Source organism: Solanum lycopersicum, chromosome 10 (assembly GCF_036512215.1).
Source record: "Solanum lycopersicum chromosome 10, SLM_r2.1".
In the NCBI taxonomy this organism is placed as follows: domain Eukaryota; kingdom Viridiplantae; phylum Streptophyta; class Magnoliopsida; order Solanales; family Solanaceae; genus Solanum; species Solanum lycopersicum.
Window position 1 is genome coordinate 39,977,261 of NC_090809.1, and position 72,089 is coordinate 40,049,349.

General features: G+C 34.2%; 2 protein-coding genes and 2 long non-coding RNA genes across 5 annotated transcripts in view; 2 read left to right on the forward strand and 2 right to left on the reverse strand.

Moving 5' to 3' along the window:
* LOC109121219 (uncharacterized) overlaps positions 1 to 7,287 on the reverse strand; it is an 11,089-nt gene extending 3,802 nt beyond the window's left edge. Inside the window, exons 1-3 of one of the 2 annotated variants that reach the window (XR_011211987.1) lie at positions 7,000 to 7,287; positions 4,793 to 4,917; positions 1 to 2,494 (exon numbers count right to left, since the gene is read on the reverse strand). The exon at positions 1 to 2,494 is cut by the window's left edge and continues 3,802 nt beyond it. This is a non-coding gene — a long non-coding RNA (uncharacterized lncRNA). Of the gene's footprint in view, positions 2,495 to 4,594; positions 4,918 to 6,999 lie in introns of those variants that run through there. The other variant, XR_002028669.3, reaches the window with a different exon arrangement.
* A 19,609-nt stretch (positions 7,288 to 26,896) lies between these two features.
* On the forward strand, positions 26,897 to 31,115 carry LOC101267567 (beta-ureidopropionase). The gene is made up of 6 exons (XM_004248745.5): positions 26,897 to 27,217; positions 27,302 to 27,409; positions 28,496 to 28,684; positions 28,775 to 29,002; positions 29,070 to 29,294; positions 30,603 to 31,115. The coding sequence occupies exons 1-6, from the start codon at positions 27,098 to 27,100 to the stop codon at positions 30,963 to 30,965; spliced, it is 1,233 nt and encodes a 410-aa protein (XP_004248793.1). The 5' UTR covers positions 26,897 to 27,097; the 3' UTR covers positions 30,966 to 31,115.
* Positions 31,116 to 44,847: 13,732 nt separating this feature from the next.
* On the reverse strand, positions 44,848 to 54,107 carry LOC138339138 (uncharacterized). Its single transcript, XR_011212176.1, has 3 exons — positions 53,991 to 54,107; positions 52,366 to 52,433; positions 44,848 to 45,038 (listed from the first exon to the last, which is right to left on the reverse strand). It is a non-coding gene; the product is annotated as an uncharacterized lncRNA (long non-coding RNA).
* A 4,539-nt stretch (positions 54,108 to 58,646) lies between these two features.
* On the forward strand, positions 58,647 to 71,124 carry LOC101055511 (Hop-interacting protein THI008). Its single transcript, NM_001278991.1, has 7 exons — positions 58,647 to 59,006; positions 59,801 to 59,884; positions 59,970 to 60,103; positions 64,054 to 64,164; positions 64,330 to 64,435; positions 70,876 to 70,947; positions 71,038 to 71,124. Exons 1-7 carry the CDS (start codon positions 58,647 to 58,649, stop codon positions 71,122 to 71,124), a joined length of 954 nt encoding a protein of 317 aa, NP_001265920.1.
* Positions 71,125 to 72,089: the final 965 nt, after the last annotated feature.

Sequence of the window (72,089 nt, forward strand, 5' to 3'; positions counted from 1 at the left end):
TTTCTCTTTAAATCGAGATTGATTTCGAGATAATTCATATGGATTCAAGTGGCACCTCAAATGTACTTAAGTGATAACAAGATTTGTTCATCTTGCTTCAAACAAAATCTTTGGACTAGACGTAACATCATGTTTCAAGTGCCCTCACAAGAAAGAAAGTTTCAATTTGCACACATTTAAAGTGTTTTGATTCGAGAACATCTGAAAAAGCACACTCACACTCAAAATTAAATGTTCAGCGCATGCAATTGTAATACCATATGCTTGACCTTCATGTAAATCTCCACTAATATGAGAACATTTGAATTGAAATCATATTAGGCTTGTTAATAACTTGTAATGTAGGATTAGGGATGGGTAAGATAGTTATTTAGGATAAAAGTGACTAAAACCCTTTCTTGACCTTTGTTCTAAATTGGTGCTCTCAACATTTGTTACACTTTTAGCGTTCGATTCTCTTTGTTGTCCCTTCCTTTGCACTTTTGACTTTGAGAAACTTTATTTATTTGAGTTTTCCCCTTTTGAATTTTCTTTTTTTTTGTTTGGATTTTTTTTCTTTCTTTCTTGAGATTCTTCTTGCTTAAACTTGTGGGGAAGTTTGAACTTTTCTCCTTTTTTATTTTTCCTTTCTTTTGAAGTCATTTTTGTTTTCTTGACATTCAGGGACTTCGATAACTTTTGTCTTTGACAAATTAACTTTGGATTTCCTTTGTAACTTGCACGTCTTCATTGCACTCAAGAAAGTCAGGTCAAAAGAGGATTAGTGTGCGTCTAAGCACTCAGAAGAGGTGTGGACTAAAATATGGTTGTCCGAAGAAAAGACATAAGACTAAAAGTGACACACTAAGGATTAATGTCATTTGATGGGCTTTGAAAGGCTCAAACGGGTCAAAGAAGGCCTACAATCATTTTTAAAATCAAATATTACTCAGAATATTGCCTCAATAACATTTAGGCCAAGTCCTAGATCAACAATGTAAAATAATTAAATTTAATTCAAAACTCACCACACATTGCACGTGAAACAATGAATTTGATTTTGTTCTAATCTTGAATGTATGGAAGAGAATATTTTAAAGTGTAACAAAAGTATGAACGAGAGGTACCAAAAGAATCTATGGTTTAACAAGAAGTCTATTTTACAAATTATTTTTTCATAGGCACACTTGAACTGTGTTGGCACCAACTAAGTCAAAAATAATTTTAAAAATAAAAATTAGAACAAAAAATTTTAAAAAAATCTTTTGAATAAAGAATACCGAACCCAATAATGTCTTCCTACGTATTTCATTAATGAGAATCAGGTTTGCATAGTTCTTCCAGATATGACATAAAACTTATATTTTAACAAATAAATTTTTGGAAGAAAAAATAATAGGAATGAAAAACCAATGAACTACATTGAAAGGAGGGCAACCAAATTTAACAAAAAATATTATAAATTATTTAATGAAAACTTAACAAGAATGAAGAAATCAGAGAACCACATTGAAGGACGGACCACCTAAATTTAACAAAAAAGTAACAAAAATGAGATATGAAATTATGAGTCACATTGAAGAGCGAACTACCCAAACTTAACAAAAAAATAATTTTTATCAATTTAAGAAAAAATAACAAAAGTAAAAAATGAATGAGTCACATCGATGGGCGGACAACCCAACTTAAAAAAAGGTCAATTAAATAAATATTTTTAATGAAATAAGATAAACAAAAATCAAAGATATACAATGAATGTGACATCACATACAAAAAATTAATGCAAAATATATAAACCAAATCGGAGTGAAGCCTCATAAATTCTGGAGTCTGTGTATAACCTTGGTGAAATTTTTTAGGACATTCCAAAAAAAATTCCCCTATTCCACCTTCAACACCCTCCGATATTTAATATTGAAACAACTAACTCCTTTGTAAAACTTTTGGAGACCTCCTAAAAAAAAATTCCCTAGTTTCCGTCTTGAAATAATGGAAAGCTTATGGGGAACATGACCGAGCCCTTATGGTGCGAATGTATCCCGTAAAAATAGGAATCAGGTCAAACGTAGTTCCAACAGAGTGTAACTTAAATGGAGAATGAACTGAGGTTATGAATATTCCAAAACTAGATGACCAAGAGTGGGTTTTGAAAGAACGGAAACCTAAGCGGACAACTTAGGCTGGAACTCACAACAATCATTGGACGCATGACGAACTAATAAATTGTCGATCATTTCGAAAAAGGGTTGAGGATAAAAAAAGTTTAGATGCGGTTCCGCAAGACCATTCTTTAATACACTGTATTTATATCAGAAATATATCATGGATGCAACAACATTGCACAAAAAATAACGAGTATAATATGAAAATAATCAATAAAATATACAAAATCTAATGAATAAAACAATTAAAGTTTGAAAAAATAAACCATAATGGTTAGAACCTCTATATCTCCAGCGGAGTCACCATTCTTTTGACATCCTTTAAATTGGAGCAACGTCGCGGTGAGTCAATTCTAAAAATATTAGTTAAAAGAATTTAAAACGAGTAAAAGGGAAATAAAGGGGTTTAAAGGGAAAAGAGAGTCGCCACTTAATTTTTTTTAGAAAAACTAAGAAACCAATTAATAAATTAACTTTAAAAAAATGTCTACGAAATCAATTGATACTAGGTAAGGGGTTCAAATTATTTCAAAGGAAAGGGGTTTGACACCCTTCGAAATATACAAGTGTGGATCCCGTCTGAATTCATTTTTTTCAAATTGAGGAGAAGATAATAATAATATACAAGTAATATAAAAATGCAATAAAAGTAATAAAATAAAATAATAACATAAGAAATGACCTAAGATTGCCTAAACATCAATATTTGCATAATAATGAATAAAAATACAATTCGAGCTCTTCAAATAGCGTCAATGGGAAGCAACTCTGTAGTAAAAGTGTTAATACTATATAAATATGAATAAAAATGAATAAATCAAATAATAACTTACAAATCCAAAACCGGTCTTATTAACATGAGAGGCCTTGAAAATCGATGATAATTTCTTCATCGACCAAATTTAACATATAAAATATATAAAGTTAAACCAAAATTTTGTCTTTGTAAAATGGGAAGGCCACCAAAATCGATGGAGAGATTTTCTCATTGACCAATTTTAACATATAAAATATATAAACTTAATATCCAATTCTATCTTTTTTTTAAAAAAATGGGAATAAGGGAGGAGAAACAGGTAGTGATAACTAGATGTTGTTTGAAGAAACACATGGTGAGGCTTCACTAGAAAAATGGGGAAGAGGGATGACGGTGGAAGTGATTCTGGTTGGCCGGAGCTTCACCGGAAAATATGGATTGTTCTAGCTAATTTTCTGGTGGTGGTGGACCAGATGATAAATAAAAAAAACCTGAAAATACATAATTTTTTACACCCCTTTAACCTAATGAGCAAATCTTTCTTTAAATAGGAGTTGTTAAAAAAATGGGTCTAAGTGATGGGCTTGAGATCGTGGCCTAAAAAATTGTTACATTGATAAAATAGATGTGTATGCAAATTGTATTCGAATTTGAATAAATTTTTGAATTGCGTAGAATATCAAAATGAATATTAAAAATGTAACAGGTAAAATGAATATGAAAAATTTAGTGAAAGTAATCAATGACATGTAAAAAATGCAATTTAACAGAAATAATGATTTTATAAAAAATGAACATATATTTGAAAGTCTGGCTGTGACAAAATAATATAAACATAACAACCAATAAAAATCCTAATAATTTGAGAAAAGGACGATTATCTACAAATTGCATTAAAATGACAAAACATGTATTTTGAATTAAATAAAACACTCAAGAAATATTAATTTTAAAACTATCAGACCAAAATTTGATGTCAACAGCGGCAGCAACTAAGCAATCTTTTAATATACAGTTGGATAATTGTTTTATCACATCTTTACATTTTGTGTTACTAAACTATGTTGTAATTGTAATTGTGAGTACTTCTAGTTGTTGTGAAGGGTTAGTTGTATAAGGCTTTGATCCAAAGTCCCAGTTGACACCCATGAAACTAAAGTTACTTTTAATATAAAATGCCACCTTTGTTAATTGATCATTTGACTAAATAACTTTTCTTGCCTAAAAAAAATAGATGTAAGGGGGCTAAAATCTATAGAATTTATAAATTTACAAGTATTTTAGGATAATGTGTAACACATTTCTAGAACTTATTCTACAATAGACGGGAGGAAGAAAGGAAGCAGTAGACAAACAAGTAGAACTTAAAGAGGCTTAAACAAACAACTTCGAGAATATTTGTGCTTCTAGAATTCAATTACTTACAACTGACAGGAAAATCAATTGCAATCACCAACAACCATGAATCAAGAATTTATATACTTTAATTAGCTAAGATGCGTGTACGAAAATTATCAAATTTGCATACAAAGATTATATAGAAGTTAGCAGTCAAGAATTGACTCAGCCATGGTAAGACAAGCGCAACAATTTTTGGATAGGAAGGATCAATTTAATCTAGCAGAAAATGCCTTACAGTGGGTGGATTGCATTGAACTTTAAGGTAGATGGAACAAAGTTCCCATAAGACAACATATAAAGGAAAAATATCATGCAAGGTTCTGTAGGAAATGAACAAACAATACTACATGTTGGTAACATAAATAATTTTTCACAGAATTTCCGCAATTTCAGTTGCTCAATGGCAACTGCCTATATCAAAAGCAGTAAGAAAGAAAATGACAGTGTGAGACACAGAAATACATGATGTGCCAAGAATTTAAATTTTTTTTACCTCCCATATTTACTTAACTCACGCTCCAGATCATGTGAACTGTTCCGTGAAGACAGGTTTTCCACATAGAGGCGAGTGCTACTTCCCATCCGATCATCGTAACTAGGCATCTTCATAGCAAGATTCTACATGTACAGAACAAAAATAATATAATTTTATAAGTCAATCCGTTCACAAACATTATTAATCAGCAACCTTGTGTCATTTGATTACAACCTTCAACCGTAACAATCTAATATAAATGAATGGAACTAATACGTAATTATGATTAATCAACAATTATCTTCCCTGAGGCAAAGACCTAAGTTTACTATATTAAGGCTATTAGAAGGCAGACAAAACAAGTAAAATTATTACCAACCAAACTTGAAACTCAAATAATAATTATTTAACCTACTAACTAATCACTGTGTAGTCTTAAACAATTATTGTTAATCAAGATAAGCTCATTATTACAATATGAGAAATTAATTGTTTTTACTATTACAAGGTATCTGCCAGGATGAAGAGCCAAATATACTAGCAAAAAAAGAAAAGAAATAGATAAATAGAAAGAGACGATGAAATGTACTAATTCATTCACCATGTCGTTATATTGATTTCAGTTTCAGTTATTGCATTGCCTCCTAAACGTCAAAATGCATGAACCAGGCTTACTAAGTAATCTTTAGACAAGAAAAAGTCGTTGCATATAATGAACATATTGTGTTCTTACCATCTAGATAAAGACGTATGTGTAGAATAAAATGTTTGAATAATTCAGTAACTTCAGCGCATCAAATCCCAATGGATAAAAGCCTACAGTGTTCACAATTACTCTTATCCTCTTTCCCCAGTTTCTCCAACTTCTTTATATTACCCATATGACACAATATTCTTAACATTTTGATGAAGATAAATACCCAAGATGTAAGTATCTACGACACTCTATCAGGAAGTTTTTGAAAAATCCCAAGTATCATCGAATTTTCATATAACAAATCATAAAAAAAAGGCCTTACCTCAAGAACATTAACTTGTTCCACCCACTGTGACTACACTAAATAGCACAAAATCACCCACCTCTCCAAGTTTCTACATTCTTCGACTCTCACCCCAGATAACGAATTATCAAAAATGCTCACCTCTTTAGGTTTCTACTCAAATAGTACATTCACTCTTTTCTCTAAGGTACAATCTATACAAAAAAAAGACATATTTTTTTGGAAAAAGAAAATAAACTGAATGAACCAACCAACATATCCAGCAACATGACGTGTATGTAGTCTTACTCCTATCCTGAACTGTGAAGGTAGAAAGACTATCTTCAAAAGTGCTTGGATTGAAGAAACAACAAAGAGAACAAACCACGTGTAATCCCACAAGTTGATCAAGTGATGTTGATTTTTAAGCAGCCTTACCCCTACCCTATGAAGGTAGAGAGGTCGTTTTCGATTACCCGTCACACCAAATTTTCCTCATCAAAAGAACTTTAAATAAAACAGATAAAGGAGAAGAAAATGTTATCAAGATTTTGAGGAAGGTGCTGAAGTAGGACGTGGTTCATCAAGAACTGAAATAACAATGAAATAGAGCACTTCAATTTTTGCAAATAAGATTAAACTCATCAAAAACCTCAACACTTGAATTTTTTTTCAAATTAAAAGGAACTCAAATCAGCTTCTTTTTCTGTGCGATTCTGAATACAGAAAGAGAGATAAGATAGAAACTTAGGGAGAGATTCTAGAACAGAAGGACTGAACCATGAAGAAAACTTTAATCAAACAGATAACAGACAATCGCAAAGAAATTTTGAGGAGAATCGAAATCACAATGAAATTGAACACTCCCATTTTAGAAAATCAACAAATTAAACTCATAAAAAACTTCACCACTTGAAAGTCTTTAAAACTAAAAGGAACCTGAAACAACAATTTTGTCTCTGCAATTCCGAATATATTGATAAATACATATACACCCAAATTTTCTGTCAATAAAACGAAGCAGAAAGAAGACATAATTCTAGAATAGAGCAACTAATCAAGGAGATAAAAGGAGAAAGGAAAACGTGTGCCGTTGTCTACAATCGTAAACAGTAAAATTCAGCACTTCCATTTCAGCAAATCAATAATTTATTGTAATTTTTAAAAATTCTCAAAATCCAAATCAGCTTCGTCTCTACGATTCTAAATACAGAGAGAGTTACCAAGATTTAAAGAGAAAATTACCAAGATTTGGAGAGGAGGATGATGGAAATTGCGGGTCGTCATCTACAATCGGAATCTCAGCAAAATCAAGTTTTCCCATTCCAAACTTCGACTGCATGCAAGAAGTTTGGGAGGAGACAAATTCTCCTCAAATTAAGAGCTCTCGGACATGCTCAATTTCTTCATTCAAGCACCAACACTTTATGGAAAAATTGAGAGAGATGAATCAAAAGAAAAGTGGGCGAAATGAGATAGGGCAAATTCAAAACTGAATGTTGAAATTTGAATGCCGTTGGGATACTATGAACGTTGGAGTATTTTATTTAATTCTATTTGTGATTTTAAAATAATTCCTCTTCTAAGTTTTTTTTAAAATATTCTGCTCTTATATTTTAAAGAAAACTTTTAAAATAAATTATGTAATATAAAATTTATAAATTCTCACATACATAAATTAGATTAAATAGCTATACATCTTTATGATAAAAAATGTGGAAATATGAATTTTAATAAAATAATATAAAAGTCTAATTTATACAGAAAAAATGAATAAATATAAAAGAAAGTTTATAATGTGAATGAATTTTAGTAAAATAATATAAAAGTCTAATAAATACAGAAAAATTAAATAGATATAAAAGAAACTTTATGATGTGACTAAAACAATGTAAAGAAAAATTAAATTTATGATTTATTTCGATGTAGTATACATTTTAATTTTTAGATTTGAATAGTTATTTTTTAGAAAAGCTATCATATTTTAATCAATTACTTATATTTTAGGAACCATCAATGCCCTTCCGTAAACAAAAAATTAAGATGATATCATTTACATAAATTTAAGGGAAAAGGGTCAAAATTATCCCTCAACTTTGTTTTATTGGTTGATTTTATCCCTGCCATTAAAAGCAAGTTATTTTTACCCCTGCCATCAATAAAGTTAACGAATATACCCCTCTTTGGATGAAAACCCCTAAATCAATTAAAATTATCTGATTTTATTTTAATTACCCAATTTAACCTGATCCGACCCACTTAATAATATAACCCATTTCTTTTATCCGATTCAACTTTATTTTTCCCATCACCACCAAAGACACCACCCACTCCGAGAATGAAAGTCTAGGATCAGTAGACCTAAGATGGAACCCTTCTAAGCATGACTAATATGTGCAACCTTCTAAATTGATAGAAGGTTAAGAATTAGCTATCCTTATAGACCATTGAGTGGAAGCCCAGAACCCATTTTTGGTAGGTGCATTATGACTAGGTAATGACTAAGAGATGGTAACTTTTCATATGCTCCTTTTTATTGAACTTACTCTAGAAGAACAAAGGTTAGCACCGAGCGAATATGTTATGGGATGTAGCTCTACTTGAGAAGGAGACTAGATTGCATAAAAGACCTTGATAATCCTTAACTATGTGCCTACATGGGATGTGTCCTAGTTCTACCCTTGGCAAATAGAACACCCTCTACTGGAGTAGGGTAGACTCCAGATTCCATGCGTAGCTTGTATGGTCTATGTCAGTTATTTCCTATTCTCATCATGTGAGATACATAGTAGTATTAAATAAGCTCTACAATGTTTAGGTAGTGGAATGTTACGCTATCTTGACATGACACGAGTAGGCCTTGATGGTGCTAGAGTATAGGTTCTTTAGGTCTTTCTAAGACCATTATATGAAGTACTTAATGAATGAAATGTCTACTAATTGACTTAATGAATGATTATGACTTTAACTAATGTATGTTGACTAAATGTCCTCTATATTGGGTAGCTTTGAGGGTTGCTTAGGTTAGATTGAAGAGGGTGTATGGGCGGTCTCTTCTTGTCCTACTTAGGTGAATCTTGGAGTAACATTAGGTGGGGAGTAAATGAAAGGAAAAGGGAACAATATTATCTTAGGTAGTCTTAAGGATTAGGTAGGCTTGAAGAGGGTGTATGAGCGGTCTCTTCTTGTCTTATTTAAGTAAGTCTTAGAATAACCTTTGGTGGGAGGTGTATACGTTTCTATAGGTTGAAGTGATTTTGATGCTACATTGTGGAATTTGACTTATATGCATATATGCTGACTTGTAAGTAACTATTATACTTGTCTTAAAAGGTTTTATCAAAAAGAGCATGTTTCATACAACAAAGTCTATTTATCATGATTTTATGCATTACATCATACTTAGTACAAGTGTTTGTACAAATTTCATACTTTTTATCTATCTCTAAATATGAAGTTGGCATTTGAGAGGAGTCTCAAAGTGGAAAGCTTGGATTAGTATTCATTCAAGCAAGAGTTGGTATGTCCTCACTAGATTCGAAGACATCTTGATGTTTACTTTTCCTTATTGAAAGTATTGTAATAGACTTAGATATTTTCCTATATGATGAAGTGTGGGTCGTGTCCCAATATATTCGTCTGTCTAAGATTGCGACTTTGAGACTTAGTCTTTCATTATTTTTTTCTGTAAAAGAGATATTTTGAAGTATTATTATTTCATGTGAAATTTTTTAATTTCTCACTACTTTTCATACATGTATGCAATGAACGATGTAAAAGGTCTTGTATAAGACCTCCAAGAGGTCAAGTACACCGTGTTGCGATTCAAGAATGCCCTAACTTCTATGGGGTACTCTCGAGTCTTAACACATTTGGTATCAGCGCAAAAGGTTATGAATTAGGACTTAGGAATCAAAAAGCAACGTCTAGTAGAGTCTTGTTTATTGGTGTGAATCACGACACTTCCATAAGCGAGAGGCTATAGGAAGATAAAGTTTCCCTTCTTCTCTACTTTTGTGTCGTTTCGTAGAGTTAAAAGTTATAGGTGTCCTTTCTTAATGTTTTCTTTTATGTTTATAGGAGATGAATACGAGGACACCGGCTAGGAGGGTTGATGAGGAGGTGGTTGTTGGGGGAGTTCCTCCCCGAGAAAGTTGAGCAAGTGGAACAAGTACATCAAGGCGCTCAAGTTCCACCACAAGGTGATCAAGTCCCAATTGTGGGTGGAGGTAATGAGGTTTCGGCGGTTCCCCCGGTTATAGCTAATGGGGAGATTAGAGAGGCTCTCCTTACCCCAGCCCGAGCTATGACAACTCAAGTGAATAAAGACATTGGGCCTAGGATGAATTCTATGACCTCTAGATTGAGGGACTTTGTGAGGATGAATCCTCTTATTTCTTTGGTTCTAAGGTGGGAGAAGATCCCCAAGATTTCTTGGATGAGGTGTATAAGATAGTGCATGCTATGGGAGTGACTTCTAAGGAGAAAGTGGAGTTAGTTTCGTATCAATTTAAAGATGTTACACAAGTATGGTTTATTTAATGGAAGGATAGTATACTGGTTTAATCGGTTCCCTTAGAGTGAGAAGAGTTTAACGAAGCATTCCTAGAAAGGTACTTTCCCTGTGAGAATAGGGAGGTTAAGATTTATGAATTTATAAACCTTAGTCAAGGTGGCATGAGTGTTGAGGAGTATTCCTTAAATTTTATCCTATTGTCTAAGTATGATCCATCCTTGGTGTCTAACCCTAGGGATGAGATGAGTAGGTTCTTTACCGGTGTTTCGAATATTGTGAAGGAAAAGTGTAGTACAACCATGCTCCATGGTGACATGACTCTATCTAGGCTTATGGTGTATGATCAATGCATTGAAGAGTCTAAACTTAGGAGGAGAAATAGAGATGCTAAGAGGGGAAGAACCGAGGAGCAAGTTCAACCTAAGTTTAATAAGAGGGCTCCAAATAAAGATGGTCCTAGTGCTCCAAAGGCTAACAATGAGAGAAGTGGTGGTTAAGCCTACTTGTGCTACTTCTGGGAAAAAGCACTTTGGAAAGTGTCTAGTCGGTACTACTTGGTGCTTTGGTTGTGGGAACGATGATCATAAGGTGAGAGATTGTCCTACTATTGCGGCTAGAGGAAGAGAGGCCAAGCAAGTTGCTCCTAATGAACGGATGGTGGTGCTCCAAAGAGGATTTGCTTCTATTTCCAAAGGAACAAAATTAGATACTGATGATAATGCCGGTAAGTTATAGTTTTTTTTCTTTAGTTATAAGAGTTCCTTCTAAGTGGGTGGTGAGTAGTAGAATGGTGATTTGTTGTCTCATCTCTTCTATTCAATTCAAGCTTGAGAGATAGAATGTCATAGTAGCATGTAGCATGTTGCATTGTGTTTAGGAGTCTAGTTGAAATTGAATTTCATTGATTCCTTGCATTGTGCATATTACGAAGTTATGATTATGTTTTAAATTGAGTTTATATGGATTTTTATCTTATATTGTCATAATTTCATCATAAATTGCTTAAGAGTTGCATTTTTTAAACTTGAGCATATTTCATTGTAAGGCTTTGACAGTTCACTGTAAAGATTTTAAAATTTTGACTAAATTGTTTTTTTATGAAAAAATGTTTATAGTACATATAGAACTGTTGTATATGAGCATGATAATGAATGGAGAAGGAGTTTCTCCTAATTAAAATGAAGAAGGTGAGTCTTATTGCATGATTAGTTGTAGAATTAGTTTCTATCTTCTTGTTGTGTTTTGAGTCTCTTAAGTATGTGAAAGTTTTGTTCATCCAAATTGTGTATTGTGTATGGTGTGGTATGATTATGTGCTGCTAGTCTTGAGTTTCTTATTTCTTGATAGTGCCTAAAGAGTAGCAACTGTCATTTGAGGACGAATGTTTACAAGTAGGGGAATATTGTTACACCCTCAAAATGAGCTAGGTGGAGTTAGATCCTAACATACTAATTATGATTTTATTAAGTCCTAAAATGGTTTATAACGATATTTATAGTCAGTGTCTAATGTTTGGTTAAGTTTGGAGGTCAAACGTCCATGATGTTCGAAAGTTTTGCCTTGAAACGTGCTTGCTGCATTAGTGTGTTTCGTCAAGTTCTATGTGTTGTTTTGAGTTAAAATTAATGTGAGAGGTTACTAACATGTATAGTAGAGTATTTGAGGTGGAAAATTCCAGGAAAAACTCCCCAAGGACCAACCAAAGGGTCCTTGAGGAGGACCCAACCTTGGGCCAACAAGTTGCCCATGGCAGCAACTTTTGTTCCTTGGTGAAATAGGTCAGTGCTGCGGACTTGGTCCACCAAAGTGACAAAAGTTGGTCCGCGTCACGGACACAACACAGACTCAACTGCCCCAAAAGTTATTTCCAAAAAAATCATGCGGGAACCGCTCCGCGTCGCGGACTTGTTCCTTGATAATAATTCCAGAAATTTAAGTTGAGTTTGAGTTGGTTAAAAAGGTCCTATAATTTTTAAGGGGTATTTTGGATATTTTAGGGGCTAATTATTGGTGGTAATTAGACCTTTTAAACCCCAATTCACCCTTCAAATCATAACTCTCAAGTCCAAAACAAAACCTCTCCATTGTTTCTCTCTAAAAACCTCCATTTATGAAGCTTTGAAACTCCAAGAAAGAAGATAGATTTTCCAAGTTTTTTTTCCATCAATCTTGTGGGATTTTCTTCACAATTAAGGTATGGTTCTTAATCCTTGAAATCTCTCTCTTCAAGGAGTCAATTTCAATGAATATCAAATATGATCAAACCATGAAATCTTCTCAATTGAAATCTAGCCATGGGTCCTTGCATAAAACGTTTTAGATCAATGATTTATGAATGAATTAGTGTTAATTAAATTTTACATCAAAATTTTTATGGACCCATGTAATTCATGGACCCTAGTTTTTGACTACATTGTGGGTGACTTGATCATGTCTTAATGATATTGAATTCTTATGTAGTTTCATTAGGGCTATTGAATTATGATAGAATTATGTTAGAATTGTTAGCATGCTTCCCCAAATTCATAACGATATTGAATTACTTTTGATTCATTGTCAATTGTAAATATTCGATTGAATTGGTGATCATGACCATGGGTAAGGGCCTCTAAGTATTGTATTGGATCATTTAGCTATGGATTGAAGTGGTGAGAATGTATTGGTGGTAAGTTGCCCTAATTCTCTGTATATTATGTAGTATAGATCTTGAATTGTGATTATGATTTATATGATCTACTTATGGTGGCGGTGCTTATGTGTTATACTTTAGATAATGTGGCCTCGTCGGCAATACTTTATGAATTGTATTGAACATGGCCTTGTCAACATATGTGTATGTGTGATATTGAACTCTCCTAATTGACTATGTGTGATCATGATAGACTAGGGTGATGTCTCTAGTTGTGTTACTAGTGTATCTTGATAGAGTTGACTTGCTTACTCCTATATGATACTTGAACACAATTGAATATGTGATATGAATTTGAATGTTGAATGAAAGTCTAGGATCGGTAGACCTAAGATGGTGCCCTTATAAACATGACTAATATGTGCAACCTTCTAGAGAGAAAGAAGGTTAAGAATTAGCTATCCTTATAGACCATTGAGTGGAATCCCTAGTGGACCCATTTTTGGTTGGTGAATTATGACTAGGTAATGACTAAGAGATGGTACCTATTTCATATGCCCCTTTTTATTGAACTTACTCTATGAGAACAAAGGGTAGCACTGAATGAATATGTTATAGGATGTAACTCTTATTGAGAAGGAGACTAGAGTACAATGTATCTCTACTTGAGAAGGAGACTAGAGTGAATAAAAGACCTTGATATTCCTTAACTATGTTCCTACATGGGATATGTCGTAGTTCTACCCTTGGCAAGTAGAACACCCTCCATCGGAGTATGGTAGACTTCAAATTCCATGCCTAGATAGTATGGTCTATGTCGGTCATTGCCTATTCTAATCATGTGGGATACATACTAGTATTTAATAAGCTCTACAACATTTAGGTAGTGGAATGGAATGCTATCTTGACATGGCATGAGTAGGCTTTGATGGTGCTAAAGTGTAGGTTCCTTACGTCTTTCTAAGGCCATTGTGTGAAGTACTTAATGAATAAAATGTCTTCTAATTGACTTAACGAATGAATATGACTTAGCTAATGTATGTTGACTAGAATGTCCTTTATATAGGGTAGCTTTGAGGGTTGCTTAGGTAAGCTTGAATAGGGTGTATGGGTGGTCTCTTCTTGTCCTACTCAGGTGAATCTTGGAGTAACCTTAGGTTGGGAGTAAATGAAAGGAAAAGGAAACAATCTTATCTTAGGTAGTCTTAAGCATTGTTTAGGTAGGCTTGAAGAGGGTTTATGGGCGGTCTATTCTTGTCTTACTTAAATAAATCTTAGGATAACCTTTGGTGGGAGGTGTATACTTTATATGGGTTGAAGTAATGTTGATGCTATATTGTGGAATGTGACTTATATGCATATAAGTTGACTTGTAAGTAACATTATACTTGTCTTAAAGGGTTTTATCAAAAGAGCATGTTTCATACCAAAAGTCTGTTTATCAGGACTTTATGCATTATGTCATACTTAGTACAAGTGTTTGTACTAATTTCATACTTTTTGTCTATCTCTAAAGGTGTAGGTTTCATTTGAGAGGAGTCTCAGAGTGGATGCATGGATTAGTATTCATTCAAGCAAGAGTTTTTATGTCCTCACTAGATTCGAGGACAACATGATGTTTAGTTTTTCTTATTGAAAGAATTGTAATAGACTTGGCTATTTTCCTATATGTTGAAGTGTGGGTCGTGTCCCAATATATTCTTCTGTCTAAGATTGCGACTTTGAGACTTAGTCTTTCATTATGTTTTTCTGTAAAAGATATATTTTGAAGTATTGTTATTTCATGTGAAAAATTTTAATTTCGCACTACTTTGCATACATGTATGCAATGAACGATGTAAAAGGGCTTGTATAAGACCTCCGAGAGGTCAAATACGCCGTGTTGCGATTTAAGAATTCCCTAACTTCTATGGAGTACTCTCGGGTCGTAACATCCCCTTCCTCCGCCTGGGGGGCTAGAGGACCCTTCCCCCTCCCCTTCCTATGCGCTGGGGCGCCACTTCCTGAGGATCCCCCTCCCCTTACCCCCTCCCCCCCGGGGCGCCACTGCCCCAGACCCCCTCGTCACATCAAGAATTCTCTTAATAAGTCAAGTATAAAATACTCATTGTCCTATCAACATTTGTAAATACATTGGCAAACTCAAATAAAACCTTCATTCAATTTTTATATTTATTTTTCCATAAATTCATAAGCATCGATCTAGCACAAAAATTAAAATCATGTAGCATCTCAAACAATGTTAATATTTTTAGATGTGAATATAATAAGAAAAGCTTTTTCATTCTAAGAACTTAAGTAGTTCAAGAATCACTAACATATATAAAAATAATTCATCATTTTCAATCGGGGAACATAAAATAATTTTAGTTGGCATAAATGTACTCAACATTACAAAAATCTAAAACCCAATTTCTTACTTTCACATATTAGCCACAAGATTCTCTTAATAAATGACCACAACAATTTACATTATCTACTTAGTCATATTTGTTTTTACTTAGCGGGATTATCGATCATTTCTGCGAATCTTCTCAAACATAGAAAGATATGATGACTTAATTTACCACGCACAAATTCAATAAAATATATACATATAATATCATCACATACCTTATTAACACGAATGCAAAGATCGAATCATCATTCACCATAATAACTTTGTAGTATATTTGTCACGATCCAAAGCACCTCCTAGAAGATAGGACATCCTTCAAGTCACCACACGACATACTCGACCTTGCGTAGGTCTTGCACAAGACCTTGGATATCATTCATCACATATGTATATATCAAAAATAGCGCGGAATTAAAACTTTTCACAACAATAGAATATTAATTCAAAATCTCTTTTATGGTAAACATAGGAAAAGGTTTAGTCTCATTGAATCTATCTTAGACAGAATATCTCGGGTCAAAGCCCATACATTAACAAAATAGAAAATATCAAAGTCTAATACAATGTCTCTTGACAATAAAAGCTAAACATGGCTATGTCCTCGAATCAATTGAGGACATACCGAAACTTGCTTGGAAGGATGATAATTCCAAGCTTGATCCCAATATACTCCTCACTTTTCATCTACACCTTTAAAGATAAGAGAGTATATGGAATTAGTACATTAGAATGCACTAAGTATGGTGACATGCAATATAAACATGCTAAAAGGACATTTAGTTTAGAGTATGCTTTTATGCTCTTTTTGAAGAAAACCTCATAAAACATAAGTATAAGAAACCACTTACAAGTAAACATTCACACGTGTAAGACAAACTCAAGTAATCCACCATATAGAATTAACATCACTTCAATCCATATAAGCATATAACCTTCCTACCCAAGGTCCTCCTAAGGCTCACTTAAGTAAGATATGACACGGCCACCCATACAACCCCTTCACAAATACTAAGTGATCCTCAAGGCTTCCCAAAGTAAGATTATTCACTTTATTCAATTAAACGCCCTACCTAAAGTTACTCTAAGATTCACCTAAGTAATACATGAAGAGACCGCTCATACACTCTCTTCAAGCCTACCTAAGCAATTCGTAAAGCTACTCTACATAAGTACCTTTTCTTTCACATGCATTAATTTAATCCAATAAATAGTCATTACAACATTGAAGAGACATTCACATTTAGAAGACTTCACATAATGGTCTTGGAAGACCTAGGGAACCTGCATCCTAGCACCTTCAAAGCCTACTCGTGCAATGTATAAATATTGTCCCATTCCACTACCTACACGTTATAGAACTTTTCTAATACTAGAATGCATCCCACATGATGAGAATAGGCATTAACCGACATAGACAATAATAGCTAGGCATGGAATCCGGAGTCGACCCTACTCCGATGGAGGGTGTTCTATTTGCCAAGGGTAGAACTAGGACACGTCCCATATAGTCACATGGTTAAGGAATATCAAGCATTTATTTGTACTCTACTCTTAACTTAAGTAGAGACACTACTAAAAGCACACTCGGTGCTAGCCATATTATCATAGAGTAAGTTCAATTGCATAAGGGCATATGAAGAGGTGCCATATTTTAGTCACTACCAAATTATAATACACCTTACCAAGGATATGTCCACTACGGTGCCACTCAATGGTCAATAAGGATAGCTCAATCACTTTCTTAGAGATGGTTTCATGCCATTCCAGCCAACCTATCCCCAAGTCCATCATTCACACAAGGAGGATACCATTACGACTTTAGACTTCAAGGATATCACAACCTTCTCTCTAGTTTGAAGATTCCAAGTTAATGACCCTTTTAGCATGTTCATGGTCATATTTCAATCATTCCTACACATACATGACAAAGGTACTTAAGCCTACTAAGTCAAGAGTTCATATTTATATTCTTCATGTATCAAGTAGAGGGACATAGGTCTACCAAAACAAGACACACATATCATTATCTTATCACATGTATAACAACATTCAAAACAAGACACGCATATTATCATCTTGTCACATGTACAAAACCATTCAAGTAGCACATAAAGACAACTAAGTGTACTACAAGTCACCCTATCCATTCTTGTAGGAACATCAACATAGTCCATGATAAGTCTTATATAGACAATTAGAGAGAATCATACTTCAACATTAAGTATACACATATAAAGACATCACCATAGTCTATCATGATCACTTATAATCAATTAGGAGAAAACATACTTTCACTTCATTCATACACATACCACACAAGCCTTCACAATGATCACCTATACAAGCTACAACATGATAACATCACAATTCATCTAATAACAACAATAATGCCGACACAGCCAAGTTCTTCACAATTATAACACATAAGCACCGCACCATAAGTGGACCATACCAATCAACATGATTCAATACATATACTACACAATATAGAAGAGATTAGGTCATCTTACCACCATTCCATCATCAACACCTTCAATCCTTAGTCATTACAACCAATTCAATTCATAAGGCTCTTACAAATAGTTATACACACCAATTCAAACCAATAATCAAACCATACAATGATCCAACAAGATACAATATGAAAATAATCAAATTAGGGCAGCCTATATACAATTCTAACATGATTTTTACATAAATCAATGGCCCAAAGTAATCTACACAAGAATTCAATACCATATAGTCATGATCAAATCACCCACATTATAGATAAAGTTAGGATTTCATGATTTGCATGGGTTCATAGTAATTTTGATCTACAATCATTAAATTAACTTCAATTTTAACACAAATCATTGATTCAAATCGTTTTATGCAAGAACTCATGGCTATGTTTTTTTATCATCTTTGAAAACCATTGAAAATGACTCTTTGAATGGAAGAGGATTCAAGGATGAAGCACCGTACCTATATTGAATATAAGCCCAAGAAATTGATGGAGAAAAACTTGGAAAATCTGTGTTCTTCCTTGGAGCTTCAAAGTTTCATCAATAGAGGTTTTAGAGAGAAGGAATGGAGAAGTTTCTTTTTTGATTTGAGGATTTTATCTTAATTAGTGGGTTTTGGGGGTTTAAAAAGACTCAATAACCGTCAATAACTAGTCCCTAAAAGACCCAAATGACCCCTGAACTTAATGGACATATTAACCAATTCAAATTTGACTTACAAACGACGTGACCAAATCTAGGAGGTCACTGCGCATCATTCTCAAATGTTCAGACCCTTTACATGTCAATCTCTGTGTAGGAACAATCTATACTCAATTTAACTCTCATACAATACACTAAATCTCCACTATAAAACACTACCATACACTAGTTCAACTTAGACTAGTTTATGAACGTTCTTCAACGTTTCACTTCCAAACTGATTTCTAACACTTATATTCATCATTTTAAGACCTTATTAACTTATGACACACATGATAGGATCTAGTTTAACTTAGCTCGTTTGTAGGGTGTTACAATATTTCTCTCACAACAACCTGATTTATGGCATTTTGTCTTCTCAAGTCCTAAAATTCTCAAAATTCAAAGGTACCAATAAAGTGGCAATTAGTCCATTGCACTAAGGCAATGAACAAGTGCACTATTGGACTACAAATCATTCTCATCCGTAGGTCATGCTACTAAGAAGTTAGTTAACATTGTGAGCCAAAGTAAAATTTAAAAATCAATAAAATCATAAAGATATGACTTATCTTTCCCTGCAACTTCACGAACTTTTAAAGTCTAATTTAAACACAATGATAACTTCTTCAAAAAGTCAAACAATTATTCACTTATCTCTTTATCGAGTCATTTGGCCCTTCTTGTAATTAGTAGTTTCCATATGAGTTAGAATTAGAATTATCTTGAAGATTGTTGTAAAATTTTATGTTTATCACGAACACTTATACTGGATTCACCAAAGCTTGTACTTCACCACGAACTCTAGTAGAAAATTTTCATAGCTTGAGGCATGTCAAATGACACTGTCCTTAAAGATATTTCACCTGATATGAGTGTATCCCCAGGATTCAACAAGCTCTTCTAGTATAAACTAGAAGCGAGAAACTAACAAAAATTCAATGAACAAAACCCAACACACCAGTAGACTATAGAAGAAAAAATTTACTTTCTAATATGTATTTTGTTCTATATCTCATATGTAATACAGAAAGACCAAATTTATATGGAAACATACATTAGGTTAAAGCCTTCAATGGTTATATAAGGGGATTAATGTCCATAATGAAGAATCAATTATGATAATAAATAGCCAACGGTAAAAAAAGTTTTGTAACAGAAGAGTTTAAGGACTATTAATAGCTAGTTAAGACTATTTAAGGAGAGGAAATATTTAGGACATAAAATAATATTTTCTTCCCAATATAATGGAATATAAAATAATTCTTTTCGAGATATATATAATCATATTTTTCCAACACATAGTTCCATAGTAGTTAGACTTACAAAATTATAATTTTTCTAAGCGATCAAAAACAGGATGATAGATAGCAGAAGAACACAAAAAACTCACAAAATAGAGAAATTTACAGCCTTCTTCACAGAATTTTCACATAAAATTATCAAGCTTTCTTCTCAATATGATGGATGACTTCTCAAAATTATTTTATGTTATTCTCAAACTCTAACATTATCATTTTTCTGATGTAGGTCAATTAAGACATCCAATAACTCGTTAAATGTTACTATATGATAAACAATTCATTAAAAATGATGGATATTTGATATTCAATTTGATTTTTAAATTGAGGATTCAACAACAAATATCTCAATCATAGGAAAAATGATGTTCACAATGACGTATGTGTTATTCCCCTTTATTAGTAACCAATGTGTAAATATTCATATAACTTAAAAGAAAAGTGGATAAGAAATTTGATCAACTACTTGCTTTAAAGTTCCTTTCTTTAGCTCCACACACTTATAAATTGTATTTTCAACTACTTTAATTTGATACACTATCAAAATTTGAAATTGGACCCTGTCCATCGTTGTTCATTTCAATTGTTTCCATTTCATCAAGGGTTTGAGTATTATACCGCAATAATTGAACTTTTGTGTAATATAACATGATCAAAACAGACAAAATTACAATCATCAAAGGGTATGTTTGTTGTGGAGGTTTTCCGATTTTCCATGTTTGATTGGTTTAAAATGTTTTTCGAATCAACTCATTTTCCTCAAATTAAAGGAAAATGACTTCCCTTTAAAAATTAAGGAAAATACTTTCCAAAAAATCTACTTCATCCTTTAATATTTTTTCTTACCCTACTCATATCTCATACCCGACCCTCTCTATTCCAAAAACATTATTTTTGAAAAATGTTTCATATTTTAGGATTTTGTTACCTAACTCAACCCCCATCAACCCTAACCCCCCCCCCCCCCAAAAAAAAAAATTGCTTTTAAAAAATTTTAAAATTTATTTCTTAAAAAAAAAAATTATGTCACTCCCGCCACCCACACACCCCTAAATAAGGCCACCCCACTCCCCCGTCACCTCATCAATTTTTTTAATAAAAAAATTATTTTGGGAAAGTATTTCAAATTTAATTTCTTTTCTTCATTTTTAATGTCACCCCTACACCCTCTCCCCTGTATCACCCCACCCAGTCAATTTTTTAAAAAATTATTTTTGACAAATATTTCAAATTAATTTTTTTTTATTTTTACGCCACCCCCGCCTCCTGGCTATTCCCGTCAAATAAAATTGATAATTAAAAAAATATTTTTGAAAAATATTTCAAGTTTAATTTTTTTTTATTTTTTTATGTCATCCCCCCCCCCTCCCCTGATATTTCTCAAAATTTTATTTTTCTTTAAAAAAAATTGACGAGAATGGCCTAGGTGGGGCGTGGGTGGGATAGGGCTGGAGTGGCATAAAAAATAATTGTCAAAAAATATTTGAAATACTTCGCAATTAAAAAAAAAGATTAAAAAATTTGACAGGGGAGGGAGGGTGGCCTTATTTGGGGAGGGGGGGGGGGGGGAGGGGAAGTGGCGTAAAAAAATAAAATTAAAAATTTAATTTACTTTTTATTATGGGGAGGGTTGGTTACGGGGTATGGGTTTGGTAAGAAAATAAATTAAAGGATGAAGTAGAATTTTGGAAAATCTTTTCTTTAATTTTGAAGGGAAGTCATTTTCATTAAATTTGAGGAAAATTATAAAATATTTTCTAATCAATTTAAGTTAATCAAACATGGAAAAATTGGAAAACATCTTCTGAAAAATGTTTTCCTCCATCCAAACACACCATATAAGGACTAAACTCATTTACCTAAGTAATAAATAACAATTATACCTAAAATGCTATTCTAAAGAAAATTTGGAATAAAACTTATTATGTTTTCAAATAAACTAGGAAATATGGTAGGTCATGTCTATGTATATTTAAGGCATAATACATAAATTTGTCCTTAAACTTTACCTCATTTGATATTTATGTCCTCCAACTTAAATATGCACAAGTAGACACTCAAACTTGTACAAATTTGAACAAAAAGACACACGCGTCCTATGTAACATCATACATGGCAATTTGTGTCCTTTGTGGTGTCCTATGTGTATTATGCCACATAGAATTCATGTGTCTACTTCTTCAATTTTATACAAGTTTAAGTGTCTACTTGTGCAAACTCAAAATTTGAAGATATAAATGTGAAATAAGGTCAAGTTAAACGGCATATTTATGTATCATGCCTATATTTAATATGGTCTTTAAATCTGGTTCCAACACAAAATAGGAATGCAACTAATTAGTTTCCCAGTGAACTAGAAAATATGGTAGTCCATCTCTATGTATATTCCATATTGTCAATATATTTGTTTCCCAAAATAAGTTAGGAAATGTAATTTATCATTTTTCCAAAATAATATAGGAATGCAATTTATTATTTTTCCAAATAAACTACTTCATCCGTTTAAAAAAGAATGACATCCTTTCCTTTTTAGTCTATTTCAAAAAGAATGTCATTTTTTTTTGTAACAACTTTTCACATTGCATGTTTAAAGCCACAAGATTAAAGGGTAATTTTGTACATTTGACATAACTTTAATTTAGGACCACATGATCAAAAGTCTTTTTTATTTTCTTAAACTTCATGTCAAGTCAAACTAGGTCATTCTTTGTGAAACAGAGAGAGTGTAAGATATGGTAAGTCATCTTTATATATAGTTTTGTGTCACTCAAACTTATTATACACTTTCCAAACAATTGTCTTTTATTGAGGGCAATCGGACTAATCCACAAAGCCATAGGATGACTTGTCCTTCCTTGTGAACTTGTATCCTTCAAGGAGACCGCAAGCGCTACAGAAAACCTCTTGAATAAGTGCTTGATATTGTGAGCCTCAATAGAAGGCAATTTGTTTGGACAATGTATAAAGATTATAGTGTACATGACTAGATGGTCAGATGCAAGAGTGATGTGGATCGGAAGCAATGTTTTCATTGCCACCATCATACTATATGAATCAACGAGTACATTTGTGGCTGCGCGGAACTAATGCTTACATAGACATCATCATACAGTATGATCGTGGCTATGCGAGCAATTCTTTTGCGTAGCCACCTATGTACTACTAGTTGTTGATTCTCAATAAAAGCAACTTGTAAAAACCTATTGTTACTGCTTCATTTTTCTATTTCCTCTCTATTGTTAGTTTTTTAATTTCCTTTAATACCATCAGAATGTATTGGATCTATAGTTTGAATTCTGTTTGAGAATTAAGGCTTTAATTTATTTTGAAAAACAAAGTCTTTAGAGATTATTTTATTCTAAAATCTAAATTTATCCACAATATAAGAACATGTACCTTCTTTTCAAAAGATTCTTGATGAGTATTTTTAAAGAATTTTTATGCTTCATGTGGTATTAATTTTCTGGATTTTTTGAATTTGCTAATAAGATATTAGCATTTGGTGTGGTTTTAACTTTATATAAATGTTACAAGATACAAAATGTTGAATGATACTAAATATATCGAATTTACTTGTTTTATATCAAGTGTAAACTATGATGTATCATGTGTTGGGGTATATAACAATTAAGTTCTTTGATAAGTGATTTAGTATCATTTGCATTAGAGGTCAAATATATTTTGTATCTGATAATAATATATTATTAGTCATTATGATTTAAATCTAAGTTATATGATTCAACCTGATAAATGATACTAAATATATTAAATAAACTATGTTGTATAATTTGTTACGTATACACATATATGTTTTCTGATAATAATTTATTATCACTTACATTATAGGTTAAAAAATAATGTATCTGATAACAAAATATTGTTAGTTTTTCTGATTTAAATCAAAGTTATATGATTCAAACTGACAAATGATACTAAATATATAAAATAAATTATTTTGCATCAATTGTTATATATACACAAATCTGTTTTTAGATGATAAAATATGTATCATATACCTAATAATTTTATGAATATTGTGTATCTGATAATAAAATAGTATCGGACATTGTGATTATTTCAAGGCTACTACACGTTAATGTATGCTAAATAAATTGAAAATCAGTTTATTTAACAAGTGTATAAAATATAGTATCAGATATTCTGTATACAATGGTTATATTGTTTCATCAGTGTTGATGTAAACCATACTTATAAAAAACAATTTGTAACAAGTTACTATATATTAAAGTATATATTTGAAGACAAAAATTAAAATTGAAATACATTTCTAGACAAAAACATTCTTCAATTTAGTAATTACTTAGTAAGGTTGTGTTGAAAAGAGAAGGAAAAATAAAAAACACTAAACAACGTATGTTCAACACAATAAAAACCTAACTATTCTACATTAATCAGTCCACTTTCTGGTGGTGTGGTGTATCGATTCTTTGGCCTTGTAGGATCTTCATTATCGCCAATATATCCAACCTTGACTTAGTCCATACCATAATTTCATCACAATGTTTCGTATCTGTTGCGAAAAATAGTCACTCCGAAAACTAATAGATGGAATGTTGATTTCATCGCTCAAGTATTCAGCAAAAGCAGCTACATACATTCCACAGTCACTACAAACAAAAGTAGAAACATTAAATAGTGAATTGAATGTAGTAAAAAAATTATTTTACAATACTAACAGGTTATCACTTTGTTGTTGCATAATGTCTTGAGCATATTCCACCGCAAACGACTGTTGTGGACCTAATAGTTCACCAATTTCCTGGTCAAAACCAAATTGATCAGATTTGCCTCTATATTTATCCTCGTCAAGTTTCCTATGAGAATTATTAAAGCCAAAATGAAAATAATTTAATAAAAAGTGATATTATAAAGACACATTAATAACATACACTAATGTTCATGTTATTTGATACTAAATAACAACAAAACATAAAAGATATAAAAATTAATGTATACGAAAAGATACACAAATTAATAAACATAAAGGATCATAAATTAATAAACAATACACAAAAAATTAATTTATCTGGAAAGTAACTGCAAATTTTAAATATGATACTTAAATGAAAAAATAAGAATCATCATATTAAAAAAAAGGTACGAATATTATAATATTGCATACCATGGGTAGTGTTGTCGAATAATGGGAGGGGCAACCTTCTTCCCCTTTTCTTTGGGGTTTCGAATCCTTTGAAGTAGATGCATATACTTTGTTTACAGATTTTCTCTTGCTGGAACTTTGATTTGTCATGACTATCGGATCATACAACCTCTTAGAACTCAATTCTTTGATGTCAAACTATTCTAAAACAAAAATTAAAGATTTGTTAGATGTTAAATGGATAATGCAAGCAAAAACGGTTGATACACAATAAAAGAAAGAAAATCGAGAATCAAAGTGGATAAGATGAAAAAATCTACTTCGAACTCTAAATTCGGTTGAATAGTGATAGATTTTTTTTGAAATTCAAAATTATTTGAATTTGATAACTAAAATTTTAGTGGGAGAGAAAGATGGTGAAATTTGGGGAATACGAAAGGTCTAATTATTCTTCTAAAGTAAAAAAGTATCCGATTAAGTACCATTGGGAGAAAATAAGGGATTTTGATATTTTAATAAAAGAGTAAGGAATATTGGGAATAAGTAAAGTTATGTCGTGTAATTAAGTTATTTTTCCTATTTTAATTGGTTAAATTTGGACTTCAAACTATTTTAAAAGTCTCTACAAATATGGTCAAAATGGGCTCAATATGAGTATCCATTTGATCCATATTAGATCCACTCAAAAATTTTAATCGTCTTAAAAATAGATTTTTTTTTGTGGATGGCTGCGGGGGGAGGGGGGGGGGGTAAATTTTTATTTTTTATTTTTGCAAAAACAATTTTTTTTTTTTGAAAAATAAAAAAACTTTAGGGGTAGGTTGATGGACGGTGTGTGTTGGGGGGGGGGGGTGCCCGGGGGATAGGGTAAATTTTTTTTTTTTGAAAACATATTTTTCAGGGGGTAGGTTGATGGAAGGGGAGGTAGGGGGTGCCCGGGGGGAGGGGTAAATTTTTTTATTTTTTTTTTGAAAAACAATTTTTTAGGGGTAGGTTGGTGAAAGGTGGAGGAGGAGGAGGGGTATGTGGGGAGGGGTACATTTATGTTTTTGAAAAACAAATTTGTTTAATCAGGTTAGAACAATTTTGCCCAAATCATATTTGCCAAAATTCATATTTAGACAATAAATATATATTATTAACAAAAAGAGTGATAAAGTTCTTACTGACAATAGTTAATTGCAATAAGATCCAATGTCGCTATGACTTAAGGAACATTTATTAAGAGTGTTAATTGCCTCTAAAATAACATATTTAGAGGCAATTAAGCTATTGTCATTAATTAATTGTTGCTAATTAAATACCATTTTTGAGTTTGATAGTAATTTTTTTTCGTATGATCAATGATTCGGGGCTACTTTATCAACAAACTATAGTGAACGCATGATTGAATATTAAAATTTTAAAAATGTTACACATTTGACAACTAATTGTTCAAAGAATGTTCGGTTGCTAAATACTTAGAGATGTATAATGGATGAGAATTCGAGATGGACTTCATTGTTACTTTGGAAACTATATATTTCTTTAATCAGAAATATCATATCATGCCCACTCCTACACGAGACCCAACTATGATCCCAAGACCAGGCATTATACATGATCCGACCTTATCCTGAAAATCAAGATCTAACCTTGACACCGGCTCTAACTCGAGATTGAACCCCAACCCTAACCCGAGACCCTAACTTGATACCCGATCTGGCCTCGACTCCAACATGACACCCCACCCGAGATCTGATCCGACTTAAAAATAGAATTTGATCCCGTCACCCAATATGAGACTCCATCCTAATCCAGAACTCAAGAGTTGTGTCTCGAATCAAGAACTATGAGTTAGATCTAGGATTAGTATCTAAAATTGATACCCGAGACTAAAAGTTAAAATGAAAAGTTGAGGTGTGAATTTCAAAATTAAATTGCAAAGTATTTTCCTTACTTTTTCTTAAATTTGAGGAATATAAATTGATTTGAAAAATATTTAAGTCAATTAAATATAAGAAAAATGAACAAAAAGACCTTAATCTAACTTTCCCTTTATTCCTTGAAGATGCGAAGAAGCTAAATGACAGATTGTTTATTGTGTTAAAATACTCAAACACTGCATAATAAAAGTTAAAATTATCTGTATTTGTTTTTGATTGAATAACTCATCATCACCAAATCAATCATCAGAAGAAAGTGTTGAAATGGAGAAGAGAGAGGGCGAAGAGACAGAAAATGGAACAACCCAAGAGAAGGGCTCCATTTGTGGATTTGACTCTCTTTATCATCTCCTTCAAACTTCTCTCAGCCCCCAACTTTTCCAGGTCAGATCCACTTTCTCAAATTTGGGGGATTGAAAACTATTTTGAGATCGAAATCTAGCCAAGGACTAACTCAAATCTCTGCAGGAAGTCAATCGAATACTTCTGGGCCTAAATTGTGGAAAGAAACTTGAGTCTATTGCTCTTCCGCAGCCTGTCAAAGCTCTCTCTGCTAATCACGACTTTGATCTTCAGGTCGCCACTTACCTCTCTACTTCTATAGCTATTATTTTAGGTTTATTAAATTCTGTTTTAGTAGGAATATGCTGAATTTGACTCAATTAAATGGTAGTGAGTCGGATTTTGCATTAAAACAGAAAACTGTCTAGATTCAAGTATTATGTAGAGTTATTTCTCCCATTACTGTTTTCGAATATGTGCTTAACCTTAAAAACATTATCTATTTGGTAAAAATAGATTAGGAAAAGGGGATTATGTACACCTGGTTTTCAGAATTAGCATAATTGAAAGGATGGGTAGTGATTCTTCCGTTGTTCATGAGAAGAAGAAAAGTAAAAAATGGATGAGGGATATATGAAATGATTTCTGGTTAAAAGTAACCAAAGGGTAATCGGTTCTGAGTTGCTTGAATCTTACAACGTTTTATATCGCTCTTTCGTTGAAAAATTATATTGTGTCTATAGGTTAAAAACAAATTTTTAGAAATATATACCAAGGGTTTGAATGTGCCAAGCAAAATTTCTAGCTTTGCCACAACTCAAGTAGATATTGTTAAGAACTGAATCCTAATCACACAATCAGAATCGGAATCATAGCAGAAGGATAGATCTCAATTTCATATCAACATTTCAAAGATGTACGTAGTTTTACACTGTATATTCTCTAACTAACTTCAGATGGATCATCTCATATATATACAGGTACTAATTGACTTATTTACAGGAAAGTCATCATCTAGAATATTGTTAACAGCCTGACTAACTTTCACGTCAAGTTAACTGACTAATAACAGACTAATAACAATCTTCAGTCAGCTGTTTGCAATCTCTTTGTTATGATCTCTAATAGATATGACAATCTGTGGTGGATATATATGGAAAAATGAAAAGATTTGTGTTTCCTTAACCGATTTGTTGTTATTTCGAATGAGAAATTATCTTTTCTACGGTAGTATGCATGAGGCTGATTGGGAAGATCACAGGACAACTGCCTAGGAGGGAACAAAAACACCATTTTTGGTCCATGAATAAATTTTCTCAGTTCTCACCATTATTTTATCTTACATTGTTTAATGCATCAATTCTTTTAACATAAATGCAGGCTTTTAGTTTTTCTGCGGACAAAGAGTCACTTAGAGGACCTCGTGTTGTGAGGGTTGGCCTCATTCAGAATTCTATTGCTCTACCCACAACTGAACCTTTCCTAAACCAAAGGGAGGCCATCTTTCAAAAGTTAATTCCCATGATTGATGCTGCAGGCTCTTCAGGAGTCAACATTCTATGCTTGCAAGTGAGTTATGACTTGGTTTTCTAAGTGTGATTAATTTATTGTCCTTTTCAAAGTTTATTCATTTTGGTATTCTCTTTTACTCCTATGCAGGAGGCATGGACGATGCCATTTGCATTTTGTACTCGCGAGAAAAAATGGTGTGAATTTGCTGAAGAGATTGATGGAGAATCAACAAAGTTTCTTCAGCAACTTGCACAAAAATATAACATGGTTATCATTAGTCCAATTCTTGAGAGGGATGTGAACCATGGAGAAACCCTGTGGAACACGGCAGTAATAATTGGAAATCATGGTAACATAATAGGGAAACATCGGAAGGTAAATCCCAATAACCAAATTACACCATTTTGTATCCTCCAGGAACTAATACTTCGAAAATCTGCAGAATCATATACCTAGAGTTGGGGACTTCAACGAGAGTACATATTATATGGAAGGGAACACTGGCCATCCCGTGTTTGAGACAGCATATGGCAAGATTGCTGTTAATATATGTTATGGAAGGCACCATCCTTTGAACTGGTTAGCTTTTGGGTTAAACGGTGCAGAAATTGTTTTCAACCCATCAGCTACTGTTGGTGAACTTAGTGAACCAATGTGGCCCATAGAGGTACTATTTCTTTATCTATTATGCTACAACTGTGCTCAGTTAAGGAGTCGTTTGGTAGAGTGTATTAGAGAAAATAATGCATGTACTAGCTTGATGTATTAGTAGTACCTTGTTTGGTACACTTTTTTAATCTATGCATAACTAATACTTGTATTAGTAATACACTCTATTGTGTATTAAAGAGTGAATTACTAATACCATCTATTTCTATGCATTAGTAATGCAATGGGTTCTAATGCATGCATTAACATTATAAAAGACACAATTGCCCTTAAAAACTTTTTTAATATCCTTTTCACCATATTTGTGGAGGGTATTTTTTAAAAACAATTTTTTTTCTAAAAATATTATGCAATGCATTATATTTAAAACTTGCATTAGATTAAATAATTACAAAACTACCCTCAAAGCCTTTTTGAAACATTTCCTAACATTTTCTTTTCTTTTAATTTTCTTTGTTGTCATGTGTTTTTAAATTCATTTATTTTGCTGTCTTTTAATTTGTTGGTGTTTTAATAGACTTTATAGCCTCTTAAATATAATTTTTGTAAAAAATAATAATCTAATTTCAACATAATTTAATAAGAAAAATTACTATTGGTGGAGATAAATTTGAAAAAAAAAAATTCTTTTCCAACTTTTCACAAAAGTATTTTGATCCAAATAGTACAACTATTTAATATTATTTTTGAAAAAAAAGAAAGAAGAAGAAGAAGAAGAGGAGTTGATGATGCTTTAACAAATGACTTTGTTGCAACTTGCAAGAAAGTGTAAAAATAAAAAAAGTAAGAAGGGTATTTTTGTAAACATATATTTTCAAATAGAAATTATGCAAGATCTGTTATTTCTAATACATCAAACCAAACAATGTATAAGAAATAATGCTTGCATAACTAATGCAAGTATTAATAATGCAAGTACTACTAATGCAAGCATTACTAATGCACCCTATTTTGCATTATTTTTATACACTCTACCAAACGACCCCTTAGTGTTTAGTCCTAGGGATCACAGTAGTTGGAGCAGAGAGATGTTAAAACTCCAGGGAAGTATGATTAACCAATGATAACACTGTCAGTTACGGAGAATCAAATCTGAGTTTGACGATAAATTTTAACAAATACTAATATTGACCAATGCCTAAACTTGGGTTGTGAAATGCTATAAAGAATGATCACTTTTTGACAGGGGCGTCGGTAAACAGTATCTAGTTTCTTGACTTTTTGGTTGTTGTTGTGTTGGAAACAGGGGTGTAGGTAAACAACATCTAGTTTCTTGACTTTTTGTTTGCTATTGTGTTGGAAACAGGCTCGCAACGCAGCAATAGCAAATAGTTATTTTGTTGGTTCAATTAACCGTGTTGGAACAGAAGTTTTCCCTAATCCCTTCACTTCAGGAGATGGAAAGCCACAACATGCAGATTTTGGGCATTTCTATGGTTCGAGTCATTTTTCTGCACCAGATGCTTCATGTACACCGTCTCTGGCCCGTCACAAGGATGGATTGTTGATATCTGACATGGATCTCAACCTTTGCCGGCAGTTGAAGGACAAGTGGGGATTTCGAATGACTGCTCGTTATGACGTCTATGCTGATCTACTTGCTCGTTATGTGAAACCAGATTTTGAGCCACAAGTCATTTCAGATCCCTTGTTACATAAGAGTGGTTAAAGTTCTGCCTTGACCATTAAGGAAAACGAACAGGTAAAATTGCTTTCGGACTATCTGGAAAGTATCACAAAGTTTCCATGTTTTCATGACTATGAAGTGTACGTTCAAGAACATATTAACAATAAAAAAAAGTAGTGGAATTTGTACAAATACTGAATTCACAGTGGTGTTAACATCAATAACTTGGAATAACTACATGTGTTAATCAATACGTTTAACATAGCCCTGGTTAAGGATGGGTATGTTAAAAAAAAAGGATTGGTCAAAGAGCCTAATTGAAAACTTCTACTTATTATGTTTTCATAATTTTCCCCTCTTACTTTACAATTCCATCAAAGCACCTGAGAACCCATGCCTGAGTAATATCGACATCAGATCAATTTTTCTCTCAAATTGATTTATGGTCAGTAGCCAAATATTTTTTATCTCATAATTTTGATGTGCACAGAAGATCCTAACACTCATAGGTATAAAGAGGAGAAAATGTTTTTTAATAAACCCTTGACCTAGACCCGAACCCTCAACACTTGAGGTTGTCAACGCAAGCTTTAACTTGCATTTGAGAACCAAAGTACCCATAAAACCTTTTGGTTAGCGAGTGCTGAAGAATCATTATATCAACTTTTCAATATTTTCTATGAACATATACAAATTTCTGTTGGAATCAATGAGTGCTAGAGCACCGACATTCTCTACGTGGGGGCAGTCCCTGTTTAACACTAGTATTTAACATATCAAAACGGGAAAAAATTATGTGGATAAGTAAACTTATATTATTTAATTATTCATCATAGCTATAGTTTACTATAATTACCACTAGCAACTAACATTATATATTAATTATGTGGCTGACTTCGAGTTTGTATAATAAGTCATGTTTGTATATGTATAATTCGTTGGATATACAAATAAATATGTATAATATACAACTTTTTAGCCTATATACATATATAATTCACCTCTCTCCCACTCTCTATCCTCTCTCGCTCACCTCTCTCCTCCCTATCTCAATCTCGCTACTTCCTCTACTAGTCTCGCTACCATTTATACAAATATATATGTATAATATACAGTTCTATAAAATTATATACATATACAATTCATCGCTCTCCCACTCTCTCCCTTCTCTCATTCACCTCTCTCCTCTCTCTCCCAGTCTCACTCGCCTCTCTCCTCTCTCTCCCAATCTCTCTTGCCATATATACAATTACATATGTATAATATACAATTATCTAACCAATATACATATACAATTCACCTTTCTCCCACTCTTTTCCCCCTCTCTCTCGCCTCTCTCCTCTCTCTCTCCCAGTCTCGCTCGTCTCTCTCCTCGATATAACTTGTAGCTACAAATTGTAAGTATCAAACTATAGCTATGGAGAGTAATTAATTATTTTTAAGTGGCCATACGTGAGAATTTCTCTATCAAAATTAAAGTATATAAATGTTGAGTCGAATGTAAATAGCATATAATGTAATTTATTGGTCATTCAAATCTATTTAATAACTAAGACGAAGAAGAATTATAATGAAAATTTTAAATAATGTTTATTTGTTGGGTCCATTTTTACATGAAATATAAAATAATTTATCTTATCAATAATAAATTTATTTTAATGATAAAGTTGAGTGATTTTTTTAAGATAAAAATCTTGAGTTGAGTGATTTTATTGATACAAAATAAAATTTAATAACTTAACTAGATGATTTCTCATAGTTCAATGATATTTTAAGATATTAACTCGATATTTGTGGAAGGTATAGAAAATTAAGAAGGGAGAAAATTAAGGAATTAAAATTCAACCCAATAGCTGTCCATTATTTTCAATATTCTTTTTACCTATTTTTCTAATTATGTTTAGGAAAAATCACTAACATCTCAAAGGAGGGGAAAATTTTATATGCTGATAATTTTGGTCATATATAACAAGGATAAGATTTTATTTTTATTTTTTTTAAAAAAAAGCTCGTCAAACTTAATTTTGGTATTCCTAGTAATAATGATAAAGATTTTTGCAATATTTTTATTAAATATATTTGTAATGACAACAAAGGATCCTTTCCTTTTTAGCATACACAAACATAGATAGTGAACTGAGTGTCTTTCGTAAATCCTATTTGCTCAAAAAAAATTTAGATTACTAAACTATTTTATTCCGAAGGATTTTCTTCATCTTTAAGTGTTAAGGTAGAGAGGTAACAACTGCTAGGGTCAAAAATCTAGCTCAAGCAAGTGTTGTGGCATATAAAATTGGTATCTAAAAAAATAACAATTTCTGTTTATAGAGTAAAACTATCGCACCAAAGTAAGAAACAAAGGTAAAAATGAGTAACATGCATCTTTTTTCCTTTTAGGAACATTTCTAAAGACAATTCTGATTCATATTAAGCAGTTGGTACTCATCTGCCTAAATGTTGCAATATAATATCAACTCTGGGAAGACCTCCCGAAGCAATGTTTTGTACTCAAATTACATTAATTTTCAGTCCACAAGATTCCCCTGTTAGTGAAAAATTACAATATAACAAAAATATAAGATTACAATAGAAAATGAAAATGAAGAAATAAATCTCTACAGAATGAAGCGCGGATATCTCGCTCTCTTTGAGAAGATTCAAGCCCATTACAATAAATGTTTTTCACCGGTCCAGTAGTAGTCCTCTTAACTTGTCGCCTTCGTGATATAAGAACCTTCACAAAGTATAACTCAACAACTCTGAACAAGAGTTGAGTCCAAAACTCCACAAAAAGAACACCTTCCTTCACCTAATAAGAAATCTTTCTTTTTTACTAACACTTTCACACTATTTTTCTTGTGTGTTTTGTGTAACAAACTAAATGAAGACCACCACTATTTATACTAGAAGAAATCTTTCTAGCATTGAATAAGAAGATAAATGGTGTAGTAAATTGTAAAAATAATGGTCTAAGTTGGCTTTTCGCCGTGCTCCTTTTTTTCAGTTATAGGGCGGAGAGAGGGAGGCAACTGAAACTTTTAGAGTCGAGTTTGCCCTCCGATCGAGTAGTAAAGACAAAGAGAAAGGTTGAACAACACTGTGCGTTCCAGACCTGATTGAGAAAGAGGCCAAGGACGGGATCGAACCGTCATTCCAGGATTTGCAGTCCGATACATTTCCATTATGTTAGGAGTTACATATGTTATGAAAAAATTATAAGTGACAATCAAATAGACACTAATGCCATCAGCAAAACTGAAGTGCATATGACAATAACTCCTAATGGAGTAATGCAGTTGTAATGCAACAATTAGCCACTCCAACGGCAACAAAGTAATTGTCATAACTCCCAAACATATAACAACAAATGAAATGCATATTCTAATTCAATAATGAATAAAGGAAGTAACGATTCTGAGGCAACGGTCAATGTGGCAATGCTATGCAATATTTTTTATAATATTAAAATGCCCCAACATTAACACCCCAGTTATCAGATTCACATTTGACAAGTTAATTGAAGAGACAACGGAAATAAATACACTTGAACTATTACTTTTTCATTGAGTTTTACACGTGAACAATTAGTTGTTTTTCTTTTCGTTTTCTACTTGAACTATCACTATGTGCATATCATTTTTGATAAATTTTTTCACGAGTTTCACCCGCGAACAATTTGTTCTTCCTTTCTTTTCCTATCTAAACTATCACCATTCATGTATCGTAACGGAAAAAGTGATGGTTTTTTACGTTCTTTTGTATAACACTGGACATGTCCATTAATGCTTCAGACTGAGAGCTAAAGTGATGCCTCCACAGGTTCTCCTGTAGCCAAAATCAAACCTCTACCTCTGTTCCTTCATCTTCCTCTGTTACTCTTGATAATTTTGCCTCTTTGGGTATCAGCTGATTAATTTCTCCTCCTTCTTTCTATGGTTAGTAATCCATCCTATATGTGTTACTTCTTCATCAATTTTAATGAATCCTTTGTAGAATTTGACAACATCAAGATCCTAAGAGACTACTAAAGAATCAGAAGGTAGCTTATCTATGTAACCACTGACATGTAGCACAGTTTGCAACATTGGAACTATTTACATTGTCAAAATCTTCTAAATGATGCAGTTGTCTTGCGAAGTTCTGATCGCACATAGAATACGGAAAAAGTAACTCAAAATGATATCGTTACCCAAAATTAGTACTAACTAAGAGCAAAACCTCGTGAACTCTATACTGAATCTCTTTTCATTACTACATGTACAAGGCAATTTTGGAAGGGGAAAAATTTCAAAAATTATTTCCTTTATTCCATTTTACATGGCTTAGAGTAAATCACATTTAATATGCTTTTCAAATATTTTCTTAATTTCAATTTCACTTTTGTATTCTTTCATCTTTTCACGTTATAGAAGTGAAAATTCATCAGAGGTAAAAACACTAGTCTTTTGGTTGATCATTTAGGATCTAATGACGAAATAACTCAAAATTATAAGTAGAAGTAAGCTAAATCTTTCATTGAACATCGAAGCACGAGACAGAAATATTTTCAAATTTAAACACACCACAATCTCAAATGTGAAGTACACAATAACCTGAAAAGCCCCTTGCAGCTATAACCTAAGTTGCTCAGACTCGGATGCAGGTATTCGAGACGGATGCGAATTCGGGGGTGTGAAAATTCGAGTATGGATACAGGTGTAGGGATTAGGCTAAATTATTCAATATTATAAAATATAGTTATAATAATAATAATAATAATAATAATAATAATAATAATAATATCTTGTAAAACCTATATCAAATATCTTGTTACTAATTAATTTTTAAAGAATTATAATTTCCTTTAATTTATTATAAAAAAGAAATAATCATTCGCGTGTATATATATATATATATATATATATATATATATATATATATATAGCCTAACTTTAATTGGATAGTACAATTCATGATGTATGTTGTCCCTTCTTCTCCCAAAAAAGTATTTTCTTCTACCAAGAAACCCTTAGCATGCTCTGTTTCTTTTCAAGAAAAAAAACTCGCTTCTTTTTCAAGAAATAGACTTTAAATTCTTTGTTCTTTCCAGGAAGCCTTCACCTTCTCTCTATCCATTTACAAGAAAAAGCTTTGTCTGCTCTCTCTCTCTCTCTATTCTTGTAAGTTTTACCTCTTCACTATTCTTTTTCATGGAGCAACCAGACCTTGTGACAACTTCATCGGAGAAAAGTCGTCAACTTTCACCAATCATGAAATTCTGTGTCTTCTTCCCTATTTTTTATTCGACACTGGTCAAAGTGTCCGAATCGGATTGATCGATTCTGATACACACCCCGCACCAGAGTCACATTGAGACGGGTTCAGTTGGAAAAATGAAGAGTCTGCGCAACATAGGCTATAACCATATGATGGTCTAATAACAAAATTTCCCCAAGTCAATATAAAATTAGGTTTAGATCATCGGTAACAATTGAATGTAACAAATACAACATTGAACATACAGAAAACTCAACACATCAGAAAAACAAGGCATCTATTGTTCGTCCATTAAAGAGAACCTCTGAAGAGCAAGAAAATAAAACCAGCAAAAGACAAAATCAAAGAAAGCGACACAAAGAGAGAAGGAAAGATTTTTAGAATCAGTTATGACAAATCAAAGATCCAACATGTAGAATTGAAACAAACACATTATCCAAAGAAGAAATTGAAAATAAAAATTATCAGTTTACCATTCAATTGTCCAAAAAAAATTATCTTTTATTAAGAATGATAATAATTAAACACTTACATATCCAATATTATGAAATTCCACACTTTCATCACAAATCCTTCATTTATTATTTCAACTGACCCATAGTCCCATAATGATTTTTCTTTTTCCTAATCATCTAATACACCTCATTTTCATCTCATCACTCTATAACCATTTCTCTTTTTCCAAATAATCTAACATAACTTATCTTTATCGCATCACTCTATATACCCCAACCTTCAAATTGTAATTTCCTAACCACTACCCCTTACACCGACGTCGCCTGCACCGTGGCTAGGCCTTTTAACCCCAAATCGCAAAACTGCCTTCAACAATACCCCTTACCCCAGGGCATGACCCTACTCAGAGACTTTCTACTTTAGGGCAGGACCTCCCTACCCCCCTAACACGAGGTCGTCTGCCTTAGGTCAGGCCTCTTACCCTAAGGTCATCTGTTTCAAGGTAGGGCTCCTATGCCCTAACCCCCTACCATCTACCTGAAGTCTGCCTACCTCGGGACAGGGCCCCTACCCACCTACCCATTACCTCGACATCTCTTGGCTTAAAGTAGTGCCCTCATACCTACTAAAACTACCCTTACTCCTACCACATAGCCCAAGGCCGCTTTTCTCGGGCAAAGACCTTACCTTATACCCCAAAGCCACCTTCCTCAAGCGGGCTCCTACCCAGTAAACCGATATTGTCAACCTAGGGACAGGGCCACCCTCTCCTCAACCCCCTTACCCCCCTCCTAGTCTTCTTACTAGAGGCTCCCTTCATCGGGGCAGAGACCTTTTTCACCCTCCCCTCTCTTACCGCTACCTCGAGGCCTCTATTACTCCCCTCTCCTACCCACTACCCCGAGGATGGCTGCCTTGAGGCAGGGACCTACCCTTCTATACCATTCACTGATGATTCCTTTCATTGTGAAGGGCCACTATCCCTTGCCCTTACACCTCCTTTCCCAGCCAGGCTACCACGGGTTAGGACCGATCCTTTCTTCAAACATCCTTACCTGGATGTCAGCTACCTTGGGACCCTACCCTCCGCACTCCTACACCCTTACTTGAGGTCGCCTTCTTTGGGGCAGGGCCCATACCCGTCCTCCTACCCTCTTCCCCGAGGCAAGGTCCGAACCCCCGCCTTCATGCACCCCTTTTTAAAGGATGGTTGCCTCAAAGTAAAGCCTCTCCTCCTACCCTCATCTTACCCCATACCTCAAGGCTGTCTATTTTGATGCAGGGCTTTTTCCTAAGGGTTGCCTTCCACGGAACAAGGACCCTACCCCACCCTTCTATTCCCCCACAATTAAACTATCTTACTATATAGAGGGTCCTTGACCCACTCTCTTTCCCCTTTTCCACGAGGGTGTCTGCCTCAGGACAGGGCCCATACCTCCTACCTTAAGGTTGCTTGTTTCGGGACAGAGCCCCTACCCCTCTTTTATGACTTCCTACCTCAAGGCGTGGCCCCTACCCCCTCTCCTTTCTAACCCATACCTCGAGGTCGACTGCCTTGATGCAAGGACCCTACCCTAAGGCCGCCAATTACGTGGAGATAATGAGATGGACAGTCTTGAAATGCCAAATATTTTCATCTTGTGCTTCAATTTAATGAGAGTTGTATGGATGCCACACAACAATATCGAACAATTACGTGGAGATGTAAGTTAAGGCAGTCTTAAAATGATTAAAAAAACCTCAACTATTAAAAAAATACTCAAGCAGACATGTTGATACCTTAAACTTTTGCTCATACTTCTAATATAGTTGAAAACTAATAAATGAAAAGATATTTTCCCTAGAATTGCAGCCCTAAGCCAGAGAGACCATTAGATTGGAGTTCTATTTGCAATATGTGTCCTAGAAAATGAAACACAGAAAAGATAAATGGGTCTGATCCTGGCTCAGAATGTAGATGGATAACATCTTTATCTCACACTGACCTCGGAAAATGGAAAAATGTCATCATCTTTATCAGTCTTTGACATCAAAGAAATTTGTTTTGAACTTTTTCTTCTAAAGAAACCAAAATATTAAACTTTAGATCTTCCTTGTGTCTAATATGGAGAAACCTTGGTGGATTGACCTTTTAAAGCTAGAATTTTTTCTAACAAACAAAGCTCCACATCGATATTATTACCCCAAAAAGAAAAGGTGATGGCATTGAATGCAATGTTTTTCACATGGTTTTCACTTCAGTTTCCTACTTCTTTTGTTGTAAACACATACAGTTTGTTGAAACGAGAGAACATTGGTCTTAGTCTTACATTTCGAAACGTTATTCTTATCCTTGATTATAGGTTCGTTCATCTATAGTTGAGAATTTCTACTCCACTTAGAATATCCTCATGGTTAATAATATTTATTAATCTTGTAGTTGAGATTTATAGAAAAAACGAATATATACCTGTATGAATATAAACAGTTTTTAGCTATGCTAAGTTAGAGCACGGGGTAAAAAAAGGTCATTTATGTTAACCACGAAACAATTACACGCTAAGACGAGGAAACACGAACTATAACAACATTTAACCATGAAAAGCTCAAAAGTTAGCTATTGGAAACATTATAAGATGAATAATGACTCAATCACAAAGTTCCATATGAACAAAACCAAGAAAGAATCATAATAAGATTTATGAAAACTAAACAAAAAGTTAATGTGTGAACCCCAAACCAAGTTAAGTATGTTGGAAGGTGTGTATAACGATCTTGGGTTACTCCACTAATTGCCTTTAGGTTTTGAAATACTTACTTGGATTATCACACACATGTCATGGACCAAGTGGCTAGCTTTTCAATAGTAGGTATATTCTAAAAATACCAATATTTTGAGATAAATTAAAGTGGGTAAATGATTTGACGCATGAAATTTAAGTTTGATATTATTATTCAATTATAGTTGAAAAATATGCTCAAAAAGAGAGATTTAAGTAAGCTAATGAGTTGATTTTTGATTCATATAGATGACGTGGAAAGGAGATTGAAAGAAGTCGGTTAATATGATGTTTTGAGATTGAAAGATAACTAGTGTCATTAAAGATTACCCTGCTTATCCATGTTTGTCTATTGCTATTGAACAAACACTTCTACCCCTATTTGACATAAATATAAATCCTCTAATGCCTAGATCGTCTCTTATTTGTGAAAACTAATACTCAAAATCCTTTAAAATCTTGTTGAATCATCCATCTAGTTTTTCAAATTACTATAATGAATACGTTTGAATAGAGTTACCCCCTATCCCACTTTCGCAAGCCTTACCCCTAACCCAAGGCCTCCTGCCTTGATGCAGGGTCCCTATACTAAGACCACCTTTCTCGAGACAGGGCCCATACCCCTTTACCATCTCCCCTACCCCAAGGTCTTCTGCCTCAGAACATGACCTCTACCACAATCTTCTGCCTCCTACCCGGAGGCCACCTGCCTCAGAAAAAAGCTCCTACCCCCTCTCTATACCTTACCCAGAGGATATCTAAAGAGGCTACTTGTCCCGGAGAAGGGGCCCTAACCCTTCGCTCATCTACTATCCCTTTCCCCGAGGCCTTCTGCCTTGGGGCATGGCCCCTACCCTCTTTCCCCTCCTGCCACTTACCTCGAGGCCTCTTGTATCGGGCAAGGCCCCTACCCCAAGGCCACCTTACTTGGGACAGGGCACATAAAAATACTTATTGTAATTCCTAATATAAGACTTGTTGTAATGATCTAAGGGCTAAGTCCCAAATTCTTGTACTCTTATGTTAAATGGTGATGTGAGACAACGATAAATTCTATTTTGAATATATGTAAAGTGAAATTAAACTTCAAATGAAAAGTTTTTAATTTTTCCCTTTTTTATTCTATGAATGATGTAATGATGTATGTTAAAAGCTTGTCTAAGGCCTCTAAGAGGACGAAGATGCCGATTACGGCTAGGGGGTGCTCTCCGGTTGTTACATACTTCTAAGGAAAAATGGATGAAAATAGGCCCATTTGAATTACAAAGTCCAAAATCTTTCACCATAGGAGATACCTCTTTTTCTGAAGCTTCAATCCCGATTTGGAAGAGGAAAGAGAGAATGGACACCCTTGATCAATTTGATTGTCCTTGGGCACAATGTGTCCTCATTTCACAACAACAAGGACAGATTCATGACTGCTACAACAATTGCTTTTGCCAAAAATCTCAGCTGGAGATCGAGAGGGGTGAAGAGGATGATGCAAGCGTGAACTGCACATGTAGACGTTGTGTCGCTTTTCGTCTATTTTGTGAATGTTAATACTGCTTGGGAATTGTACATGCCGCTTGGATTGTTGTCGTTCCGTTTAAATTAACGTTGCATTGTCTTTACTCCACATGGGTTTAACGTTTTAGGACGTTGTAGTTGTAGTTGTCGCTTTTAGAATTAGGTCTCATTTATCGAACAAATGATTTAGCTCGGTTCAAGGGAATGAGAGTGAGCTGGATTTATCTAAGATTAAAATAATTAGAGAAGAGTTGGGATAGTCTCTATTATATTGTTATGATGGGACTTTTGGTACTGAAAGAAAATTAGACAAGAAGGCCCAACATTTTGGTCTTTTAAGATGGGTTGAAAGAATGATTCGATTTTGAATTAAGGATTAGCCCAATGGATTGATAATCTGGCCAATTAAATTTCATTACTTAGATAAATGGAGTGACTTATCAAATTCGTCTATAATTCAACTAGGACGAATTAATATAACTAATATATGAGCTTCTTAATCTTAATGAAATAAAATAATTAACTCAATTGTAAACTAATGATTCAAAATCATAACAATAATTTAAACTAAACTAATTTAAGAAAATACTTACTAAAATTAATATCTTTTTGAGATGATTTTTAAATATTTATAATATATACTAATTATACGTGTAAAGCTATAAGAAATATATTTACTATTTGTAAGTTATAAAAATCGACCTACATAAGATGAAATGACTTTGAAAAGTATTTGAAATTTATAAGCTAATTATTCTAAATTGTTTGGGAAATTAAGAAGGATGTGAATAAATTCTTATCGGGGAGGATAAAATTGGGTGTCAACAATTGTGCCTCATTTTACTTGGATTGATGCAAGAACTTCGAAAGAAATTGAATAATCCAATTTTGACTGTCCACATATTCATCATTTAGGAAAGGAATTTTTGTACAAATTTAAGAATTATGGCTGAACCTTGGAAGTGGTCTTCCTACATATCTCAGGATATATAATAATTCAGGCCACTTGTATTTTGATATGCTTGATTTCATGCACGATTTTGAAAGTATTCAGAAGTCACCCCGATACCGAATTATAAAGGAATCAGAATGCTTGAGAATAAGATTTTAGAGAGAATGATGGAATACAACGGAGTTTTCAACATTGATTTTTCCTACATATCCCTCAACATAGGAACTTAGGTTGCTTGTAGTTTGACTTGATCGGATGAAAAGGAAATATGTTATGCAAGATAACCTTTGGTTCTGGAAGAGTGACAAATAAATCAAGTATGAAAAAAGACTTGCACCTCTTAGCCAGGAAAGTGGAGCTCTTAACATCCATAAGTAAAAACTTACAAAGACATAATTTCCAATGCTCTTGGTGCACCGTCACTTAAATTGGAAAGATGCCTCCGGTGGAAACCTGAACGTTCGAACGCAAAAAACCTAAATAAAAATTAGCAGGCCTTCTGATAGGGGTGTGGTTTGATTGTAGTGAAAGTCTTTCTTCATCTTGTGTCCTAAAAGTTTGATACCTTTCTTTGGAATATGTTCCAATTAGCTGCTAAGAAAAAGTTTCACGTTGTGCTGCATTATCTTTGATGGCGTTCGCATCTGTGGTTTGTTTTAGGGAATTCATCCTTTCGAATGCTCACGACAAATATTGAAATAAAACTCATTAGCATAAAAAATGCAATTCAAAAAGGGAGATAGTGTCTTTTACCGTGTTGACACTTGATTTTTCTCCTTGAACATTCGATGTAAACTTCTTCGAGTTTGACGTAAAGAAAATAAGGCTCGTGACTTATATTTACAATATAAACTTCAATGTACTCTTTATTTGATGTCTAAGTAGTAAAATATAGACTGATGTAATATGTTGGTTCTCTTGATGTTGTTCTTGAAAATGAAAATAATGATGATGATTCTTCATTGGTAAGATAATGGTAGTCCATTGATAGGATTATGTCGATCCATTGGTAGGATAATATTTCTACATGACAGGATGATGATGATGTTCATACTTCATTAATAAGATAATGATTCTTCATTGATATGATGACGATAATGATAGGATGATGATGTTTCTCGATAGATAGGATGTTGATGATGATCCATTGAAGGATGATGTTGTTGATGCTCCATTGGTAGGATAATAATGATGATCCATTGATAGGATAATGATGATGAAGGATGATGATGCTACTACACAGTAGAATGATGCTACTCCATTGGTAGGATGATGCTGATCCATTGATAGGATAATGTTGATGATCCATTGGTAAGATTATGTTGATCCATTAGTAGGATAATGATGACCCATTGGTAGGATGATGATAATGATCCATTGGTAGGATAATGTTGATGATCCATTGGTAGGATAATGTTGATGAAGATGAACATCCGTTGGTAGGATAATGTTGATGATCCATTGGTAGGATAATGTTGATCCATTAATAGGATAATAATAATGATATTCCACCGGCAGGTTAATGTTGATCCATTGGTAGGATAATGATAATGAAGATCCGTCCGTATGATGATAATATTCTATTGATAAATGACGATAATATCCCTCTAGGTGATGGTATCATCTTATTTGAAAATACTCTATAAATGTCCATCCGGGTGGTAAAGATGATGTCCCTATGGGTAGTTCATATTACCACGTATGATATCGACAGAATCTGTGAATATTCTTCAAACGTTTTTAATGCTGAAAAATGCAATCTCGTGTCATAGAAGATGATTGTATATATGCTGATAGTGATGTTTTCACTTGTTCCCGTTTTGAACATTGTGTTTTCAGAGTGACTCATATTTTGTTGGAAATTCAAATGAGGTGTTGTTGTGCATATTGAAACTCTTTTGTTTTCTTCTAAAAAACTACAATGACTTTCCTGCATCCACAGAAAGGTTTTCAATTTTGGGGAGCTCTTTGCCCTTTTGAATTCTTCATATTCGTTGAGTGGAGAAATATGATGAACTTGAGACAATCTTATAGACCTGCATCTACAGAAAAATTGTTAGTTCTTAAAATAAAATGGTCTATGTTAACTTCTTCAATCCCTTGCTACTTATCTTGCTATCTTCAGTTGATCGCTTGCTTCTTGATAGACAAGACAAACATTTTATGCACAATATTTGAAACATATAGATAAAATTCTTCAAAGAAAAGTTTTCAAAAAGTTGTAATTGAAATATGTCACTATCAAGTGTAATATCATGTCAAGCTTAAATGAACGTCCTTTGTCCAAAACTTTTGTATGTCCACTAGCTTGTTTAGGAGAATTCAAACAACCTTAAATCTTGAGAAATTTCTGACATGGTTCTCCCGAATATAAAATAATCGGGAATTTTTGTAGTTGACTCTGATATATACAACGATATGAGAGATTGTTATAGTTGATTATGAACTTTAACGATGTTAGAGATCATTTGAAATTAGTTTTAAACTTCTAACCATGGTCAAAATATTCAAAATTGACTACAAACTTCTAAGGACGCTTAAAGAAATTTTTGGGGTCATCCTAAAATTTCAATCCCAATTAGATGTCTTGGAGTATCTCGAACTGTTGATATAAATATTATGGAGATATTATCGAGCCGTTGTGGCGCCTACGTATCCCATTGAAGCAGGAATCATGTAATGACCGGGGAGCACCCCCTAGACAGTACCAGCGTATTCAACCTCAAAAAGGTCTCGTACAAGCCTCTTAGCATAATATTCATGGCATAATGAACTTGAAATAATGCGGAAAATTTAAAAACTTTTACATAGTGAAGTATACTTAGACTTCTCACATATCAAATATGGAGTTTACATAGACTCCTCGTTTATGAAGTTTTACTTAGACTCCTCGTTTAGAACTATAAATGATTTGTGATCATATTCTAATATTGTCTTACAACACCATCTATTTATAACAGTTCAACACAAGTCTACAAATAGCGCCCTTATCCCTTTAAATACAATAGTCTTTAGAACAAATGTACATAAGAGAAGATTATTGATCTTATTAAATCAATACAGAAAACGTTAAGTGTCAACTAGTGCATATGTCCTCGAATCTTTGAGGACCTACCACAATGTCTTAGAGAATAGAATTCTATGCTTTCTTGAAGAACGGAGGAGCAACCAACTAGCCGGAACCTATACTCATAATATAAAGGGAGAAAGAGGGTTAGTACATTTGATGCACTAAGTATGGAGAAATGCATAAAAACCTTTAAAACATGAAAGAGGACATTTACATATAATACATGCATTTATAAGGTTACTGAAAGCCATTTGCATCACCAAAAGAACACATATGTCAATACATCGATAATATCTAAACTTCAACTCACACTGACTTTAGCACTTGCTAAGGTGTCGAATTGTGCAATATAGAATTAGCATCTCGTACTACAAACCCTACCAAGCATTCCAATAGAAACCACCTTGGTTACACATGTTACCTTTATACCTTCATTTTATAAACATGTCATCATAATTATTTCATAACTATAAGAAACCACCTAAAACAACCTTCTAAGCATACTAGTCCAATGTACAAGTGAAAACCCTTACCCCCACTTCTACTTAGTAAACTCATTAGGAAGTTATAGACTAGTTCATACTTCTTCAATACTTCCTTACTTCATTACTTTATAGAATTTCAACCATAAGTCCATAACCGACATAGACCATGAGAGCTTCCATGGAATCCGATGTCATAAAGCCCCACACCAAAAAAGGGTGTTCCATTTGCCAAGGTAGAACTTAGAAACTAGCTACTATGTGGATCCACTAGCTATATCCTACGGGGACACGTAGTTAAGGATAGTGAGATTGCTTCTAGAAACCCAACCTATTGCATTAGCGAGAAGGCTTCAATCTCATGAGTAAATCACTTGGATGACGTGGCCTAATGCATTAGCGGGAGGGTCTTTTCCTCATTGTACATATCCACTTGGTTCTTAGTATACTTCCCAACTTATTACCATTGTTATGTTAATTGTATCTACATGTGTTAAGAGTAATTCATATTCATTCATTAGAATTCAACATAAAGTTGTTAGATTCATTAAGTGAGAATGCACTTTCACCCTAGAAACATCATATATATGTGAGTAGTACCTTCATAATCTTAGTTATAGTGTTTTCATGAGAACTCTAATTTCAATACACAAAAGAGACCAATCTAATTATACAAGGTTCATACTACACAATAGACACGGTTCAAGAGAATGCAAACCATACTAATTACCTTTCTTGTATCCTTCCATAAACCATATACCTTGCATGCAAATTCAAAGTGTATGTACAATGTCCTTTATCACATATACAACCCTAGAATTTAGCCTCTTTTCAAGGTTAAGAAACAAGTATCATGATTACCCTTATTCAAATCATAATAGGCATGGAAGACAAGATTTTGTGACTAGATTATCATCAATTACAATACATCATGCTCATATTTACTCAATTCATCCCACAACATTCAAGAAAGTTGGGTTATGAGGTCACATAGGTTCTTGGGTATTTTCACCCTTGAATTCATCAATTAACCCAAATATAATCATAACATAAGGTACATAACATAAAGAAAATGATTTAAGAGTGAACTCATGGCTAGATTACTAACCCCTAGTTTTGGTCACAATATAGATTTCGAAGTTTAGAAGGGCTTCATGGAGAAACTAATCCATGAATAAATATCCCCATAGCTTAGTTGATGATATTCTATGAAATTTAAGTGAGAAAGGATGAATCTTGAGTGCCCTAGCTTGAGTTCTTCCTTGTTCTTCAATGGTGATCCAGAGAAAGAATTTGTGAGAGAGGGAAAATAGGTTTTGATTTTTGATTTGGAAGTTATGAAGAGTTAGTTGTTTTAATGAGTCAAAGTCTTTTAATATACTTAAAATTACTAATTTATACCGTCCCCACTCTTAATTAGCCAAGGGTGGAATTTACCAAACCACCCTTGGCTAGGCAGAATTTTGCACTAGTGTGCAGGACCAATCGACGACCCCTAGTCGACGATCCGTCGTTCCATGAATTAACCGTCCTGGCATGGCGTCGTTTTGGTCATAGAGTCATTTGGATCCATTTTTCCAAATGTCTATGTGTCAACCAATTACACCTAATGACGGAGCATCGTTGAAAAGACGGCCTATCGTTGGTGCTCATGATTGCACACTGCCAAATGGCAACTATTAAGGGTCAATACAAGGGTCCTCCTCAAAGACACCTAGGGTGGTACTTGGGGAGTCATACCTGGACGTTTTGACCCTAAAATCACTCCACCATGCATTCCACACCTTTTCACCAAATTTGACTTAATTTCGACTCTCAAAACCCCTTAGGAACATTCCTCCCTGAATTACACTTAAATCTTTTTGTAGGGAAAGGGTTGACTCAATACTAGCATCAACCAACAACAACATAAAAAACTCATAATGAATCACAACTCATAGGAGTACTTCACAACTACATTCAACACATAAACATGACATTAAACATGGCAACTCAAATCACATTTTACCCCATATAAGAGCTCAACATTTCATAAAATATAATGAGAAGCTACCTTCTCAATATCAACATGAGCTCAAAATGACATTAAAGAGTTACCATTCTATCTTCTTCTTCTCAAGATAATAACATGACATGTTCACCAAAATCTCAAGAAGGCAAATGCATACATTTCATATAATTCCAAGTAGAACATGAAAGCATTTTTCTTATAACTCATTTTAGTAAAAACTTTTACCGAAACATGCACATTCTTATAAAACAAGTTAAATTCACATTATTCATCATTCTTTTATTTTAATAGGAACTACTAGCCTCAAAGAAGGAAAAGATGAGGATACTAGGACTTTATATTGGCCTCGGCCTTGCACCCTCAACTAGATGATTTCTCCATAGAACTTTTATGGAGGCCACCTCTTTATACCTCAAATTTTTGACTTGAGGATCTAAGATCTCCATCGGAATCTCTTTATAAGAGAGGTCCCCATTCACGCCTAACCTTCAATAGGGAGAATAAATACTGGGTCGCCTATACATTTCTTGAGCATGAAGACATGAAATATCGAATGAACCAAAGCTAGTTCACTAGGTAGTTTCAACTCATAAGCAACTTTTTTGACCCGTTACAATACCTCATAAGGACCCACATACCGGGGACTTAATTTCCCCTTTTTACCAAATCTCATCACCCCTTTCATCGGTGATATCTTCAAGTAGAGCCAATTATCTACTTCAAATTCAAGGTCTCTTCTTCGATTGTTGGCACAGGATTTTTGCCGACTATATGCTATTCTCAACCTATCTCTTATCAACTGAACTTTTTCTATAGCTTCACAGACCATCTCGAGACCAAAGAGTGAAGACTCACGAACCTCAAACCACTCAAACGGAGACTTACATCTCCTACCATAGAGTGCTTCGAAAGGTGCCATAGAAATACTCAAATGGTAGCTATTATTATAAGAGAACTCAATCAACGGTAGGTGATCATCTCAATTTCCCTTAAAATTAATTACACAAGCTATTAACATATCTTCTAGGGTTTGAATGGTACGCTCCGCTTGACCATCCATTTGAGGATGAAAATCATTGCTAAGTTTCACGTGAGTACCTAACCCCTTTTTAAAAGAAATCCAAAAATGAGAAGTGAATTGGGCACCTCTATCCGAGATGATGGACAAATGGATCTCATAAAGACTCACAATCTCACTAATGTATAATTTTGCATACTTTTCCACGGAATAAGTAGACTTGATGGGGATAAAGTGGCAGATTTTGTTAACCTATCCACAATAACACATATTGAGTCATTTTGTCTACGTGTTCGAGGCAAATAGACTACGAAGTTGATATTAATGTCTTCCAACTTCCAAATAGGGACATACTTGGGTTAAACCTCCCGACCTTCGATGTTCGGCCTTAATTTCTTGACAACTCAAGCACTTAGCCATAATCTCTACCACATCCTTCTTCAAAACTTTCCACCAATAGACCTCTTGAAGGTCAAGATACATTTTTGTGGCACCCGAATGAATAGAATATCGCGAACCATGAGCCTCTTCTAAAAAATTTCTCCTCAAATCATCAATATTCGGCACAACAATCTACCTTGGCACCTAAGCACATCATATACCCCTTGGGAAAATGATTTATTGAGATTTCGAAGAACTGATTCCTTCAATTCCATCAACAGAGGATCATGATATTTCTTGGACTTCCCCTCAACCACTAATGACAATTCGTAATTATGATAGAACATAAAAACACGATTTGGAGAATCTTCCAACCAAACACCCAATCGGGCCACCTACGAACATCTTTCACTAGGTCCTTCTTTCACATGACACACTACCCATAGTCATACGACTTAAAGCGTCCACAACCACATTGGCCTTACTGGGTGGTAGAGAACACTTATGTTATAATCCTTTAAAAGTTCCAAATATCTTCTTTGTCAGAGATTCAACTCCTTTTGAGTGAACACATATTGAAGACTTTTGTGGTGGTGAACACATCTATGTGCACCCCATATAGTTAGTGCCTCCATATTTTTAAAGCAAACACGACGGCCGCTATTCAAGATCATGAGTTGAATAATTCTTCTCATGCACCTTGAGTTTCCTAGAAGCATATGTTATAACCTTCCCATATTTCACGAGGACACACTTAAACCAACTCGAGAAGTATCACAATATATCATGAACCCTTTCGTGCCCTCCAGCAAGTCCAATACCGGAGTGAAGATAAGCTTGTCTTTCAACAATTGAAATTTTTTTCACATGCCTCCAACCATTTGAACTCAACCTTTTATTTTGAGTCAAAGTCGTTAATGGAGATGAAATTGAGTAGAATCCCTCAACAAACCTTCTATAATACCTGACCAATCCTAAGAAGCTTCGGATGTCCGTAGGACTCAAAGGTCTAGGACAACTCTTAACCACTTACGTCTTTTTCGGGTCTACTTTTACCCCTTCACTATAAACAATGTGACCAAGAAAAGCAACTGATCTCAACCAAAACTCGCACTTACTATATTTGGAATAGATTTGAGCTTCCTTGAGGACTTCCAAGACTATGCTCAGATGGTTCACATGGTCACCCTCACTTTTACAGTATACCAAAATGTCAACAATAAAGACAATCACAAAAAATTCAAGATAGTTTCTAAAAACTTGATTCATAAGGTCCAGAAAAGTCGTCGGGGCATTCCTTAGTCCAAAAGACATGACTCGGAATTCAAAATGACCAAACCTAGTTTGAAAAGTTGTTTTAGGTATGTCAACTTCTCTAACTCTCAATTGATGATATCCCGACCTCAAATCAATTTTTGAAAAATAGCTCGCCCCTTGGAGTTGGTCAAACAAATCGTCAATCTTAGGTAGGATACTTGTTCTTTATGGTGACCTTATTTAGTTTTCGGTAATAAATGTACATCCTAAGGGACCCATCCTTCTTTCTCACAAACAACAACAGGGCACCCCATGGCGAAATACTTGGTTGTATGAAACCTTTGTCTAGTTAATCTTTGAGCTGAGTCTTTAGTTATTTAAACTCGACCAGAGCCATCCAGTAAGGAATGATTGAAACAGGTTGTGTACACGGCAATAAATCTATGCCGAAGTCAATTTCTCGCTTGGGAGGAATTCCGAGCAAGTCATTGGGGAAGACTTTCGGAAATTCCTTCACTACGGGGATTGACTCAAAAGGAGGGAGATCGAATTTAAGATGCTTGAACCTCACTATATGATAGAGACAAGCCTTCACAATAAACTTACAAGCTTTAAGATATTAAATGATTTGATTTTTTAGAGATAGGTTTCCCCCCTTCCTCACTACCATAGGTTCATTTGGGAATTGAAATCTTACTACCCGAGTTCTACAATCAATAGAGGAAAAATAGGAATGTAGCCAACCCATCCCAAATCTAACACCAAATTCTAACATATCAAGTTCTACCAAGTCCACTAATGTGACTCTATTGGGCAATGACACGGGACAACCTCAATATACTCTTTTAACAAGTACGGGATCACCCACCGGGGTAGAAACCCAAAAAGGTTTATGGAAGACATCGTGAAGCATATTAAATCTCATAGCTAAGAGATGGTCATGCTTGGAATTAGCATAGTCGACCTACATTTATTCACCACAAGATTGGATACCTCTATAACAAACTTATTCATCTTTTCTCTAGAGTCCGCTACCATGGTAATAGCATACTTGGATAGTTGAGTGAACTTGAGGCTATACTCTTTCACACTCATATTCCCTTGACAAATGTTAATGAATTATTGCATTTACCTCTCCCTTAGTTCCAAGGAAAAGAACCTATCAAGAAAAGTCATTTTAAACATTCCCTAAATAATTTGACCTTCTTTAACTGGCTCATCCTTCCAGTGTTCATACCAAACTTGAGCCACATCTTTGAGTTGATAGGCAACCAATTTCGCCTTTTCTTGAGGAGTCACACCCATGGCATCTACCACCTTGAATACTTAATCGTTAAACCCTTGAGAGTCTTCCTCAACCTTGGAGCCAAATAAAGTAGGGGGATTCATATTTATGAAATCCCTTATCCTTGAAGTGGTGGTGCTAGTATTAGGATTCACTTTCACCCTAGCATCCCTAGCAACGTGAGTATCCATCACTTGGGGTCAAACTATGGATGGCATCCCTTATCTCAACATTACACATAGCTCCTTCTTTAATGGGAACTTGAGGGTTTTGAGGAGCTTGAGGGGGAACTTCCTCATTAGCATTCTCCTCTTCGGCCCTCCTAGCATTATTCCTCCTTGTATTAAATGGTATACAAGGACAAGAAAAGGATTAGAAGGAAAGAATCAAATAGGATTAGGACTTCAAGCATGATCATATAATAATGAATAAAAGAAGGTTCCTAATCATCTCATAGCCTCATATTCATACAGGTGGCGCGTTTCACATTTATAAATAAGACTTTACTTGACGTGGTATGCGTGAGACCAACCCTATTATTATCCCAAAATCTTATGCTCTGATACTAAGTTTGTAACGACCGGGGAGCACCCCTTATACGGTACCGGCCTATTCGACCTCGAAGAAGTCTCATACAAGACTCATAGCATAATCGTCAAGGAATAATAAACTTAAATAAATCAGAAAATTTGGAAACTTTTACGTAGTGATTTAGACTTCTCATGTATCATATATGGATTTTACATACATTCCTTATTTATAAAGTTTACTTAGACTCCTCATTTAGCAATATAAGTAATTCATGATCATATTCTAATATTGTCTCACAACACCCATCTATTTATAAGAGTTCAACAGAAGTCTACAAATAGGGTCCTTAGCTCTTTAGACACAATAGTCTTTAAAACAACTGTACATGAGAGAAGATTATTTGATTCTATCACATCAATAAAGAAAACATAAAGTGTCAACTAGTGCATATGTCCTCGAATCTTTAAGGACCTACCACAATGTCTTGATGAATAGAATTCCAAGCTTTCTTCAAGAACGGAGGAGCAACAAACTAGGTGAAACCTATACTCATAATATAAAGGGAGAAAAGGGGTTAGTACAATAAATGAACTAAGTATGGAGAAATGCACAAAAACCTTTAAAACATTGAGAAGAGGACATTTACATGTAATACATGCATTTATAAGGTTTTTGAAAGCCATTTGCATCACTAAAACAACACATAAGTCAATACATAGATAATACATAAACTTCAACTCACCATGACTTTAGAACTTCCTAAAGGTCTACTTGTGCAATGTAGATTTAGAATCCCATACTACCAATCCTACCGAGCATTCCCATAGAAACCACCTTGGTCACACATGTTACCTTTATACCTTCATTTTATAAGGCATGTCCTCATAATCATTTCATAACTATAAGAAACCACCCACAACAACCTTTTAAGCCTACTAGTGCAATGTACAAATGAAGTCTCATACCCCACTTCTACTTAGAAAACTCATAAGGAAGTTATAAACTAGTTCATACTTCTTCAATGCTTAAGTACTTCATTAATTTAGAGAAGGTCAACCATAACCGACATAGACCATCAGAGCTTTCATTGAATTCGTGTCATAAAGCCCCACACCGAAAAAGGGTGTTCCAGTTGCCAAGGTAGAACTTAAAAACTAGCTACTATGTGGATCCACTAGCTATATCCTATGAGGGCACGTAGTTAAGGGATAGTGAGATTGCTTTTAGAAACCTGGCCTATTGCATTAGCGGGAAGGCTTCCATCTCATGAGTAATCACTTGGATGACCTGGACTATTGCATTAGTGAGACGGTCTTTTCCTCATTGTACATATCCACTCGATGCTTAGTATACTTCACAACTTATTACCATTGTTTTGTTAATTGCATCTACATGTGTGAAGAGTAATTCATCTTCATTCAATACAATTTAACATAAAGATCTTAGATTCATTAAGTGAGAATGCACTTTCACCCTAGAATCATCATACATATGTGAGTAGTACCTTCATAATCTTAGTTATAGTGTTTTCATAAGAATTATACTTTCAATCAACACAAAAGACCAATCTCATTATACAAGGTTCATACTACACAATAGACACGTTTCAAAAGAATGAAAACCATCCTAATTACCTTTCTTGTATCCTTCCATAAGCCATATACCTTGCAAGCAAATTCAAAGTCTATGTATAATGTCCTTTATAACATATAAACCCTAGAATTTACCCTCTTTTCAAGGTTAAGTAACATGTATCATGATCACCCTTATTCAAATCACAATAGGCATGAAAGACAAGATTCTATGACTAGATAATCATCAATTACAATACATCCTGCTCATGTTTACTCAATTCATCCTACAACATTCATGAAAGTTGCGTTATGGGGTCACATGGGTTCTTGGGGGATTTTCACAATAGAAATCATCAATTAATTACAATATAATCATAATATAAGGTACATAACATAAATAAAATGATTTAAGAGTGAACCCATGACTAGATTACAAACCCCTAGTTTTGGTCATAATATAGATTTCAAATTTAGAAGTTTTGAAGAGCTTCAAGGAGAAAATAATCAATGAATTAATATCCCATACCTTAGTTGATGATATTCCACAAAATTGAGGTGAGAAAGAATGTATCTTGAGTGCCCTAGCTTGAATTATTCCTTGTTCTTCAATGGTGGTCTAGAGAGAGAATTTGTGAGAAGGGAAAGTGGGTTTTGATTTGGAAGTTATGAAGAGTTAGTTGTTTTAATGAGTCAGAGTCTTTTAATATACTTAAAATTACTAATTTAGACCCACCCGACACTTAATTGTCCAAGGGTGGAATTCACCAAATCACCCTTGGCTTGACAGAAATTTGCACCAGTGTGCAGGACCAATTAACGATTCCTATTTGACGATATGTCAATCCATAGATGGACCATTTGTCAGAGAGGTTCATTTTGATCCATTCTGCCAAATGGATAAGTGTCAACTAACGACACCTAACGAAGAAGCGTCGTTCAAACAATACCATCTCGATCTCATGACCCAATATTCATCATCAATTCAATTGCCACACAATTATACCAATTCTTATCCAAATACGAAAGAAAGTTTAAAACTAGTCACTTGACTACAATATGAAGGAATAATCATGATTCTAATAAAGGACTAACAATTGGAGCGACTCTAAGAGTTAAAAAAAACATAACAATTCGATAAATCTTTTTTCACGTGAAGCAATGCGAGACTCACCAGATGCTAGAAAATCACACTCCCTGGTTAATGAAATACTCGTCAATACCACCTGAGTTCTTAGTAAAAACAATTAGCGAGGAGTGAGATGCTAGTTGAGTGAGTAATAATACTTAACCACAATCATTTTAATGAGGGACAAGTTTGAAAACATGCTAGTATGATAATCAAAATGATAAAATTAATGTCCTTTCAGAAATGACAATAATATTTAATCTTATTTGTCAGAGGCAAATAAAATCAATATGAACTTTCAGAAATAAACTAAAAAAGACGCATTGATAGTCAGGGGCGTAACTACCTTATAGTCAGGCGAAAAATAATATTGTATATATATAAGTAAAATGATATACGAAGTGATTAAATAACATACTTCGATCACTCTCTTTTTATAGAACAAGGTGTTATATCTTAGTGGTTTCATATACCTTTAAAGAGCCTAATGTAGGGATGTCAATGAGGCGGGGTGAGTTTAAATCTATGCGAGGGCGGGGTGGGTTTAAGGTTTTGCGAGGCGGAGTAAAGTGGGATTTTTTAAAACTAATGCGGAGTGGGATGAATTATGGATATATGTGATTTTATGTTGGTTCAAAATTAATTCAGCATGTTATAAGAGGGATAGAACGTTATTTATTAAGATAGCTTCTTTAAAGCTACTAAAATATTCAAGATAGTAAATGAAAATGGTTTAATAAAAATAATATAATGTCTTACATGTTTCTCAATTGACCTTGAAAAAAATATTTTTTAAGTCACTATCCTATTTAATTAATACAACTTAATTAAAAAATAAATTTATTTTTATAAATTTTCTTTTTAGCATCAAATTTAATTAGAAAAACAATATATTTTAAAAACTATACGGGGCAGGTTCATACGGGGTGGGGTTGGTTGAAAATGAAAAACATTGATATGCAATGTCGGGCGAGGCTGACTAAAAACTATGCGGGTTAAGCATAATCCGCCCCGCTCCATTGCCATCCCTATCTAAGTGCTCATGCGTTCAATCTCACTAGGAACAATTTCTCCCCCCTTTTTTGATACCCTTTGTGAAATTCCTAGCTTCGCTATTTTTCATAGAAAATCTTATATTTGGAGGTTTCCAAAATAAACCACGTAATTAGTGTGACTCTTCTCTTTAAGAAATAGTCAATAACTGTAGGGCCTTCATAAAGAAAAAAAATATTCATTTCAATAGATCCCTACCCAAGGGATATCAGTAACGATATGTTATTTCTACCTTTCCACTAGCAAGGGATAATCAGTAATTTGTAACTACAAGGTGCACTAGGCCTAAAGAACCCGCCGTTAGCTACGAGATCCATCTAAGTCTACTCCAATCTATACTTTTCTTTGTAAATAGTAGAAAGATTTTAAAATGTTATAAGACATTTAAGTTCTTATCAAATCATAGTATATAAAAATTTAACCAAAACATATGTCAAAATACTATAGTCATATCTCAAGTATCAATAAACATGTTTTTATAAAAGTGAGTTCATCTCAAATATCTATTTTGGTATCATATCAAGTAAAAGGCTTGTCCCATAGTAAGTTAAAAATATTCGGTAAAACATTCACTTTATAAACCATGTATTAATCATAAAAGTTGTAAAACACAAATTGTGGTAAGACCAGTACGGGACAAAATATCAAACTCGCCACCTCCAACCATATGTATAACTTCCTTTGATCAATCTATAATCCCATCATATCAAACTCATGTTGATTTTTCTTCATTTAGGCTAATTCAATAACTATTTTATAAGAACCCACCCCTTGACATTTTATGTTTGAGTCTAACTTTGTCAAACTATATGTACCCATTGTTTAAGTAATTAGTTAGTTCAATAGATATAAGTTTCAGCCTATTCATATAATTTTTTTCTCCAATTCTTGCTCGAACTTATACCAAAAATAGTGATTAATCCATATCTGATATAGTCTTGCCCAAAACTTTCCTTCTTTGGGCTTTATATTGCTAACTTCTTAAAGTTTCCAATCAAAGGACTACCTAAAAAAAACTATGCTCAAGTTATCCATTCATAATAAATCATATATTATGGTGTGTGTATATTATCTTGATTTTTGATAGTAGTTGTTGAAGTCCAAATATTTGCCAAATTTTTTTAACATGCACTTTGAATGATTTGAAGTTGATATGAGCTTTAGTTGATTTTTTGTTTTACTGCATAAAATCTCTATTTCTTTGAAGTACGGGTGACTATTATTTCTTTAGAAAGATCTTATTTAATGTACGGTATGACACTTCAGTGGGCTTTGGTCCTTAGTCTTTGAAATCGTTTTAATTTTGTTTAGACCAAATACCATATTTGGCCTTATTTAAAATATGGGTGTTACATTCTTTCCACCTTATGAAATTTGATTTTCAAATATAAAGTGCATATTTGATGACTCACACTTGCTCGGACTCCCGAATATTTTCTTCAATAATATGATTTATCCATAAGACTTCTATTGTCTCAAGTAATTCTTTGATTATAACTTTCTTATGTGTTTGCCAACAATAGTAGTTGGCTTCTTATTTCCATACTTTAAGTCCTCGTCAAGTTATATAGTCTATGTTTCAAACACATAAGAGGTATTTGATATACATTTAGAGACCTTAAACAATAGGTAAAGAATTGACATCTCACGAAGAAAGTGCCAAACAAACACCATTATATATCTCGGTTATAAATATGTATGACCTATAAGCCTCGGGTTCAATTTTCCTCTTTTCTCTAATCATGTCATAAGGAAGACTCATATGATAATTATCTTCCTATCTGTGGGCACTAACTTTGTTCAACTCTAATCCACATAAGAATTTTTTCCTACTTTGAAATGTGATCAAGGATTAACTGGCCCTTGACAATAACTTCTTGTATCAGGTCTTGTCCTAATACATTAGTCTCTCCAACTTCATACCATTCGATAAGAAAACAAAGTTACGTACCATATAAGGATTCATTTAGAGTCATCTGACTGAAAAATGTTATAGGAAATTCCAGTTAAGGATAGTAAGCTTATTTATTACCTCTAAGATCAATTGTGCAAAAACATGTTCTCTAAAATTTGAATAGTGCACTCAAACTGTTCGTCTGTCATGAAATGAAATACTAAGATATTCTCAAGTACTTAAGGCTTGTTGAAAATACTTTAAAAACATGAATATGATCCTCTGTTATACATTATGGACACTAAAATCGTATGGAGTGTGACTATTTTGTTCATGTAGATTTTTGCATACCCATCAACTCGCCCGCCTCGAAGCTACTTGCCCGGAGGCCCCCTCCAGCCTGCCTCGAGTCCGCTTGCTCCGACCCTCTCCCGTTTGCCCCGAGGTCACTTGTCCGAGGCCCCCACCCATCTCGAAGCCGCTTGCCTCGAGGCAAACCCCCACCCCCACCCCCTCTACCTCTGGATCACCTTGCCTCGAGGCAGGCCCCTACCATCTTTCCGCCCTAAGGTTGTTTGCCTCGAGGAAGGTCCTCACGTCCCTCTTCGCTGAGGTCGTGTGATGTCGGCTCTTGATCCCCGTCCCCTCGCCCCGAGGTTACTTGCTTCTTAAATATTTTTGCAATTCATTATATATTCCCTAAATATACTTAGAAAAATTATTTACTACCCTGCATACAGATATAAAACTTTTACTTAATATTTTTACTCTTTTGAAAAAACTATATAGAATTGTTGTTTGCAAAAATATTTAAGAAGTAAATATATGAAAGTAAACAAATATGATCAGGACTTTGCTATAATTAATCAGATCACAAACATTAATTTTAAACTGTCTCTCATCCAAAGTAAAACTCGGAAAAAATGAAAAGAAACCGAATCATAATTACATGTAATTACACAAAATTCAAATAACATGATGAACTTTCCAAACAGGCCCTAAGCAAAAATAATCTCCAGTAAGAAAAAAGGTAATGGAGAGTAGCCTTAACCCAAATAATTTTATATAAGGATTTTTCAGGGAGAAATATGACAGGGATTAGAGACACGATGTACAGAAGAGAAACAATGACCGCAGCAGTACAGCGAGAAGGACAGCAACAGACTCATTTCGCCGACGACGGTGACGACGATGACGTTGACGTCGCCGGCGGTGGCGGTGGAGGAGGAATGGAGTCCATAGAAGACTCTTCTCATCACATTGGCTACGACCATAACCACCACGGGCTCCACAACGGCACCGATGGTACCATAGCTACTACAGCGGCGGCGCTGAATGGTGTAGAAGGCGTTCCGCATAACTCTCTATATGTCCCTGGCTCGGAAATGGTTGGGGGAGGAAGTAGCGATCAGCTTACGCTGTCATTTCGAGGCGAAGTGTTTGTGTATGATGCTGTTTCTCCTGAAAAGGTGCTTCTTCGATTTAGGTCTTTCTTCTTGTTCTTGTACAAATAATTAGGCCTTTACATGGGAATGGATCACCTTATTTGCTGTCTGTTTAGTATTAGAGGTCCATACCACGAGCGTGGTTTCTAAAAGCGTAGGATAAACTAGGGTTTTGTTAGAGAGTCTATGGCACATAAATCCAGGCAGACATTCCCCATCAATAAGGCCTTTGCTTAGTATATTCATGGATTACATTACATGGTTTCCACAAGAACTGAAAAACACCAAGTTTTGTAGGACATAGAAGTCCAGGCAAACACCTGCTTTAATGGAATGAACGCTTCCAAATGGAGCAAAATATATAGAGAGGATCCATATAACCAACTGCAACTAGCTTGGGATTGAGGTGTTGTTGATGTTGCTTTTGTAATTGAGGTGATTCAAGACTTGGGATTTGGTAATTTCTAAGGTTCGTCAGTATGAAAAGTTGATTAGCCTTTCAAGTAAGGAGGTCAACCAAGGTCTTTGCTTTTCCAAATATAGGAGTGACACTTAAATTTAAGAACTTTATGGAGATGGGTTAAGTTTTATCTAGCTTAGTTTGCTTGAATTGCTGTCTGCTTATCAACAAGCATCGATGATGAATCAATCTTGAAATCAATTATGCCTCAATCCCGATGAGGTCAGCTAAATGATTATTCTATGATCTTTTCCGCTCTAATTAGGTCTCTTTTTGTTGGAAATGATGAATAATTTTGTCATTAAGGCAATCACTATATGGAGAAATAATGTTTTTTTGGGTCTCCGTTGATTTTCAGGTTCAGGCGGTGCTGCTGCTGTTGGGGGGATATGAAGTCCCTGCTGGCATCCCTACTGTCAATATGGCTTCCCAGAGTCATAGGGTATGTATTTTTACTCCCTCGTGTAGTGTTCTGCTGTTACACTGGTTTGCAATCATTTATGGTTCTTATCTTGCAATTTCCCTAGGCTTCAAGTGAAGGTCCTGGAAGATTGAATCAACCACAACGGGCGGCTTCTTTGAGTCGTTTTAGGGAAAAAAGGAAAGAAAGATGCTTTGATAAAAAGATCCGATATACTGTTCGGAAAGAAGTTGCACTTCGGTAATATAGCTTTATTTATTTCCTTAAAGATAACGTTGGAAGTGTTGGATAAATGAAAACCATGTTTGATGTACCATGACTAATCAGTAGTCATCTCCAATTCTTTTTGTCTCTAATCTAGCTTACCTTTAATTTAGTTGGAATTGGAGTATTAAATACACTTATTTGATGCTTTACATTAGTCACTTTTTGTTGCTCTAGATAGCTATGTGATGGAGTGTGTGAGAAAACAAAGAATTGCCTGAAAAGTTAGCAAACTGTCTCCATATGCTTCATAGAAGAACAGTGACAACTTGTCCCTTGTAAGGCATATTGTTATGATACCTTTCTGCTAGTTCCTCATCTTACTGAATGCTAGAAGTTTCTGTTATTGCTGTGCTGCTAATTGTATGGTATAAATGAGTTCAAGTCTCCTGCTTTTAAGTTGGAGTGGGTAAGACTTAAAAAGAAGAAGATGGAGTGAGTGAGATATAAATCAGTTGTTTTTTTCCTTTCCCTGATATGTTGGTGGTTTATTATTTACTTTGTTTTAGACTTTTAGGGATAATTTCGAAGACCTCCCCTCAGGTTTGGCTTCATAAATAAGTTGCGCGGACTCTTCACTTCTGATGCCGCACCCATGTCGGATTATTCAAAAATACACTGCTTTTGGCGAATCCGACATGCACCCCTTGAAATAATTGAAGAGTCTGAGAAACATAGCTTCATAATGCTTACCTCCCTCATGGTTTACTGGTTGACACTCATCTCCCTTGTAAATAATAATAATTATGTGTATTCCGAGTTTACCCTTTTGCAACTGTACAACTTACAGCTCCTTTTGCGACTTTCTTCTTTTCCTCTTCTTTTCTAGTTTCCTGTGTTACTTTTTCTTGATTTATCGTGTTCAAACTGTTGGTTATGGATGCTTCTAACCTATTGCAAGATTTTCCCCAATTTACAGCTATCTAATTTTGTTGGTGAACAGGTTAAGTGCTAAGTTTCTTTAGTAGTACTTGAAATTTTCCATCGGAACTCTGAAAAACTTGAAAATCCGCAACTAGCAAATTTATGTTGACTAGGAAAGTATGGATCACTTCAAATTAAGGGCAGTTAATAAAGTTTGACTATTGTAAACTTGGATTATACATGACTTTTATTACTTAAAACTAGTTTGGTTACAAAAGAATCAAATTTACGAAGGCAGGTGTCATCTCAAACACAAGGGAACTAAGTATTATAAAGGGAACTTGGAGGGAGGAGGGAGGTCTATGAAATTATCCCTTAGTTGTAATTATTTATTTATTTTAGTATATACAGTAGGTACTAATTTATGATTCCCTTGTTGAGATGAACGTACAGTAAACAAAACTGCAAGCTCTAAAAAACACCTTTTGAGTAATGGAGATACCACTAAGTTGTAAACATAATCAGTTCAGTTCTATGTAACATAACAAAAGATTAGAAAGTCATGGAAATATGCTATCTATCCTGAAGTGAAAAAAAGGAAAAACTTCAGCACATGCCTCTTAGCTCCAGATGAAAGGGATTCACTGCTGTAGATTGTGATGCTTTAGCCAAAGTACTATCCATCAAGCTGAGGAGGAACAGAGAATGTTATAGTGGCAGAGCATGGGCAACCCTCCTGAAAAATGAAAAAAGCAGATGTATTTAGTGAAAGTGAACTGAAAATTTAACCATAAATAAATCATTGCTTGACATGTTAACATGATGGGTTTTTTTTCATGGAGAAGTGACAATGAAATAAGAGTACTAGGAGTGGGTTTTATGGATGAAATGGGTGGGTACGATATTAAGTTGCGTATAATAATTAAATTAGGAGGAAATTTAAATGGAACAAATAATATATGTATATATATATCCATGTAGGCATGCCATATAGGTGCCACTTAAGAGGATAAAAGCGGGGAGATGAGACTACACCATCTCAAGGGCGCATATGTGCCTTAAGTTGGATTGTAGGGGCAAATATATCAAAAAAAGTACGATGAAGGGCAACTATAACCCTGACTTCCTTACACTCATAATGGGTTCACCAATGCCATGACTGGATATGCACTTTCAGTAAGAAGATCATTGGAGGAAGCTTTTTAAGGAGCTTAATGGCATTTGCATACTAGAGTGACACATTCCTTGTCAATCTGTTGACTTGGTATTCGATTTGGTGGGTGGATTCTAGGTGTCAAGCTGGTCACGGTAATGTGTAGAAACATTTTATTGATGGTAGTGAATGGGATCTTCCGTTGGCTTCTCTCATGTAAGGGTTATTTTAATCTCATTTCGCGGGCATGTCAATTTTGAACTCTTCTCTTATAGAAGTAAAATGGCTATTGCTAAAAGATGTTTGTAGTAACATCTAATTGTGGGCTTGAGACAGTGTAAATGTTGTGAATGCAATCTTCTTTTCTTTTCTTTCCCCATGTTCTATAGGTTGTGTTTGGCCATTGTTACAAGTTGTTTTTAAATATTGTGAGAATTTAGAGTGGGAATTGTTTTTAGGTGATTCGTCCCATTTGTCCTATCCTTGGTGGATAAAGTTACCTGATACCTGCTGTTGGTGGGAGGTAACATGTGTCCCTTGGAATTAGTCAAGGTGCGCAATAGCTGCCCGAACACCACCGTCATAAAAAAAATTGAAAATAACTTTTTGATATTTTTCAAAATCCTAAAAAGTTGGATTTTGAATTTATGACCAAATTAGTCAACTCCAAAAAATAAAAATAAAAAAATTCATGGTTAAACACCTCTTAGGGCCCGTTTGGATGGGCTTAATAAAAACAACTTTAAAAAAGTACTTTTGAAAGTGCTGAAACTTATTTTTAAAATAAGCAGTTATGCGTTTGGATAAAAGTGCTGAAATTAAAAAAAAAGTTGTTGATGTGTTTGGCAAATAAGTGCTGATAAACAGCTTTTTAAATCAAAATGTCTGAAATACCCTTAAAAGCTGTTAACATAATAAAATTTAATTAGTTTATATTTTACAGCCATAAATAATTATATATTGCTATCATTCACATATTTCTTTCTCATCACAAATTATTTATAAGAGGAATATAAACTTATTATAGATTTTAAAGATATATAATTTGAATAGATTAAAGAACGATTTAAGATTTTATTTTAGTTTCATCCATAGGTAATAATAATTGTCTATCATTCACATATTTCTTTATTATCACAACTTATTTATAAGAGGAATATAAATTTTTATTTAAGTTATATGTGCAACTTATTTTACATTTTAATAATATATAATTTGAATAGATCACTTGAAAGATTTAAGATTTATTTTATTTTCATTCATTAGTAATAGTAATTGTCTATCATCCACACATGAAAAGGGAAAAATAGAAGAAAGAGATGTTAGGGTTATGTGGGTAATTTGGATAGTGTATAAAAATATTAAGGGCAAAAAGGTAAAAATATAGTCGACTTAAAACAGCTCATAAGCTGGAAAAAAAAAGCACCCCTACCCCAGCTTTTAACTTTTGGCTTAAAATAAGTTTTTTTTAACTTAAAATAAGTTATTTTTAGTATTACCAAACAGCTAAATAAGTCAAAAACCAGCTTTTAAGTCAGTTTGACCAGCTTTTAAGCTGAGCCAAACAGGCTCTTAGTCCAGTGAAAATTTTTTACTAGAGATTTCTAGGGAGGAATGGAGGATAGGAAATTTTTTTAAGGTTACTTGCTTCTTTTTCTTTTTCTGTTTGAAGCTCTAAAGTTTAGTCTTTGCCTATTTTTTGACGTGCAGGGTCTAGTTAGGGTGGTCATTCAAAAGTTCAGTCTTTGCCTATTTTTGACGTGCAGGGTCTAGTTAGGGTGGTCATTCAAAAGTTCAGTCTTTGCCTATTTTTGACGTGCAGGGTCTAGTTAGGGTGGTCATTCAAAGTAGTTTTGGTCAAATTGATCTGTGTTCTATTGCATCTCACAGTTCTTGGATTTATTGTCAGGATGCAGCGAAAAAAGGGTCAGTTTACATCTTCCAAGACAGTATCTGATGAAGCAGCTTCTTCTTCTGCAGAGGGGAATGCAGGCTCTAGCCAAGAAGAACAGGAAACATTGTGAGTGTCAGACTTCTATAGTTCTGTAGTCGTTTGTGTTTCAGTTCTGTTGATTAAGTCAGACAGTAATAGTGATAACATGTTGACCCATGTGGCGTCTAAGTTGAACTGATCAAATAAAACAAATGCAGTAGCTGATATCTTATTCTCTTGTTGTCTCAACAGATGTAGACATTGTGGAACTAGTTCGAAATCCACTCCTATGATGCGCCGTGGACCAGCTGGCCCGAGGTCACTTTGCAATGCATGTGGACTTACATGGGCCAATAAGGTTAGTATTGTGTTTGAAAACTGTACACCTTGGTTTTCCACTTGTCAGTTCACATAGTTATAATTGTGTCTTGACATTTTCTTCCTTTTATATGAACCTCATTATGTAAATAGTATTGTTTGTTGTGTTGTACTATTCTCGTTTATGTTTAAGGGATAAGTCACTACGCAATGCATGTGGACTTACGTGGGCCAATAAGGTTATTATTGTGTTTGAAAACTATACACCTTGGTTTTTCCACTTGTCAGTTCACATAGTGATAATTGTGTCTTGACATTTTGTTCCTTTTATATGAGCCTCATTATGTAAATAGTATTGTGTGTTATGTTGTACTATTCTCGTTTCTATGTTTTAAGGGATAAGCAGTGATCCCTTGACCAATTTTTTTTTTTTGGAAACTGGTAAGGGTGTGTGTGTGTGTGTGTGTGAAATTAGATCTGCACCATGACAGTGCTATCCCAACCATGCTTAAGACTATAGCATGGAACGTATCATATCAACTAGTGCTATCACCATGACAGAGCTATCTACAATTACAAGGAACCTATTATATCAACTAGTGATTCAGTCTCCTCTACGTAATTTTCTTTACACCAAAAAAGGAACAAAAGAATACAATTCATCTTTGACTTTATGCACCGGATTTCTTTTGTCTTCAAAAATTCTTTAGTTCCTCTCTTTCCAAATTGTCCACCATATACAAGCTGGGCAAGTTCCCACCACTTTTTTTGACTCACTGCACCACCATTATAGTTCCAACACTTAAATAAATCAGAACTTGTTGCTGGCATAGACCATCTTAGTTCTACCAAATTCAAAAGAAGTTGCCACAATTTGTCCAGTTATGGGACAATGTAGAAAGAGATGGCTATTGTTTTCTCCGGCTGCACCACCTAGAGCACAGATGAAATCCCCTTCTTCTTAAGTTTTCTTGAGTGAGACATGCTGCTTCTCTTGCCACTAGCCAAGAAAAACATAAGACTTTGCAAGGGGCCTTAGTCTTCCTGATGAACTTCCATGGCCACTTGTCAAATTGTGCATTTTGTCTAATCTGGTAGTTGTATGCAGATTTGACAGTGTAGACTCCATCATTTCCAGATTTCCAGCACAAACTATCCTCAGATTCTTTGAAACCTTGGAAAGATTCCAAGGTCTTGAACAAGTCCACGACTCTTTCCAATTCCCAGTCATTTAGTAATCTTCTATAAGTGATATTCCACCCATGTACTCCTTTAGCTGATTCAAGGTTAATATCTGGTTAAGTAGCAATAGTGTAGAAATCAGGGAACAAAACTTCAAAGGACCATGCCCAAGCCAGTTGTCATGCCAAAAGAGAATTTTCCTCCTGTTGCCAACTTTGAGACTGGCATTTCCAGCCAAAAGTGGCCAAAAGGATCTAATGGCTCTCCAAGCTCCAACTCCAAAGGGACAATTGACATATTTTGAGCACCACTGGTCATCTTGGCCATATTTATCATGTATAAATCTCCTCCATAATGAATTAGTCTCCAAGTTATATCTCCATAACCATTTCATCAACAAGCTTTGGTTATGGGCTTTGAGGTCTCTAATGCCAAGTCCTCCATCCTTTTTGCTGGTGATGAGGCACTCCCATTTGACCAAATGAATTCCTTTCTTTTCTTTGTTCCCTTGCCAAATGAAATTCATCCTCAAGGAATCTAATCTTTTCAAACCTTAGAAGGGATAGGAAACAAAGACATGACATAGGTAGGGAGAGCATCCAATACACTATAGACTAGAATGATCCTGCCGCCTAATGATAAATATTGCCCCTTCCAGTTATAAAGCCTTTTTTCACACCTCTCTATAACCCCGTTCCAGATTTCCATAGCTTTACTTTTTGCACCCAAAGACAGCCCTAGATACACAGTAGGTGAGGATCCCACCTCACATCCTAGAACTCCTGCTAAAACTTGGATGTTGTCCACTTTGTTGACTGGGAAAAGCATACTATTGTTCCAGTTTACACATAGCCCTGATACTGCTTCAGAAATCACCAAAATGGTTCTTACATATTTCACTTGGTTGATATCGAAACTGGGGTTAGGTAGGAAGGTGTGATTGGCACCCAAAGGTGTACGGCCTAGTTGTCAATGAAGTGAGAGGAGAACCATGAGGTCTCAAGTTCGAATCTAGTAGATGCAAGAAACAATAAATGATTTCATTCCATCTGCCTAAGCCTTGGTGAACAGACTATCAAATACTTGTGATGGTGGGAGGTAAACAAGTACTCATGGAATATTTGGAATACACAAGTTGGATAGGACACCCAATGTTTGCATTAATAATGCTAGTGTACAGATTCATTCATGACATTTGTGCACATATAAAACAAATTTATCTTTATACCATTGCATCAATCGGGTTAAAACAGAATGACAAGATGGAACAGGATTACAACAACAATGTGTGTGCAAACCGAAAAGCATGCGTTGTGCCCAACGTCAAAGACTGCATAGTAAGTTTCGAGTTTTTTAGAGATGAAGGTGTTAAGGGGAAGTTGCTGAGTGGAAGAAGAAAGAAGCAGAACGGCAGGGAGGAGATTGATAAAGCATCTTCCTGGATGGTTGCTAGAGACTTGGGTCGGTGTTCTGCACACTACAATCGCAGCAGACGAGAACTTTCAAAATCATTCGAATCTGTTTTGCTAATAAAGGTGGTAAGGGGATGTTATTGGGAAGAAACAGGAAGCACAGGGAGGAGATTGATGCACAACGTGAAAGACATGAGAGAACTTTCAAATTCAGTCGAGAAAGGTACTGAAGGAAAGATTGTTGGGAAGGAACATGAAGAACATCGACAATTTGCACAACTTTAAAGGCTACGCATGCAGAATATCAAATTCTGCCGAAGAAGTTGCTGTATGAAAGTTTTTCGGAAGATGGAGGAAGATTGTGAAAAGAGCCAACAGGCCTTCGTCACATCTGTTATGAAGAGTTACGTTGTATAGGAACGGAAACAACTGAATGTGAAGTTCTGGGAGGAGGGGAAGGGTACTTTTGGAAATATATTAAAATATATGGGAGTCCTTGCTTGTGTTGGCACCACGTCACCGGGTTGAGGGTTATCTTATATATATATATATATATATATATATATATGATTTATGGGCATTCTCTTAATTAAAAAAAATTCAACTAATAATTAAATCATTCATGTACAAATCAAAGTAGCAACAAATGTACAATTTAATAGTTAACTTCAAATGTTATATCCCATGAGGAGCTCAAACATATTTTTATCAATGTACATTATGTAAAGGAACTCGTGTTCGTACTTGTTTTTTCTCAAATTTAGTTGGAGGCACAATATTCTTTATAAAGACAAATATAGCCTTTTAGTTAGCTTAATAAGTGTTCTACAGCGAGACACATCATTCCTTAACATAGTTTTAAATTTTTAAGTATCTTATACTTTGATTTTGTCATTTTATTTTTCATTCACACCGAAAAATCGATTTAGAAACATCGACAAACCGAACCAAAGTAGAAAAAATCGAACCGAACGGAATTAGTTTGGTTTGGTATACAGTGTACACTTTTCTAAAACTGAAGAACCGAACCATAGTTTGATAACATCGAACCGAAGAACCCAATGCCCACCCCTAATAGAAAGTTCATGCCAGAAGGTGATGACAGTTCAGTGAGTCCAAGATTAAAGATGGAAAATTGTTTTGGCATTTGAGATTCAAGAGAAACTTTCGGGATTGGGAAGTGAGAGAATTCCAAAGGCTTATTGATTTACTCTACAAACAATGTATAACACATGATAGAGCAGATGTATGGAAGTGGGGGTGGGGAATAAGAGAATGCTCTCTATTAAAGCCTATTATGAGAAGTTTTTGACTAGGAAGGAGGTGGGCTTCCTGTATAGGTTGATTTGGATCTGGAAGGTACCAAGAAAGGTATGTTTTTCCACTTGGTTAGCAACTTAAGTGGTGATTTCTTGATAACTCAGAATCTAAGAAAGAGGAAAGTTAACTTAGGTCGGTTCTTTATGTGCAATGATTGAGGCGATGCTGACTACCTCTTATTCATTGTCCTATATCATCAAATAGAAAACTTTTGAGTTGTAGAGATGAATTTTGCGTAGTTAAGGAATGATATTTCACCCCTTATTTCTTTTTGGTGCATCCATAAGGTGCCTTTATGTATATAAGATTGGTTGTCATTAATAGAAAACCATCTTCTTTTGTAGTATTTCTACTTTTTGTTACTAGTGTACGCTGTCTGTTCAAATATTAATAAAAGTTATTACTTAATCTAAAAACTATAACTGTAAGTTTTAATCCCCATTATTATTTCAACCATCTTAGTATAAATATATGTACTAATTCAACAAGAAGACATGCATTAGATTAACAAGGTTGTACCATATGACTTAAAAACATGACTTATGATTACAAGGAGAAAAAGATTTTTAAAGGATATCACAAGCTAAAAAATGAAAAAGAAGACGATGAGGGAGAAGCAATGGTGCAGAATATTTTTTACAGAGAGACCATATATATTAAAGAAAAGAGAGGTCAAACTGGAGCTTCAAAGTGTAAGATTTTTCTCTTGAAAATCAAAATAAATTTGAATTATTTTTACGTTTTCAAAATTTTTGGTTATTTTTTTCTATTATACAAGTGTAGGTTTGTCATCACATCCCTGCTAACAGGGGGTGCTTTGTGCACTGGGCTGCCCTTTCTTTTACAAGGTTGTTCTTCCAAAGACCACCTAGTTTTGGGTTTCGAAAAGCCAAATGTGCCCAAGGTTCATATTCCTATCTCAAGATGACCCTATAGCTCCAAATCACATCTCAAAAGTTTATTAGCCACCTTTCAACTTCAGATGTCCTGTAATAGTATACATGTTGAATTGATCCTTTAAGCTGCATATGAAAAGGTGAAGTGTAGAAGCAGACAGAGAAAAAAATGATGACCCTATAGCTCCAAAGTACATCCCAAAGTTTATTAGCCACTTTATGAGGTTTTAACCTCAGATGTCCTGTAATACTTGTTATCCTTAAAGCGGCATATGAAAAGGTGAAGTATAGAAGCAGAACGAGAAAAAAAAATGCGAGAAGAGTTGGAGGACATGAAATTAACTCTACTTTCTCCTAGTTTTGCAAGAATATTGGCTATGTTATTGACCAACACCAACAGTTCTTCTACATCCTTCCTCCTTTGCTCACTTTTCTTTTAGCTGTATCTTTTATTATGTAGTTAACTCTTCCTGACAATCTGATTAGTTGGTTAATGTTTCACTTCTATATTCATATTTTTATTTAGTGTCATACTATGCTTTGAATGGATTATCTTATGACTTACTCGCCATGTCTATTGGCTTTGCAAAACTGCCAGGACTTTTAAGTACCTATTTGTAGTTTCACCTTGTAGAGTATGTATTCTGTGGTTAAGTGTGCCTCTTCTTTTTACATTAGGCTATTGAACTCAAAATTAGGAATTGTCCTTCTCCTTCGCCAGTTTATTTGTGTTTCTTTTTGGTTGAGTGGGGATGATAAAACAAAACATATTACCTTTCTGTCACTGAGATCCCTTTTCAGGGAGTTGCTTTCTATGAGGAGCTTTGTAATTGCAAGATGCATACTTACAAAGTGTTAAACGTTTTCAGCTTCAAAAGTTGACAATGAAATCAATCATCTTCTGAGTTCGTAAAAATAAATGTGTAGAGAATTTTCCTACAAAATAATAAAACTGCTTGGTACTATTTATAATAAAATTAGCTCGCAGTCTGTGGGGAGGGTAGGATGTATGCATACCCTTACCCCTACCTTTGGGGGTTATAGAGGCGAGGTACATACCTTGTTCCCAAAAAAGGGGTAAAAGATAGCAAGTACCAACTACCAAAATTAGTTCTTTAAATGACTGCAATTAGTTGTATATACTTCCTGTTCATCAGTAAAGCTCTGACTGATCTTTTCTCGGCACTGACTGTGTAATGTTACGCTTTGACAAATCAAGTTCTTCTAGAAATTGCCTCCTAGGTGCCAGGTGGTGAGTGATCTCACTCTTTAAGTGTTAAGTAAGTTACTTCCCTTCAATGCTGGTTTATCTTTTGATTCCTACTTCCAGAAGTTGAATTCTGGAATCTTATATTTGGATATATTTTCCTTTCGCCACTTTTTGCTTCTCCTCATATGTCTCTATTCAAAAGACTCATCAGCCAGCCCTTTGGATGCTTTCTTCAGAATAGCCCTTCGTCTATCGATCACATTATGGGTTTTTTGGTATTTTCTATGAAATGAAATATTGTATTCTTATCCAATGAGTTCATAAAATGTATGTTATTTTGCTTTCAACACTCTTTTGCTCCCAACTTCTATTTTTAAGTTTTGATGCAAGTTATAATCAGAACTTAAAAGTCATTGTATGAGTGTTGATGTTACTTTGCCTTCCTTTGTGAATTTTGCAGGGGATTTTAAGAGATCTTTCTAAAGTTTCAACTACAGGAGCTCAGGAGCTTTCTGTAAAATCTAGCGAACAGGTGCATCTCTCTTTCTCTCTCTCTCTGGTGGGGTTTGATATGTAATCTCTGAAACCTAAACTAAACTTGGTATGATATTTTGACTGGTAGAATGGTGAAGCTGATGGATCAGATGTTATGGCGGCTGCTGGTATAATCACATCAGATGATGAGAACATGGTGCTTCCGTCTGAATGATGATAAGAGGAGAGCTCTCTCACTAAAATATTATGCGTCTAATATTTGCCAAAGTTGCATACATTTGTACATATGATGTTACTGTAACTCAGGCTACACACATTGCTGAGATTTTAGGTAATTCCATAATATACGTTTATTATGCTATTTTAGATGTAATTAATTTTGTTTTTGTACCCGACATCTTATTTAAGCACTAAAGCATTTTTAATATCTGTCTCTTTGATAAATCATAAATCATATAAATGCAGTGAGAAACTGAACGCCAATATTCTTCAAGTTTTGAGCCTTCGTTTTGCACTAGTATTGATATGGAAGTACTTCTAGTTGACATTAGTGGGTACGTTGGCACCAATTGTGCTATAAACAAGTTACTCATTATGTGAGAACTATAACGAGGTTGAAAAACTGAGGGTATTGTTACAGACCCAAGAGTCAACATTGAAGTATGCACACTAGAAAGAGGTTTTTTTTTTTTTTTTTGGTGTTTGATATGTGTATTATTTTGGATCTTATTTTGGCGAAGTGCTCATTATCAAGAATTTTTTCACATCTAAAATTGAAATCCTAGATCTTTAATTAAAGTAGCAATTTGATAGGGAGAGAGTTGAATTTATGATTTTTATATATACACACACTTTAATATCAGACTGTGAAGGTCCACTAATTTTTAGCTTTTATGGCATTTGATCGAGAAGTTAATCAAGTTGGACCAATTAATTTTAGATATGTATGTATGTATGTACACACATACGTAGATACATACATTGTAATGACGCCTCCTCCTCCTAGATTTTTCTCATTTTCGAGTGCTTGAGGACAGAAGGGGAAATTTGAGGTTGTAAAACCCAAAAATTGAATATAATCAATTGGTCAGAATTTATAACATTTTTTTAAATATTTATTATAAACTAATTCTTTTTTCCTTTTTTAATTAATAAATATTAAAATTAAAATAATAAAAA

Excerpts from the sequence above, each read along its gene's own strand:
- LOC101267567 (XM_004248745.5), top strand. The coding sequence starts at position 27,098 with ATGGAGAAGAGAGAGGGCGAAGAGACAGAAAATGGAACAACCCAAGAG. Across the intron at positions 27,218-27,301 it reads TCAGCCCCCAACTTTTCCAG|GAAGTCAATCGAATACTTCT; the intron begins GTCAGATCCACT and ends AAATCTCTGCAG. Across the intron at positions 29,295-30,602 it reads AACCAATGTGGCCCATAGAG|GCTCGCAACGCAGCAATAGC; the intron begins GTACTATTTCTT and ends TGTTGGAAACAG.
- LOC101055511 (NM_001278991.1), top strand. The coding sequence starts at position 58,647 with ATGTACAGAAGAGAAACAATGACCGCAGCAGTACAGCGAGAAGGACAG. Across the intron at positions 60,104-64,053 it reads CGGAAAGAAGTTGCACTTCG|GATGCAGCGAAAAAAGGGTC; the intron begins GTAATATAGCTT and ends ATTTATTGTCAG. Across the intron at positions 64,436-70,875 it reads GACTTACATGGGCCAATAAG|GGGATTTTAAGAGATCTTTC; the intron begins GTTAGTATTGTG and ends TGAATTTTGCAG.